The sequence below is a fragment of the Crocodylus siamensis genome, chromosome 3 (assembly GCF_052110815.1).
Source record: "Crocodylus siamensis isolate JL-2025a chromosome 3, ASM5211081v1, whole genome shotgun sequence".
NCBI classification, from domain to species: Eukaryota; Metazoa; Chordata; order Crocodylia; family Crocodylidae; genus Crocodylus; species Crocodylus siamensis.
Genome location: NC_143397.1, coordinates 123,439,987 through 123,496,868, shown reverse-complemented (window position 1 = coordinate 123,496,868; position 56,882 = coordinate 123,439,987). Strand labels below are relative to the sequence as shown.

Here is a 56,882-nt window from a genome sequence, read left to right as displayed (position 1 = left end):
GACTGGATCTCTTGGGAGTGTTCTGGGAAGGGGTTCCAGTTCCTTTACTTCTATACCTTATTGTTATTATGTTTCTTATCATATAATTACCTTAAGCCATTCCCTATAATGCATATTAATAAGCTTATTTCCACTTGCATATATGATTGACTGGAATTGTCCAGTCATAGGTACTTTTTCTCATTCTTACGTAGGAGCTAGTTCTGCTACTGATTGTTCCTCTTTTTCCAAGCCAAATTTTCTTATTTTAGTTGGCCAACTTCTTGTTTTGATTTTGGTCATCTAAACAAGGTATTTCTACACTTCCTTTTCTTCACCAAGAACAGGTCATGGTCCAGTTGATCCTCATATCAGATCTCATTGCTGAGTTGCAGCTGTTTAAAGCCAAGATAATCTGCAGCAGAACATATTTGTGCTCATGCTAAGTGCCGAGTTAAAAACCCAGGCCCAAATGTCTCTAGATCCCAACAGTCCCTCCTTCCAACAAGTAGCATTTTACAATGAATATTTTAAAAAAGAAAGGACCAAGAATAATCAGATTCACTCCCAAAAATATCCCAGTAAAAAAACCATATGTGTGCTATGGGCAGCCAATGGAGTGAGGCTATGGGGACCTGTATACTGAATACATAATTAGAAGTACCTATTTCAATTGCTGTTTACTTGTTGTGTAGCTAGTTCTAATAACTTTTCTTTGTTCCAAAACTTTCTTGCCTTCTTCCTATCCTTTAAATTACTACTTTAATAATGTAATCATGATTTTATGACTCAGTCAAATGATGGTGTGTTACAAAAGTAGATGCATTCCTGACCTTTCAGAATGTAAATAGGACGGAATAAAAGCACACTTAGGTCCACCTAGAACTGCAGTTGGTGGAACAGAATCTGGTCCTTACAATGGCATTTTACAAAATTATGCATGAAAAAGATATTTCTGACTAGCACTAAAGCATACATTTTATCCAATTACCAATAGAAGTAGCTTACCTCAAGCCATGATGAATTCTTTACCACTAGGAATCTTTAAAGCAAGCCTAGATGACTTTTTTAAAAGACAGGATATAGCTCACATGGAAATATAGGCTTGATGCAGAAATTACTAAGAGAAGAGTAGGGATTAGAGGCAAAGATTTTTATGGGCAATAGTTGTTATTGGAGGAACTGCATGATTGGGATAGATTTAGGCAGGCTTTTGAGTGCAATGTATTCTTCTTCAGTGCAGGGGTGTTTTTGGACCTGTGATATGCAAGTCAGGTTAGATAATTATCATGACATCTTCTGGTCTTATGAATTTGTTTCCCATTGCTACAGCTATGTAAGCCCCTAAAAATTCTATTTGGTACTAGGAAACTACTGTTATTTTGATGGCAGGTAGAAAAAATGAGCAGGTAGAAGTGCCAAAAAACAGATGTTAAGCAAACTGGGTCCAACTAATATGATGCCTCTTCTGGGCATGCACTGGGCTCAGCATGGGAGCACACCAACTTTAAAATAAAGAGCTTTTTTTTAACATCTGTAAGCAGCCCATCACATTAGTCTAATACAACTATTCTAGTGTCTTTACATTCTGTTCTGATAGACCTAAGAGGCTTTAGTGAGAGTTGGGTCTCATGAAAAATATGTGCTGAATTCAGGTACCCAGAAACATTATATTATATATTTAAGAAAAACAACTGTCTGTGCAACTGAATACTTTTCTTGATGCACTACATGAAACATCAATTCAAGTATTACTTCTGCCCATTCTGCCCAGGTTTCTGTCCATTCTAAAGTAATAAACTTATTTCTTTTCATCATTTTATTATTTGTGACTCTGTTATGCTTAGGACTCCTTAACATGGGCCAGAACACACCATAATAAGTAAAGGTACAGAATGAAAAATAGGTCACTGTCCCAGATAAGCTAAACATAGAACAAGAAACAACAGATGGCTATTAATGCACAAGGGAGTTCAAGGAAGCAATGCAATATTCAATGCAATCAATGAAATATTATTAGTCAGCCACATCTGCACTGACTTCCATTAGCTTTCCAAGTGCAATTCAAGGTCCTGGTTTTGACCTAGAAACCCCTAAGCAGCCTGAGCCTTACATACCTAATGGACTGCCTTCTCCCTCATATTCTGATCCTGAAGATCAGCCTCTTGAAGCTCCATCTGTACCCCATGTTCACATGATGAAAATATGTAGGAAGTCATTCTCTCAGTAGTCGCTCTTCAACTTTGGAATTCCTTCCCCCTTGAGGACCATCAGAGTCAAAACCTGGACATCTTTTGGAAGACTTGTAAGACATTTTTATTTTGGCAGACTTTTAGCAGGTAGGGGCTACATTGTGGGGTTTGTTTGGAGAATTGTTTTATCATTTATTATTGTATTTTAATGTTTTATCTGTTTTTATGGCATTTTTTTTATTGTGGAGCATAAGTTATTTATTTGACATATTATTTACTTGTCAATCAAATAAATAATTATGATGTTGTCTTTAAGCATCAGGGAAAAAGTCAGGTCTAATGAGGGATTCTAATGAAGTTCTAATCAAAGTGTGGAATGAGGTAGCTTTGCAGATGCTTACAGATGACTTACCTGAAGCAAGAGGAGAGATGCAATAGAAGGTACAAAAGTTCCAGAATGACACTTTTCAAAGCACCACTGTAATTGAGTAAGAACAAAAACAAATGTACCAGTAACACAGTAAGTAACACAATCAGCATGTTACCTACAGGTTATTAGATACCTGGAAATGTATCTAATAACCTGTAGGTCACATCCTGAACTACAAGACCTCAAAAATATGAGCTCTTTCACTGTGGAAACCATGGCAGCTACAGTCCCCTTTGCTAGGTATGTGGTCAGATGCAGGCTGGATATTTATTTGCCAGCCTGGAGGAGGGACTGTTAGGAAAGCCCTATGTCTCCCTAGCTACTGCTGCTTCTCACGTCCTGCCACCATAGATAGAGATGTTTTCAGTATCCGATACATAATACAGCCCAGTCTGTAGCCCAGAAAATGTCTTCCATGGTACAAAGTTCTTTTGAGACCCATCGGATCACGAGAGATCTGTTCCATGATCTGTGTTTCAGTAGTCACACACATCTGGCTTATCAGAGTAACCCCTTCCTCATTTTGTTTTTTGACTTGCTGAGACTTGTTCAAATGCAATTTAAACACATCTAGCTTGATCAGGAATTTCCAAGGAGCCTTGTGCAAATCCATGCTAAGTAGTTTCTAGGATGCATCTCTGTAGCCACCTGTGTGCTTGCTGGAGCAAGTATAAGGAGCCAGCGAAGTGGCATCAGGTGTCTGCCCCAGAGGTGATGGAGGATGATGCAAGGGGCTGAGTCAAGCAGGAAGGGAGAGTGTGGAACTGGGGAGGGTGGATTTAGAAGTCATGGATCTCAGGACTGCTGTGCCTGGCTGTTGAAGTCTAAGCCTCAGCCTAGAGCTTCATTTATGGTGGCTCTCACCTAGTTCCAATGGTGTTCTGGCAGAAGCACATATTTCTCAAGGGAAATTTCCTGCAAGTACAACACCAATGGCAGAGGAAGGCATCTCTGGTTCTTTCCCCATGGAAGAAAACCCTGCTTTTTCATGCTCTGAAGTTACATTGAGATACTGTCCTCTGAGCAGCACTATGGCATAGATCCAGGGTCATCTGCTGGCCCAGGGACCTAGGGAATGTTGATGTTAAAAGTCCTTGTGGATGTGATTCAGGGGCAACTCTGGGAGAATGGATGGGTGGGGTCCTTGGATATGTTGAGCTTCTGGACAGGAAAAAGGACAGTTTTGCCAGAGTGTACCTGTAGCCTCCATCCTCCCCCACTCCCACCTCCTAAGTCCCCCCTTCTCTCAGCATAGAGCTGATCAGCCCCAGGAGCTACGGTCAGAACTACCTCATGCCTACTGTGGAACCAGACAGGTCTTTCAACTTGTGATGTGCTGGGCCTAAATAGCTGTTGTCCAATGGGACAAGGCAGTCAATCTCCCTGTCCAAAGAGGCTGTGAGGAATGTTGAGGGGCTTCCCAGCCAGAGTAGGGACATGCCCATGTATCCTTGCTCACCATTTTAGTTTTTCATGCAGGTATCTTTGTTCTTTCTGCGAAGGCAGTTAACTCCAGGTTCTCAGAGCTGCTTATGGGAGACACCACTGTTTCCATCATCCCGTGGCTTCACAGGACTCCAGTAAATATATGATTGTCCAGGATTCAGTAAGCAATGCTGCTGGTGTCTCCAGATGGTGTGCTGACTTTGGCAGCTTGGGCCTTATATGCTCTGGAGTGCTTCTGAAACCCACTCTGGACCTCTTACTGAGAGAATAAACCTCCATGGACAGCACAGAATTGCTCCTGAGCCTTGACCTGTTAGCTTGAGGACAGCAACAGCTCAGTCCCCTTCAATGGGAAATAGGACCTTGGCCAAAGTGGTAATTTCAAGCAGCAAGACAGTTTATTGGATGGTATATTCAGCACATGGTCTGAAACTACTTAAAATGCAAACTAACAAGAAACTTGGGCAAGCAAAGGGCAACAAAGGTGTTTTCACTCACTCTCCAATTTAGCGAAACATGACCCTTGACGCACACAGCTGTTACATTCCTCAGCAGCTATTTAATTAACAGTAAAACCAGACACTTTGGGATTCACTGACAGGCAAAGGTTGATTAATCTTTAAGGGATATGATGAAAGACCATGGACCAGATTCCAGCCTCTCTTCTCAGAAACAATGACTAGAATCCAGATGTAGAGTGTTTGTTAGTGATATTTATTTTATTATTTTTAATTTGGTTAATAGTTAGCATTTTGATCATATTAAATATTTTGATTTGTTTTCTAAGTTCAAGGCTACTACTGAGTAACTTGGTCCTTTCTTGGTAATTTAGTGTAGAATTATTTTTCTAACTTGTTAAACTATAGTACTGGAGTACTAAGAAAGTGACTGGAGTATTAAATAAATTGTATTTTTTTAAATGTCTGCAAAATATATTAATCCTCATAAACTGCATCTTTAAAATACTTTGAAACAGACCTATAACACGACAAGAGGCAATGGGAAGTTTGACTGTGTAAGGACTGAGAGATCATGACTATCATATGGGGGAATGTAATGTAACATAATGTAATTATATATTCAACTATACAGTGTCTTGTGGACAGGGCAGAAGTACATGGTGCAGCAACTGATAAAACTGTTTAATTTCATTTTTCCTTGCACATATTTCAATTTCATTTTCTTCCAAAAGCTGGTGTCATTGGTTAACCTTTTCACTTGGTATTAAGAAAAAATAAACTTCCCAGTAGAAAAAAGATTTAACTCATGGCTTTCTCAGAAAGAAACATTTCATATAATTTTGCAGTATTATTGCAAGCTGGACGTCACAAAGTTTCTTTTGATTTGTGTTTGGTGACACACAACTTTTGCAAATTATTTGAGAACAAACAGGTTTAAAGAAAATGTACATGCAAAAAGAACTATTTAACCCTGAGTTACCAATTAACACTATAGCTGTGTATTCACTAACTATAGAAGGAAATTACACAAAAAGCAAAAGGGGTAAAACTTTGTCCATATAAATTGTGTTTTTTACACTGATGCATTCTTATGTGTTACATCGAGTAGAAAGCTCCTCCCATTTCCCCAGAATTCCTCACTGTCCTGTATAAAACTTGTAGGAAAACCAGGTTTCAAATTCTATTAATTTTTCTTCATCATTATAGAGAAGGACAGGAGTGGTAAAAACATTGTACTTTGTAAGGATGCCCAAAGCTCTACCAGCGGGTATGCTTCCTGAAGTTCTTAAAGAAGATGACAGACCAAAGTGGGACAATAAATTCCAGTATATTTTAAGCTGTATTGGATTTGCTGTTGGTTTGGGAAACGTGTGGCGATTTCCATACTTGTGTCAAATATATGGAGGCGGTAAGATTTAATAGCTCTTTTGCTTTGGAATTAAATACACAGTTCCAACTTACCATATTAAAGAATGAATGAGCAGAGAAGCCATGCTTTTAGATCTAATTATATTTTAATTTTTTAATATTCATATATTATCTGCTGCTTTTCAACTATTGAGTAGAATAGATTTCTGTATGTGAAAATTGTATTTTTTAAAAAGATACAATGATTTAGGAAATAACCATAAATTAACAATAATGATGTATGGGGGAAATGAAAGCTAGCACTTCCTGCAAACAGTTTCTCATTATTATTGTTCCAACAGAAGAAAAATAAACTACTTTATAGGAGTTGAATTTTAAAAAGTGATACATTGAATAAGTCCCTGGAAGGCCCGGTAAGCCAGTATTCCAAACATTTGAAACTGGAGCTTTCCTTTGAGAAAATAATGTCAATCAATCCCACCAGTCACTCTGCATGTCAGTAAAAATCCACCCATATTTTATAATTGTAAGTAAATGACGTTACATTGTGTTTTTAAAAGAATTTCTATATTATTAAAAATGATGCTTTTTCACTATGGTGTTAAATTTTAGATAGCAGGTTGGCAAAGGTAATTGTGTTGTCATAATGTACCTACTCAGACATCTGGGGTGTTTCACTTAACACGGTGCAGTGTTCTGATTAAGAAACGTGTATTGTATGAAAACAAAGTGGCATAGCTTAAATGATTAAAAACTGAATAACTAACAGAGCTCAAAAAGTAACAATAAATAAGGAATTATCAGAACTGCAGTAATTTTAACTGGAGTTTTACAGTAATCTAGTCTTGATTCAGTGCTACTCAATATCTATTAATGAACTGGAAAAAATCTCATATGAATACCTATTAAAGTCTGCAGGTTAGAAAAACTTCATGGAACTGTAAGTAAAAACAAGTCAGTTCTACAGGGTGATGTGAACTGTTTGGCAATCTAGGTTTGCTGGAATAACTAGGTGCACTTTAACAGAGCTAAATAGGAGCCAGTCTACCTAGAAACCAAGAACATAGGCTCCAGTTAAATCCTGGTGGAATTTTAGATGGCAGAAGTCACTTAAGTGAATTGGTAGATAAATGACTAAACATCAGCCTCTAGGACAACATGGAAGGTAAGACCCACAGCAACGAACAATGGGTATATAAGCAGAGGAACAGGGGCCAAATGGAGGGAAATGTTATTACCATTCTGAGCAACCTTAGTGAGACCATTTTTGAAAGGGTGTGTGCATCCTTTAAAAAGCAGAATGGAAAAAATGGAAAGGATGCAGAATTCTTCCAAGAATAGTTCACGAATGGTTCAAAATCTGGGACTCTTGCCTTGCAATGAAAGAGCTAGAGAGTTTGGTCTGTTTAGCTGTGGAAAAAGACTTGGGAAAATTCAGATTCCCTCGCCTTCATATAAACATATCCCCACCACCTGTGACTCCAATTCAGATGTCACACTGCCTACAAATTAGGTAACTAGTACCAGGAAGGTGATTCCCAGAAACAGGGTTAAGTATCTGTATTACGTACAGGGACCTGCCAAGGCTCCTCACCACCACTTGAACGGAGCACAGCTCCTTTGTTTCCAGTTGCTGATGAAACCCAGATCTTTTAGGTTTTGAACAAGCCCAAGGATTTCAGCTTTTTAGAGTCTAGTCAATACAGGTCTTAATGTCACTCATTATAAATAACTGCTTAAACAGATACTCCAAGGACTTCAGCTATTTAAAAATAAGTGGATAATAGATCTGAACCAGAATAAACCATAGGAAACTATGCAACCAAAGCACTCTTCATTTTGAAGCTTTACAGCAAAGTGCAATACCACTGCAAAAATAGCTCTTGGACAAAACTCCTCCAAACCCTCCCTTGTCATACCTGGCCAGGAAGACCCTCCTCCTCGGACCTCCACAAAAGTCATGGTGAATACTAATACCGTAATGAACTTTGCCCAATTTTATCTTCCAGCGTTTAGTATCCTTATAAACTTTACAGTTTTCGAAAGGAAGGTCAGTGCATAGAAACTCTTATTCACCTGGCACCTAACATTCAAACTTTGTTTACCTCAAAACAGTTGAAAGAAACACAAATAGTTCCCACCACACTGACCACACATAACAATATGGATATGCATATAAGGGAAACGGTTCTCAACTATCCAAAACATGCACACCAATAGAGACATGAAGACTGGCAGCACACAAGGCTGTTACACAGAACATAGATAACATCAGCAAAGTTACAATTACAAGAATGCACAATAAAAATAAGTAAAATGAAGAATGGCAAAGAGATGGTTGATATGGAAAGGCTGTTTCCCCTATCTCATGGCACAAGACAGCCAGTAAAAGTGATAACACCAAATTAAAAAGTGTAAATGGAAATGCTTTTTCAGTAAGTGCGTAATTAGATTATGGAATTCATTGTTATATTAAATGTCACTGGGGTCAAGAACTTAGTGACATTCAAATAAAAAGATTCCATGTTTATATGATTAACAACAAGAATATACAGTACCAGAATTATTTCCAACAAATATTTGGAAGGGATACAAAACATCTTGTTGCAAGGTTTATACCAGTGATTGTCAATCAAGGTGCTACAGCATCCTGGGGTGCCTTGACATCCTTTCAAGTGTGCTCTAAGGTGCTATGCAATGGGTGCGTCTACATAGGCACCTAGCTGTGCATTTGGTACTGCACAGTCCCAGTGGCACACAGTTATGTTTAGGCACTACGTCGCCGTAGTGACAAGCTACAGCAACATAGCTCATTGCTACGGTGACATAGCATCAGTGTCACAGCTTGTGCCTGCCAATGCTATGTTGCTGTAGTTCATCACTAGTGACATAGCGTCTCATGTAGACGCATCCAATGGGTGCATCCAGACATGCATGGACATTTGGTTCCCTATGGACAAGTAGTGTCGGTGCACTGTGTGCCGCTGCTACTTGTCTCTGGGGAACACCCATGTCATGCGAGCTTTGGTGCATGGCAAGTTGCCCCGGGTGGGGTAGGGGAGTCTAAGGCCACCAATGAGATGGCCCCAGCAACCTTACCTGTGGTTCTGGGAGTCTCCTGGAGCTGCAGCCATGGAGATTCTGCTGTGTAGAGCCTGGCTGGCAGCTGCAACGCAGATCTGGGTATCCCAGATCTACTTTTCATCAGCACGTGCTGGCCGAGTGTGCGTTGCATCGGGGTTTTTTCCATGGGTTTTTGTGACCCCTGGATATCCAGGGGTCACAAAAACCCACGGGAAAAAACCTGATGCAGTGCATGCTTGGGCAGCACACCCTTGCAGGACAGAGAACACCAGACTGTGCAGTATGTGACACTGCAAACTTGTTTACAGCACCACATACCGCAGATTTGTGCTCATCTGGATGTGTCCAATGTGTGCAAACTGATTCAAAAGATAAACCTAGAGATTTTAGATGGGTATCCATAGTGTTATAAACATTCGGACCTGTTATGGTTTTTCTGAGTTCTTTGCAACAGAAAAACTGCTCTATTATTTTTCCATAATCAACAAGTGAGTGAAACGAACAGCTAATATTTTCCAAGAGGTGCCTTAAACCTAAAAAGGTTGAGAACTACTAAGTTACACAAATCGGTAACTATGGATGGAATTTGGGTGCAGTTTATCTTTCCACTTGCACTTTTGTGGGGGGGGGGAGGCCTGGTGTTACGTGTTGTTGAAGGCAGTAGATCAGACTAGATGGAACTAGACGTTCTGACCAAGCCTTTAGGTAGTGCACAACCACAACTAACGGGAAACAATTTGGATATTTTGGGATAAAATAGTTTAAATGGTAGTAGATTCACCACTGCTCCATTCCTTGTATGGTCACTGCACTAGTGAAAAGTTGGTATGAACTATTATCATTCAGATTAAGAAATGCATTATCTCCAGTTCGCACTGCTATAAACAATGCCACAAGGTTCAGGGTAACAGTGAACAGGTCCCACTATATACAGCTATGGTCAGTGCACCTCACCAGAGCTCCTCTCACTTTGGTATCATTTTGAGAAAGGGACCAGAAAAGGCCACAGGAAAAGCACGATGGACTTTGTGCTTCTTGTGCATTTGACACACTCAGGAACACTTACTTTGGAAAGCAAAAATTAGAGACATTAGAGCAAATCTTGAAAATTACAATGAAAAAAAAGATGATTATTTGGCTTATCAAGGTTTTTTCTTCTTACTAATATGGAACAAGACCTGTTTGGATTTTCCAAAGCACATACATGATTTAGAAGCAATCCCATTGACTTTCAGTAGTTCAAGAGTTTGAGTTCCAGTTGGATACTTTGGAAAATTCCCCGAGCAAGGAAGAGTACATGAGATTCATTAACCTATGTGAAGTCCCGAGCGACACTGTGCCTCAGAGCCTGCCTTTACTGGGGATGTACATACCAGTGTGGGAACACCAGTACAAATGTCCAGTGTAGATGTAGTGCGCCATAATTTCAAACTGGTACAAAGAAGTCTGCTGTATTAACCACAGTCTCACAAATGGCTTGTGTCTGGGTTCTTTCCAAGTGTTTAGAAAGATCAGAGGCTGTATTTTGCTTCATCTCTAGGTGCTTTACAAAACAAGTAAAGACTGATATTTTTGATTGTATCAGTTGCTTCTTATCAGACCCCTGAACCTAATTCGTGGCACATTAGTGTTACTTAGTAACTTGGCCTAACATGCTCAGCTCATGCAATCAGAGATAAAGACCTAATGGCAGCTCATCTGCAACTTATCACTCTTGGCTGTTACTGATTATTTGGATTTATTGCCTGCGTTGAGCCAGATATTGACATTGTATGAGTAATGGATATGGAGGTTGCTTGCCAGAGAAAAGGAGGCAAACAGACACACTTCCAGGTAACTGAAATTGTAAAATAGCTTTATAAAGAACTTCGTATGTGCTTTGGCACTTAAAACAGCCATTCAAATAAGTTTTTTTCTCATCAGTTTACATAGCTGTTTGGGAAATTGCAGTGTTTGGCAAGATTTAATGATTTTAATAGCAACTGGCTGCAGTGTTTTATTCCTGGTGGTAGTGTACTGTAGGTATGCTTGGCCAAAACAAAGGCCCTTAGTCCAGACATTTGACACTGCAGGAAGAATTAAAATAGATTAACTATGACAAAGAATAGTTTTATTATACAGAAATAAAACCATATTGTTTTTAACCTGGCCATTTAAATCCCATCAGGAAGACAGAGCTAAATTGTTTGCTTCCTAGGTAACAGTTTAGATAAAACCTCATTTTCCATCTTGCAGATGTTGAACTGGATACCAGAAGAAGAAAAAGGGGCCTAGAATAAAATAAACTAACATGATAAGCAGGAAAATGAAACCTGCATATACATACAGAATATGCATATATTAAAAATACTGTAAAAGATATACTCTTTGCTCTGCAAAATGTATCTCACTTCTTACCAAAAAGTAGAAATGTGCTGCAAACAGTAAGAATTATGAAAGGAACAAAAAATATGTGGGGAGCCGGAGGAAAAGCAAGGGCAATGTTGGACCCCTGCTAAACCAGATGGGGCAACTGACAACTGACGCCCAGGAAAAAGCCAACCTATTAAATAGGTACTTTGCGTCAGTCTTTCATCAGTCACACGGGATGCCCATGCTTGCTATGGGACAGGGAGATCCGGGTGATGTGGATCCCCTACCCTCCATCAATGCTGACCTCGTAAAGGAACACCTTGAGAAGCTGGATACCTTCAAGTCAGTTGGCCCTGACAATCTGCACCCCAGGGTACTCAAGGAGCTGGCGAGCATCATAGCCCAGCCCCTGGCACAGATCTTTGAAAACTCCTGGCGCTCTGGTGTAGTGCCCGAAGACTGGAAGAAGGCCAATGTGGTGCCGATCTTCAAGAAAGGGAGGAGAGTGGATCCGGCTAACTACAGGCCCATTAGCCTGACTTCTATCCTGGGGAAGATCTTAGAAAAGTTTCTTAAGGAGGCCATCCTTGAGGGACTGGCCCAGGCTAACATTCTAAGGGATAGCCAGCACGGGTTTGTTGCGGGTAGGTCTTGTTTGACCAATCTCATTTCCTTCTATGACCAGGTGACCTATCACCTGGACAAGGGAGAAGAAATTGATGTCATATATCTTGACTTCAAAAAAGCTTTTGATCTGGTATCCCATGATCACCTCTTGGCCAAACTGGCCGGTTGTGGCTTTGGCTCCACCATGATCCGCTGGCTGGGAAACTGGCTTCGTGGTCGGACCCAGAGGGTTGTGATTGATGGCAGTCACTCATCGTGGTGCCCTGTGACCAGTGGGGTCCCTCAAGGCTCTGTCCTGGGACCCATACTGTTCAACATCTTCATTAACGATGTGGACATTGGAGTCAGGAGTGGACTGGCCAAGTTCGCCGATGACACCAAACTTTGGGGCAAAGCATCCACACCAGAAATAGGCGGGTGATCCAGGCTGACCTGGACAAGCTCAGCAAATGGGCAGACGAGAACCTGATGGTGTTTAACACTGAAAAATGCAAGGTTCTCCACCTTGGGAGGAAAAACCTGCAGCATCCTTATAGGCTCAGCAGTGCTACGTTGGTTAGCACTACAGAAGAAAAAGACTTGGGGGTCATCATTGACCACAAGATGAACATGAGCCTCCAATGCGATGCTGCGGCTAGTAAAGAGACCAAAATGCTGGCATGCATCCATAGATGCTTCTCGAGCAAATCCCGGGACGTCATTCTCCCCTTGTACTCGGCCTTAGTGAGGCCGCAGCTGGAGTACTGCGTCCAGTTTTGGGCTCCACAATTCAAAAAGGATGTGGAGAAGCTTGAGAGAGTCCAGAGGAGAGCCACGCGCATGATCAGAGGTCAGGAAAACAGATCTTACAATGACAGGCTGAGAGCCATGGGACTCTTTAGCCTGGAAAAGCGTAGGCTCAGGGGTGATCTGATGGCCACCTATAAGTTTATCAAGGGTGACCACCAGGATCTGGGGGAACGTTTGTTCACCAGAGCGCCCCAAGGGATGACGAGGTCGAACGGTCACAAAGTCCTGCAAGACCGTTTCAGGCTGGACATAAGGAAGAATTTCTTTACTGTCCGAGCCCCCAAGGTCTGGAACAGTCTGCCAGCGGAGGTGGTTCAGGCACCTACATTGAACACCTTCAAGAGTAAATTGGATGCTTATCTTGCTGGGATCCTATGACCCCAGCTGAGTTCCTGCCCTTTGAGCAGGGGGCTGGACTCGATGATCTCCCGAGGTCCCTTCCAGCCCTAATGTCTATGAAAATCTATGAAATCTATGAAAATTTGGCTAAAAAACCTGAAAGTCAACATGACATCAGATGATAGTCTTGAAGCTGAAATACTGCACCTTACATTTAATAGTCATTGGATAAAATGAAAAGAGATTGGAGGGGAAATTTCTGTTCTGTTTTGAAGCAGGACTGTGGATATTGCTTCCTTCCAGAGCAACAGCTAAGAGAAAGAACAGACATCACCTGTTGTCATATCTCTGCAGCCATAAACATTTTTATGGTGGCACAAATGGAGAGCAAATAGACATCCCTATGCTTTGTTGCACCACATGAGTGATGTGACAAAAGGCAGTGTAGAAGTGTCTCTTTATTGCAGTGGACATCTATTTTCTCTGTGGCGGGTGAGCATGGGCATCTCCAGGCTTGATCCTGTGCACCCCAGGAATGCTCAGGCAGAATTGGACCCCTCAGGGCTCTAGGAGCACCTGCCCAGCTTTCCCTACTTACAGAGAACCTCAGGGTGCCTCTCTATAAGTGGGAAAAGTCTGGGTTCCCTGCTTACAGAACTGCAGCCTGGGATCTCCAGGTGCACATCTCCATAAGCAGGGAAAGCCTACATTGGTCCTAGCATGGAGGCACAGGATGCAAGAAAGCCCTGGCACCCCATGTCACCATGCTGAAACCCACACCGGATCCCAAATTGATCTGTGCTTCACATGGAGGCACAGGTCAGCACGGTCACAAGGAGGCACAGGCAGAACAGGAGAGGGAAATTCCTCCATGGCAGAACATGTGCTGAGCTGTGTCTCCATGTGGAGCACAGCTTGGTATGGGACCCAGTACAGGTCCCAGAAGGGAAGGACAGGATACCAGGAATTCCCTGGGTCCTGCACCACTTCATACCTTTTTGCCAGGACCTGCACTGACCTGTTTCACACAGAGGCACAGGTCAGTGCAGGTCCTAGCAAGGAAGCACAGGCCAGCAAGGGATGCAAGGAATCTCTGGGCAAGGGGAACACATTGCCTATCCTCCTGGATCAGGGCCCTACCCAACACATCAGGTGACATGATTTCACTTTCTAAAGCTGATCAGCTATGGTGGGACATATTCCACCATGGATGATCTGCTTCATTTGGTGATATCTGTTTTTACTCTGACTGAATCACAGACTCACACTCTTCCTTCTGCACCCACAGATCTACCTGTCTGGGGTGCCCAGAGGGCCAGCTTCAAGATGACAGCTGAAGTGGGGTTGGGGGGGATCAAGGCAATGCCTAGTGTGGCCTAGTGGTTAGAGCACCTTCTTGAGTAAAAGAAGATGCAGATCCTTTCTGAATACATGTGAGGGCCTATAACCTGGGTTATATACTTCCTGGGCAAGTGCCCTAACCACTAGGATAAAAGGTGAGTGGCCTTTTCCTGTTTTTGGCAATGAAAATTTTGGGCCTTATACCCGTAGCTGGGCAATCCTATTTCGCCACACAGCTGTTCAGCCAGAGCTCAGCCCTACTGAATATATCTAGTGGGCTTGCATGTACAGAGCTGAATCATTATACACAAGTGCCCAAAATTTCCTCTGTGGAGCATAAAGAGAATTGGATTTGGTCTATAGATGCTTTCTGATAGTTGTTTTTGTGAGGATTTTAAGTGCATTCTCTCCTCTCTCTTCTCATGGTTGGTGCTAAGAGCTTGTCAGGACTCCAGTTAGCGTTCTTCTCCCTTTACATCTTAGCCTCACAGATCACATTTTCATCATTAGGTACAGTTGCATTAATAAGAGCAGCCCTCAAGTGTGGGCAGTGACACTTAAATAGCTGCTTATTTATGATCTTTACTGCTGAACTGTTTACTGTGCCAGGATGCCACTCACTGTTTGGGCTTCACATTGGCATGCACCTACCTCCTGGCAGGGGTAGATTCAGAGGCAGTGCAGTGACATAGATACACCCCCCATCTCCTCAGTGTAGCTCAGCAGCTCCAGTTCCCTTTAGCTCTGGATGGCTGGATCCCCTGCAGAGTCTGCAGCAGCAGCTCAGGAGCAGCAGCTGAGGACTTTTTTTTTTAAGTGTCTGAAGCAGGTCAAAATTCCTCCCCACTACCCCCAGCCTCCTCCCTTTTCCTCTGTGTTCAGCGATACCTCACCTCTTCTCTTATTTTCCTCCCTCTCCCTCCCTAGTTATGCTGATGGGCACAGGAAGAAGAGACCTGCTGCTGCTGTCCTCAGCTGATGGGGGGGGAGGGGCAGGGGTGCTCTGCTTTGGCCAGGGCCACAGGGTGTGACTGTGTGGGGAGTTGGGCTCCGCTGGGGGCTCCAACAGCAGTGGCAGCAGACAGATTCCTCCTCTCTGCCTCTTCCCCTGAATGCTCTCTGCCAGCCTGGAAGCAGGCACAGGGAGAGGGACTCACCTGCCACCACTGCTGCTGTCCTTGGCCAAGACAGACTCCCTGTGAAGCTCTTCCCAGCAGCCCCAGTTGGAGCAGGGCAGAAGCAGCCCAGGCAGCAGTAGCAGCAGTGGGCAGGTTTCCCCTTACTATGCCCAGAGGGATAAGTAGAGAGGGCAAAGAGGGGGAATGGGAGGGAAGGGGGGTTGCCACTGAGCAGGGAGGAGAAAGAAGGGAGCATTATGTGGGGCAGGGGGAAGATTCTTATCCAATTTGGGGACTTAAAACAAGTCCCTGGCTGCTGTTCCCACAGCAAGTTCTGCCTGCCCTAGTGAATGGGGAAGCCTGGGAGTTGGGGTGCAGCCACCCGTCAGGTCCCACACTCTCCTTTTTCAAAATCCTGGATTTGTCTGTGCTTAATGGCCAGTGAAAGCAGAATGGCCCACTTACATTCAACAATAAACTAGCAGTTTATTTTTGACATACGATGAATAGAGACCTACCAAATTCATGATTTTGTGAATTACTCGTGAAATCTGGGCAAAGCCCACAAAATCCATGGGGGGAAAAGAACTTGTTGAAAAGAAAATGCTGGCTTTTCAGAGGGAGCCAGCAGTCCTCAGTGTGCTGCAGCAGCCTGGTGGGGCAGCGAAGAGGGGGCTGCCCACTAAAAGGGCTGCAAGCAAGATGGCAGCTGCTCCTGCCACCCTTTCAAGGCCTCCTATAAGAGGAAGCAGAAAGCCCACACCCCATCTCCTTTTCTCCTATAAAGGCCAAGAGTAGGGTGGCAGTGAAGAACCTTTGGGCCTGGTCTCCTTCAAGTCCTGGAGCAAAGATGAAGAGCCTCCATAGGTACAAGAGGAGCAGAGATGTGCACAGGAGCTAAGGGCAGGCCTGAGAGTTGGGCAGGTATAAGGCTGGGGAGCTCAAAATGAAGCAGCACACATGAGTTTTGGGGGACTCTAGAGGACCAGAGCAGCAGGTGGTACCTCATATAGGCTTTTGTGATTGGATCTCAGATATATGCTCCTGGAAAGTTCTTGTATTTAGTGCCACAATGTGCCTTACTAATGAGGACTGGAAACTCTGCATGCATTACACACACACTGTGAACAACCAAAAGATCTTTCGCATTATTATTTTAAAATGATTTGTCGGCCATTCTTAAAATGTTTTAACTTCTGGGCCAGCCAGTGCTGGGCTCCCTTAGATCACTAAGCTCCCTATCCACCTATCTGCTCATGCCTTAACTCTGAATATGCTGTATGGGGAACCCAGCAGGGAAGACAATGTGCTAAGCTACCAGACCCTTCCAGGGAGCACAGCTCCACCTCCAACTTCTTTCTGTCTCTCCCTCCAAGATGAACCAGGTCCAAGTATGTGGGAGATGTGAGGGGACCTGGGGAAGGTCAGAGGCATAGGGAGGGACTTTGGGGAAGGAAGCTGAAGAGAAACAAGTTGGGGAGGAGCTCACATAAGGTCAGGCTTATGGAGAGTGAAAATGGGAATGCAGAAGTAGGGGGACTCTTTAACAGGTAAGGTCAGGGGTAACTTGGGGAAATGCACTGTTGAGGGGGACAGGTAAGAGTACTTGCTAGAGAAAGTGGGGGCAAAAAATGTATCCTTGTGGGGTGGAGAAAATCTTCAAAGATGCTCAGAGCTCTAGTGCTAATGAAAAATAGAAGGGAATCCAAGTTGCTCAAAAGTAAAGTTTGGAGCACTAGACGTATGAGCCATTCATTGCAGAACTTGGCTGCCAAATTTACCAGCTGAATGAAGGTACTGGCATCGGGCCTGGTGCTTCCAGAGGTTACAAATACTGGATCCTTCTCTTACTAGGGCTCTGAGTGCAATCATAACAACATATAATAACTAGTAATAAGGCCAACTTGAGTGAAATACAGGCAGTTCCATCTCTCAAACAGATGTTATTGTGTTCCCAGGGGCATTCCTGATCCCATACTTCATAGCCCTTATCTTTGAAGGAATTCCACTATTGCATCTTGAGCTTGCCATAGGACAGTACCTGAGAAGAGGCAGTGTTGGTATCTGGAGTACCATCTCACCCTACCTTGGAGGTGTTGGTATGTTTCTCCACTTGTTATCTCACTGTTATGCGGCTAGCCACAACAATGGCCAAGTTCAATATGGCTTAGTGTATTGGGGAGGCCAACTGTCTTGGCAGGTGTGCTACAAATTGGCTCTACACCCTTCAGATGCCACTGCAAACCTTTCCCCTGCTTGAACTGCTGCACTGCTTTTCTCTCCCTGTCCTGTTCCATATCTGATCTGCTGCTCTGCTTTCTGTTCCCTGCCCTATCTGCCGCTGTGTTACCTGTCCCTTCCCCAGTCTGCCATGTGCCACACACAGAGGCCACCCATTCCACAGGGTGGCTGCCCTGGCTCTTCCAGAGACTAAAATGTTGAGGCTCCAGCCTCTTTTCCAGATGCTTTTTACCCATTTGCAAGGACATAGGAATCTCTGTTATGGTTAATTTAATAAACGACTATTCTCTAACTACATTAAATAAAAAGCAGGGTGATGGGAGATTTCAGGCTTATTAGGGACATCCTATGGCATATGCCCAAGAGGCCACTGCTTGCCTCTTCCAGGGCCGAAACAGCTGGAAGAAGAATAAATCATTCCATGCCCCCAAAGTAGTAAAATGACATAGATAGAGAAAACAATAAATAAAAAGCCCCAAAGCTCGTTACTACTTGTTTTCCAAACCTTGGCTGTCAAGAACATAAGTGTAACTAACAAGCAACACTCACTGTTAATATTCACTCTGCCTGGGGGGAATGAGAACTTTTCCCCCAGCATCTCCTTTCCTTGCCTTCCATTTTCCTCAGGGATGTGACAGATGGGACATGGGTTCTCCTTGGAGTTAGCAATTCATACCTTCCTGTCTGGGAGTAGAGCAGGAAGTGTCAGCAGCTGAACTAGCCACAAAACAGCACAACCCTGAAGGACGATGAGGTCTGCCTTGTCTTTTCATGGTTGTGCCCTCGTGCTTCCACAGCCTATTTCCTGGGCAGCAAAGCCAACTGACACCTCTGCAGAGCCACAGTTAGCTGCTTTTGTTGCTCCACTTCCCTTCTGAATCCAGAGTCCTCCTTCTCCTCTCCTGCACTCTTGCTTCCTGTTACATAGCTGCAAATTGCTCTGTGAAACAAATCACATTCCCCAGTACCAGAACATGCTTGTAGTGCTGCTTAACATCATGTAGAATGTGAACAGATGTAAATCAGGCATGTACAAGAGGTCCAAGTACAGGTGTTATGGGTGTCTCCTTCTAGACTGGTATAAGCCTGGCCGTGGTTTAGCTCATTTCTACCATTCCAGGAGCAGACATAACAGTTAAATCAGAACAGAAAATGCATGCTCCTAAGCCGTACGTTTCCCTCCCTTTTTAAAGTGACCTAAACTTACATTTGACCACAGACTGCAGAAATCGCAAGGTGCTGGGTGCTGTTTCTGCAGCTGCATCTCTTAAAGGGCAAAGACAGCCTACATGCTGAAACCTGGCATTGCCACCTGGTCCTGTGGGTAACGGAACTAGAGACCTGAGAGTTATGCTCTTCCTCCCCTACAGGCACCTGAGCATACCAACCTCCCCAGAACCGCTGGGCTATGATTTCTTAGGATTATTGCATGGGAGTGATTTCCATCCCCATGTTACAGAGGCAAAGAGAAATGATTTTGTTTCCCTGCTATCAATACAGTACAGGAAAGCTCCGCTGTCACTGTTCACTTAAGCTTCATTTTCCTCTAGCTCAGAATCTGCCATCTCCATCTCTCTCTCTTCCTTCCATCCTAATTATTGAAATAACTGTTATATATTTATAATCCACCTTACCACAGTGTAAAAGTAACTCTCCCCTTCACTCTCTGAGAATGGCAAGGACAAAAGCATTGCAGTGCTCCTAGAATTCAAAATTAGAACTTTTGCTCCCTGAGTTTGACGCTTCATTCAAAGAAACTTCATTTGGGGAATAACTGTCTTCCCAAAGTCATGGAGGAAAAAATACCATTACCACTGCTTAGACAATTTTTAGATCACGACTTCCTTTCTCCCAGTGAACTGGAAGAGTAGAAATAGACCAGGTGACTGCATTTCCTGAACAGGGCACTCAAAACAGTCAAGAGCCTTGTCATAAGGCAAGTGTCAGCCCACCAGCAAAGCATGTGCAATTTTCCCAGTGTCCAAATTATTTTAATAGTCCTTCACTACATGAAAGCTTGTTAGGGTAAAGCAAAAGCAAATGTTAAGGAATTTTTTTTCAGTGATTTATTTCAGCTGAAATTTTGTGTCTTCTCTAGGAATTGCTTCCATGGTAGTGTCATTCGTAGTGGGTTTATATTACAATACCATTTTATGCTGGGTGCTGTGGTATTTCTTTAACTCCTTCCAAGACCCTCTTCCATGGAGTACATGTCCTCTCAATGAGAACAGAACGGGTAAGTAATATTTCATGACTTATCTATGTAGGTACTGGGAGATAGCCAGGCTTACAGTCTCTGCTATTTATTATTCCTATAACATGTCAGTAGATCTAATATAAAGGCTCATGATAAAATCCTCTCTGTATTTTAGGGCTTGATGGTAACCTAGTCCTACCTGGTCATGGAGGGTGTAAGGCCCCTCTATCACACCACCTCTTTGCAGCCAAACTATACTCCTTGCATTGTAGCCTGGGCAGGGTGTGAAAAACAAGTCTGTGCAGCAGGTAACCCTGCTGTCTTCAGCAGATGGGTAAATGGAGAGTTAAGTGTTGTCCACCAGAGGTGCATATCCAGCTTTTCCACCATCAAAATGATTTCATAGTATGAGTAAGAAATAAGAGTATAAACTAAGTGTGACTGTTATGACACTGTTATTCAGCAACTAGTTTCACCTGAGACTGGGCTAAATCCTATTTTAGTTTACACATCTGTGTGTCACATACAGAGTTGCAGTCTTTGATCTTAATGCACAATTTGGGATTCTGTTTTCTGCCTGTATTTAAACAGAATCACCTGAGCAAAAACCCACTGAAAATAAACCAGAAGACAAGAAGAGAACTCCTGCCCTTATAACTCAACAGCATAACAGTTTGCCAGGAAACAAGGGACCTGGGTTCTTTACCCCCTCACCCAGAAGGAGTTAGAGCCCACACCTCCTACTCTACAGCCAAGTGCTCTAACCACTAGACATTGCCCACACCCCTCTCTACCAACCATCATTGTTGCTTCTTTTCTAAAACAGAGGACTTACCTGGCCTTCCATGCATACCTAGGCAATTGTTTTTGGTCTCCCAGCTGAAGCACAGCCCTACCAGCATGCTTAGTGCATTTGAATGAGCTTGTGCATATAGAGCTAAATTGCTGACTGTACACACATGCTAAACATGCCAGTTATAGGCCAGTTAGGTGCATAAAGGGAGAAAGGAATTGGCTCTTTGTTTCTTCAGTGGGAATTGGATCACTGGTGTGCTGAGTTCCATCCTCCATCTCAGACCTTGTGATCTGTCAGAATAGGTTACCGCATTTGTGGGACATATGGTATGCAGGAAAATAAAGCATACACCTTCTTTTGGGAAGGCAGAATGAAGGGGGGAAAATATTTTTTTCCAGAGTGTAACAGGGAACACTGGCCCTGTTACTGAAAAGCAGCATAGTCCCTTTAAGGGCAGGATCTTTGTAGCACAGGCAATCAGCAGAGCAGGGGTTAAGGAACAGCACTGTAGTCATGTCAGCTGACAGGGGAGTCACTTGACCAGAAGGGGGCTTGGCTTGACTTATATAAGTCCAGAACCTGAGCTGGTCAGCAGCATTGCCAGGTGTATGATCGTTATCATATTTGTACAATAATTTCAATGCTTGTACAATGTATGATAGATAATATTAAAAGTCTTCAAAACATACAATAATTTTTGAGGCAGTTGATCGATTCAGCATATTCAAAACCCAAGTCACTCTCATGGAATTTTAACCAACTTTCAGCTTCGCTGTCAGTGCTTTCTAATGACTACTTGCCTCGAAATAAAGAAATGCTTCAACTTTGATGACCCAGTTCTCACTCACTCACTGAAGACTTATTATGAGTAATATAAAGAAAATAAGAAGACTTATTTGCATACTTGTTTGCATAGTTATTTACATATTTTTTCAGCGTATGATAGTTTTTCAGAAAATATGATAATTTGAGCTTCCCAATATGATAATTTCATATTTAAGACCTGGCAATGCTGCTGGTCAGGCAGTCTAGCCCAGAAAGCCTTGGAGGAGCTCCTAGCAGCACAGCATCAGGGCTCCTGAGCTGACAGTGAGGCTGGAAGGAAGCAACTCTGCAGGTTTGGGAACAAGGAAGAGTTACCTGGGGCAGAGAGAGAGGCTCGTTTAGGCATGCAAGTGGTCTTTATTTTATTTTAAACCTGGTGATGATTTGGGCATCTGCCCAAGGGTTAGGATGTTTTTGGTTTAAGTTGCACTGGTGGTTGCCTTGAACCCAGACAGCGGCAGGCCTAACTCATGGGGTCCGCAGGACCCAGAGCCCAAACAGGCAGGTCTAGAACAGGGCCTTGGAGAAGGGACCAGTCAGAAGAGAGGGGCGGAAGCTGGGAAGGCTGAAACCCCCACAAGGGAAGAAAGGAAGGACAGAGGGCCTGGAGGCTTAAGGACAAGTGTTCCACCTGATTGGTGACTCAAAAAACCTGCAAGGCATGGCCCATGGTGTAGGGATGGACTGGAGCCACACAATTAGCTCGTAAGGCAAGCTAGGTCAGGAGAGTCCTCTGGGCTTGTCAGTCTCTGTGGGCAGTCTCCCTTTCATGAAGTTTCCATCAAGACATGATGGGTGTGAAGGCAAGGCATGACCTTGAGAGAAGGAGCAGAGAGAGAACCTAACAGGGATGAGGAGGCATCATAACAGCCCTTAGGCACCTAACCTGTTACACAGTCATGGCTAAGTGCTGGCTACTGGGGCAGAGTGCACTCTTCCTCAGCATCACTGCTTAACCTGGCTGCTCACCCAAAAGCTCAGTTTTAATCCCCTTGCAGTTGGCCAAAACCCTTTTCTTGGCCAAAAGTTGCTTCCAATTTGGCAGTGGCTGTGAATGGATTAAAAATGTAGCTGTGATGCTGAAGAGTCAGCAACATCCTGAGTTTTCTTAAAACTGTCCCTGAACTAAACTTGATCTTTGTACAGGATGTCACATAGGCAATGTGATATCACCTTCACCATTTTCTGTGCATTCTTCATATAAGGATTCAGTCTCTGGTCCTCTAGCTCTTTCGATGATTTCATAGATTTCATAGACATTAGGGCTGGAAGGGACCTCGGAAGATCATCACGTCCAGCCCCCTGCCCAAAGGGCAGGAAGTCAGCTGGGGTCATAGGATCCCAGCAAGATAAGCATCCAATTTACTCTTGAAGGTGTTCAATGTAGGTGCCTGAACCACCTCCGCTGGCAGACTGTTCCAGACCTTGGGGGCTCGGACAGTAAAGAAATTCTTCCTTATGTCCAGCCTGAAATGGTCTTGCAGGAGTTTGTGACCGTTTGACCTCGTCATCCCTTGGGGCGCTCTGGTGAACAGACGTTCCCCCAGATCCTAGTGATCACCCCTGATAAACTTATAGGTGGCCATCAGATCACCCCTGAGCCTACGCTTTTCCAAGCTAAAGAGTCCCATGGCTCTCAGCCTGTCATTGTAAGATCTGTTTTCCTGACCTCTGATCATGCGCGTGGCTCTCCTCTGGACTCTCTCAAGCTTCTCCACATCCTTTTTGAATTGTGGAGCCCAAAACTGGACGCAGTACTCCAGCTGCGGCCTCACCAAGGCCGAGTATAAGGGGAGAATGACGTCCCGGGATTTGCTTGAGAAGCATCTATGGATGCAAGCCAGTGTTTTGGTCTCTTTACTAGCCGCAGCATCGCATTGCAGGCTCATGTTCATCTTGTGGTCAATGATGACCCTCAAGTCTCTTTCTTCTGTAGTGCTAACCAACGTAGCACTGCCGAGCCTATAAGGATGCTGCAGGTTTTTCCTCCCAAGGTGGAGAACCTTGCATTTTTTGGTGTTAAACACCATCAGGTTCTCGTCCGCCCATTTGCTGAGCTTGTCCAGGTCAGCCTGGATCACCCGCCTATTTTCTGGCGTGGATGCTTTGCCCCAAATTTTGGTGTCATTGGCGAACTTGGCCAGTCCACTCCTGACTCCAATGTCCACATCGTTAATGAAGATGTTGAACGGTATGGGTCCCAGGACAGAGCCTTGAGGGACCCCACTGGTCACAGGGCACCACGATGAGTGACTGCCATCGATTACAACCCTCTGGGTCCGACCACGGAGCCAGTTTCCCAGCCAGCGGATCGTGGTGGAGCCAAGGCCACAACTCGCCAGTTTGGCCAAGAGGTGATCGTGGGATACCAGATCAAAGTCAAGATATATGACATCAATCTCTTCTCCCCTGTCCAGGTGATAGGTCACCCGGTCATAGAAGGAAATGAGATTGGTCAAACAAGACCTACCCGCAACAAACCCGTGCTGGCTATCCCTTAGGATGTTAGCCTGGGCCAGTCCCTCAAGGATGGCCTCCTTCATAAACTTTTCTAAGATCTTCCCCAGGATAGAAGTCAGGCTAATGGGCCTGTAGTTAGCCGGATCCATTCTCCTCCCTTTCTTGAAGATCGGCACCACATTGGCCTTCTTCCAGTCTTCGGGCACTACACCAGAGCACCAGGAGTTTTCAAAGATCCGTGCCAGGGGCTGGGCTATGACGCTCGCCAGCTCCTTGAGTACCCTGGGGTGCAGATTGTCAGGGCCGGCTGACTTGAAGGTATCCAGCTTCTCAAGGTGTTCCTTTACGAGGTCAGCATTTATGGAGGGTAGGGGATCCCCATCACCCAGATCTCCCTGTTCCATAGCAGGCATGGGCGCCCCATGGGACTGATGAAAGACTGACGCAAAGTACCTATTTAATAGGTTGGCTTTTTCCTGGTCGTCAGTTGTCAGTTGCCCCATCTGGTTACATTACAAGTCTCCAGGATCGACTAATATGATGTCTTGCTTCTTAACTATTGTTCCCACAGTGCAGGGGAAATAAGGTATTATATAAAATCTCACTCATGCCAGTTTAGTAGTATTTCTCATCTCTCTTTTTTAGGACTCATAGAAGAATGCCGTGCAAGCACTCCAGTAAATTATTTTTGGTACAGGAGAACTTTAAATGTAACCACTGATATCACAGAGAGTGGCACTACACAATGGTGGCTGGTTTTGTGCTTGGCTGCTGCCTGGGCAGTTGTGTACCTTTGTACCATCCGAGGAATTGAAACCACAGGAAAGGTGAGGAACGTAAAGAGAGAGAGAGAGAGACTCAAAATAGTTAACTTGTTCCTGTCTCTTGTTCTCAAAATACTGAATTGTAGCTTTGGAGGAAGCCTTCTCAGTTACACAAATAATGCAAGTTTCTTCAACCCCATAATCTTAACAGTAAACTTCCCCTTGCAGAGTTTATGAAACTGTTTTATGACAGACATTCTTTAACATATCATTCTACTTCCACCAAAAATAATAGTTAGAAAATGCAGCTATATTAAATTTTACTAGAACTAGATATTGCATAACCAGTGGTGACGCATAGCGGGTGCACAAGGGTGCAGGTACACCCTCAGAGAGCACTGGTACACCCCCTGACTAGCCACATTCCCTGCTTAGGCAATGGGCAGGTGAGACAGGTGGGAGAGCTGGTGCCCGCTGGGGAGTGGGAGCGCCGGTTGTAGGCCACGGCCACTTCTGGAAGTGCTGCAGCCACTCGTGGGAGCAGCACGGCTGCTCACTGGCCAGTAAATTTTCTCCCCCGACTGGCGAGATTGGCCACAGGGGGACATTCCCAGTTGCTGACTGGTCGCTGGGGGGGGGCAAGTGCCCCACCTGACTGAGATAGCACCAGTTGCCCATGTGCATAACTAAGATAATATTATTATCAATATCTATCTCTCTGTTTCTATATTCCTTTCAGGCAATTTATGTAACAGCCTTTTTTCCTTACCTTGTCCTAACTGTGTTCCTTATTCGTGGACTTACTCTACCAGGAGCAGTTGATGGATTAGTTTACCTTTTCACTCCTAATGTAAGTATTATTTGTATATTCAGAAACATTAATTTTTCTTTTTCAACTTATGAGTCGTTACCTTTCAACAATTCATTTTTCAGCTATTACCTATGCAATTCCTCATTTCACCTTTTTCCATTAGAAACGCTTTCAATTATCCAAATATATTTTAGCTCGTAATGAGTACTGATCATTTCACTAATGATATAATATAGGCATAAGGAGTAAACATTCTGGAGGATTGGTAGGAACTTCAGAGTAAAGGCCAGTGATGTGTACATTGCACATAGACTTTCTTACCTATGAAGAAGACAGTGTGGCCTTCCCAAAGCTATAGAATTTACTGATTACAAAATTAATTTGAAACTCATAAGGAATTGGTTTAGAATTAAAATTAAATATTAGAATGGTTTTATAATTGATGGTTATTCCTTCTTCTCCATACATTCACTCAATGTTCCTCCTCACTGAAAGTTTTTTCAGCTTCTGCTAAACAATACTAGTATTGACTGCAAGAAATTTCTAAGCAGCCATGTGAAAGTGGGGCTCTATCTCATTGCTCTCAGTGGGACTTAAAACACAGGTCATCTCATCTGGTGGTCACTTTGAGAAGGGTCTCTCCCTTTGCTTTCTATAGCACTGAATGTCTTTGCATCCTCACAGCAGAGTAGACTACCATTTTTCCTGAAAGCAATTCAGTAGCATTAAAACGATGGGAGATTATGACCTTTTTTTTAGGAGTAGGCAATTGTTTGAGAAGAACAGCTGCAAAAGTAACCATTAATCTTCAATATAATTTGGAAGCAATTCACTGCACCAGATCTAACTGACCAGTAATCCAGGAAGTGAGGGGATATTTAAGGCATTTGCATGTATGTAACCAAAAAGCAGGATTCAGAAAACCCATAGGAAGATCTGTACTGTCATGGCAGGCTTGTGTTTGTAGTCTCAGATTAGAGAAAAAGTTTTAAATATGTACAAAGGAACACCAGACATTTTCCTTGGTTTCTCTCCATTCTAATTTCATGGCAGCATTACAATTGTTTGGGTGCTCAATTACATTTGTCTACCTTAATGCATCAGATGTGTTTTATGGGGAAGCTTGACCATGAATTTCCTGTGTTTTTAGTGCTGGGTTTTGTACTTCTAGATTAATATTATGTACATTTCATCTGATAGTAATAGCCTTTTCTTCCATCTTTAATGATATGTAAAGGTAATGCTACCCTATTCTAACATACCAAAAAACCTTGTATCAAGCCATCTAGGGCTGGATTCCATTCCATTTACTGGGCATCTAAGGGACTTAGGTGTGTGTCTAAGTGCAATTTTATTCTACCCTATTAAAGTCCTTGAAAGTCCATTAGCACATCTACTTTTGTAATATGCCATCATCTGATCCTCCAGGTTGAGTAACAAAAAAATCATGAGAAGGAGAAAGACCCCCCACGTTTTGCATTAACTGTTTTTCAGGAATTCAAGTTGGATGCAATAGATCTACACTTAGGTACCTAAGTGCCTAACAGATGTGCCTAATAGATAAAACAGAATCTGATCCCTATTGACCAATAACTCATGGTTGAGCTAAAGAGTATTTTGTAGAAAAACATCTAATTCTCATTAAAGTCATAAAGTGACCAAGCATTCATCAACCCCATGGGTAAGTGGTTCCAAGAGTTAATTATACACACTGTTAAATTTATGCCTCATTATCCATTTCTATTTGCTCACAGACTGCAATCAGGTTCCCTCTTAATTCTTTCTCTGATCAGCAAAATAGATGGAGCTCCTTAAACCTCTCACTGTCAGGAACATTTGCCATTCTTCAGTTTGTTTTTGGAAATCCTCTCTAAACAGTCTCCAATTTTTCAATATCCTTTCCAAAGTATAGATACCAAAATTGGATGCACTGTTCCTTGTTTTCAGACATTATACTTGGTATCTGTGCGAGAAGACTGTTTATGCAGTTTTAAAAATAAGTTAAATCAATGATTCTCTATCAGGGTGCCATAGCACCCTGTGTACATTGAGATCTTTTCAATGGTGCCTTGAGGTGCCATGCAGTTAGCACTGTTAGGTGTGCAAGCCTGATTCAGAAGATAAACGCAAAGATTTCAGATAGGAATTTATAGTGTTAAAAACATTCTGACCTATTGTGGTCTTTCTGAGTGCTTTGAATTGTTCTATTTTTCTGTTGTCACAAATCAAGTGGAAACTTAACATTTTCTGAAGGATGCATTGAGTCTTTTGAGGGGTGCCTTGAGTCTAAGAAGGTTGAGACCACTGACTTAGACAAACACTTGAACAGGAGAATTTAGATGGGGATAATCCTGCCCTGAACAAGAGTTTGCACTAGATGACCTCCTGAGGTCCCTTCCAGCCCTTCTCTTCTCTGATCCTGGCCTCTCAAGTTCTACATACATCATGATCCATAAACTTATTAAAAAGAAAATCATGTTCACTTGAAAATGCCTAACATTCATAAATTCATGCTGATTGGCATAAATTATATTACCTGCCAGAGGATAACCAGGGCATGAGCAATCTGGGCTTGACCTAAAGGTCACAAGCCAGGGGATCACCAAAGCCTCTGTCACGTTGAGTACCCTTCTAGGCTCTGAAAGAGCTGCTGATTTTATGAACAGGCATTCATGGCTATGCAGGTAACTGAAACCAACTGGAAGTAGTTAGGCTGCTGGCAGCTAGGTCTATCTAGTCAGATAGTCAAGGCCAGCTGGGACTGGTCAGCCTGCCTGCTGCCCTGAGTTCTTATCTTGCCACAAAAAAGCAGTGTTTGTCAGTCTTCAAATATTCATAGATTTTAAGGCAAGAAAAAGACTAAAAAACCTATGTTACTCCTGGTAACAGGCTGCAGCATCTTACCTAGTGTACAAAAGTCAATAGCCTGTGTTTGACTAAAGCACATCTTCCTGAAAACACCCAGTATCAATTTGATGAACCTGAAAGATGGCGAATCTTCCACATCCCATGGTAGTTTGTATCAATGGTTTATCTAAAATGGTGTCTAATTTCCCATTTGAACTGGGTCTGGCTTTATTTGTCAGCTATTTGTTCTTGTAAGGCCTTCTCAGCTAGAGTGAAGAATCCCCTGTTATCAGGTATCTTCTTGCCATGAAAGTACTTGCATAATATTTATCTATGCACTTTTTGAATTTCTTTTGAACAACTGAACACATTTTTCTGCTTCAATCTCCCACCTTAAGGCTTTTGATCAAACCCTTGAATCAGACTATTTTTCAATCTGGAAATAAGATCATAATTCAACACCTACTTTTATAGCACACCGTCATCTTAACCTTAAGGCTGTGATGAAAGGTAGCAAGTAGGGGGATGACTTCTCTACCTTTTCTGTTAATCTTTCAGCAGAGTAGAATTAGATGACACTTAGGTCCCTAATAGGTAGAATAGAATCTGGCCCCAGAACTGTGAGCAGTACTCTAGTATCAGTATAGCTAATGCTAAATACAGAAACAAAAATCACCTTTCTCCTCCTACTCATTACTCCCATTTATATTTTCATGGATTATGTGGGGTTTTTTTACCACTGCATTATGCTGGGATCTTGTTTTCAGTTCGGAGGATAAAAGAACAAACATGTAACAGATGCTAGTCTTGGAAGGTGCTTAGGTACTATGGTAACGAGCATCATATAAACACCTGTACAGAATATAATAAAGTAATTGTGTATTCCTTATTACTCCTAAGTCCTTTTCAGTCAGTAAATTTTTTTTCCAGGATCCAGTTCATTCTTTAGGCATGGCTTTCATTCTTTGATTTTACATGTAGGAGTTTGCATTTGACTGTATTAATAGACATTGAGTTTTTTATTTGGCACAATTTATCAAGCAGTCCTTGTTTGACAAGACCAATTTTCCATAAAATGGAGTGGGATTAGTTATAGTCTTATCCTTCAATTTAATTTGAAACTCTTATAGCCTTTCACAAAATTTAGCCTGGGATGGACACCAAACTAATCACCCTTTATTTACCTAGATAATCCCACTTGTTTGTTTTTTTGTTTGGTTTTGTTGTTTTTTTTTAATATTGGCACAGCATTAGTTCTCTTCTAAACTCCTGGGATTTCTCTAGTTTTCCAAGTTTTACAAAAAATTTACATCAATAGGCCAGAAACTTCCACAGCCAGAAATTTCCCATATTCTTGGGCGTCACAGTATGTCTTTATTACCAGCTACTTGTATATTTGGGCTCTAACATGTTCCCATAGCCCCCTATCCTTTATATGTAATGGTCACATACTAATGTCTTGAGGTAAGTACATCCTGACCTTGCAAGACTTGTTTTGGTTCTGGGTAACTATTTACACTAAGCTGCTGCTTGCTCCTCTGCCCCACTCTCTGGATGTGTCTACACGTGCATGTGATCTGAGAGCAGTTTATTCATAAGTAAACTACTCAGGAGTAAATGGTCCCAGACAGGGTCTCAGAAGCAGATTTGCTGCTCATGGCAGCAATCCACTCCAACCCCTGCTGGCCTTTCACTTGGCCCCTTGAGGGGCTGGCAGGAAGCACTGGGCTTGGAGACAGCTGTCTCCTAGCAGGGTCTGGGACATTGCTCCATGCCCCCAGTGGGCTGCCTACTGCCAGGGTGGGGACAATGTCCCCCTGCCCCAAGACCAGGGAGCTCCTGGTCCCAGCTTCTCAATCAGGGGCAGGGGACTTGGAAAGAGCTGTCAGGGGAGTAGAGCAGGTCCCAGGCCTCTGCCCTGATCCACTGGTGGGGCAGCTAGCAGCGAGATCCCAGCTGGGTGGGGATTCCCTGCCCAGTTGGGGACTCACTGCTAGCTGCCCTACTGACAGATGGGACAGGGGGCTGGGACCTGGCCCACCCCTGCAGTTCTTTCCAAGCCCAATCACTCGATTGCCTAACTGGGGCATGGGGCTGGGATCTGTCCCTGACTGGAACAGTCCCCAACCCCCCAGGGGCTGGAGAGCCTGTTCCTTGCCTAGCAATATGATCATGGAGCTCCTCACCAGCAGGGAGCTCCCAGCCCCCACTCCCTGATTGGAGAGTGGGAGCTGGGAGATTCTTATTTCCCTGTCTGAATCCTGCAGTTGTGGAGCTGGTGCTGGCAGAGAAGGATCTCCCAGCCCTGGCCCCATGTTTGTAGATTGGGGGCTGGAAGCTCCCTGCTGCCAGGACAAGGGGCATTGACCCTGTGCCCCACTAGCAGGAAGCTCCTGATGGCAGGGAGCAATCTCCTGCCCCCTATTGCCTGGTTGACAGGGATCACATTTGTTCCCGGACAGGGATCTACATACATGCTACCTCACAGTTACTAATCATGAGTAACTTTGCTACTTGCATTTGTAGGTAGCAAATGTACTCACGGTTAGAGTCCATTACTGTGCAGGAGCATAGCCTTCAGCAACACAGGTCAAGTACACTCAGTCCTCCATAGGCATTCCTGGAATCTGTATCTCCTGACCCATCTGCCCTCTGCTCTTCAGAAGCCATATGCACATTTATATCCTGATGTTTGGTTCTTAATCCTTCCTTTCCCATGTGGACTGCTCCAGGCTGACACCACGTAGTTAAACCCTGCTCTGACAAGCAAAGGATTTCCTCCCAGCATGCAGCTGGTTGGCCAAATGGACACTCACAAATTTTTGTGAATATATGGAGGGTCATTGTAACCAGAGTACAAGGGACACATAAACCACCACAATGCCATCTTGAGGCAGCCAGCCCTGGTAGGCATTCATCGGACTGAGCTCCAGTGCCAGGAGTGATTCAAGAAGCAGTATGGCCAGTCTAGAGAGGCTAACAAGAGCTTCACTAGTGTGCCCTACTCAATGCTCTTGCTCCACAGAGCACAACAAGGAACCTGCCAGTGTCTGAGCATCAAGCCTTCCACTCTGGACAGCCCCATTATCTTCAGTGCCCTGATCTATGTTATGACTTGAGTGGGAATTTTAAGCTCTGACTACAGTTAATCTGGATCCACCCATGATTCATCAGGAGCATCATCCTAAACAAACAGGTTTCAGTGGATATCCTGGGAGAATTCTCCAAGTACCTTTCCAGTGCTGAAATAATGGACTTCCTCACTGAAGCAGAAACAGTAAAGCCAATGTCTCAGTTCAGTGAGTGCTGCTTGCCAGGGTGGGCATTACTGCACAAGAGATTATAAAGGTTTCCTGGTGTATGGCCAGTGCAGTCGTTGTTAGGAAGGATTTCATATTCCCTGGGGGTTTATAGCATCACTGAAGCATGAAGGCCATATAAAGATTTTCCACAACTTGTGTCCTCTCTCCTCCTACCCCAGCACCCCTTCCAAGCCCACACAAACCAACATTATGTGTTTCAGAGGGTTACTCTTCTAATTATAAGGACAGGATCACAAACACCACAGAGTTAGTTCTATAACTTAAAAAAGCATGGGCTGTTGGTAAATGGATTACAAGGATGGACTGATCATTGGTCATCCCTTTACTGCAAACCTATGGCCCTGGATTACAGGTTTATACAAGCAAGAAAACTGGAGTATTAGTTCTGTCTGAGAACTGTAGTTCTGTACATGCTAACTCTGGAACTGGAAGCAATACAGCTGTACTGGTGCTAGCACTATGCTGTTCCCAGCCTATCTCTGCTGAAAAGTAGGGCTTATTAGCATTGCTGTGACATGACACAAACATGGACTGGATATACTATCTCAGGAGCTGAGCCAGCTCTGGAGAAGCTTTTCCCCATATCTGCCTTGAGCCAGATACACTCCTCATATCCATTTTGGGTAAAAAATAACAGTTCTTACTGCTGCTTTCTGCTGTACTGTGTTCCTCCTCACTCCTTCACTGGAAGATATCTCACTATGGATGGCAACTTTTAGCAAAAATCCTGTTATAAAGTTCCTGCTCACAACAACTGAGAATGTTTTCACTGGTTAAAATCTCACCAGTCAGTTTTTATCCCTCTGTCCTTTTGCAGGAGGCTAATGGTGCTTTGACAGTTAAGGAAGAGATGCCCAGCCAATGGCTATCTACCACCCACAGGTTAAATCAGCATTTTATTGATGTTCTTCCTGACTTTTTTCACCCTACTCCTTGGAGGTGATGCTTCCAAACTTGTACTGCAACTGGAATTACAGTAGCATAGCCAGGCTGGTCCAGGAATATGAAATTTGTGAGGTAAGGTAATATCTTTTATTGGACCAGCTTGTATCTTGTTAGAGATGGGAGGCAAGCAGACTTCAAAAGCCCTTCATCAAATCTGTGAAAGAAGCAGTCACAGCTCAAACTAAGTGCAATTAACAGCAAAAAGAAGTTAAAAGAGGGAGAAGTGAAAGATAAGATGAGCCACAAAACCCAATGTCTCTGTTAACCCCATGGTTTTTAGTGTCCCATAAAATTGTGATTTCTATTTCCCTGGCCAATCTTCTGGTGGTTTTGTGTAGATTTCTCTTGAGGATAAGCACTGCAAGATCAGAGATGGTGTTGCTGTTTTGTGACAAGTGTTCTCCCACTGTCCTTTATAATTTTTTTCTGTGGGAGTCCATTCTGGAGCACAGACATTGTTTACTTCCACCTACAGAGTTTCTGCTAGGCTAGGACATTTGTTGAATTGGAGGAGGTGTGTCACACATTGTGATAGGCATATATAGGATCCATGGATTCTGATGCTATTGTGGTGGCAGTGGAGATGTGTTGGCAGGGTTTGCGCTTGTCCTGGTAAGGTCTTGTTCTATTTGGTGTTTAGTCAGAAGAGAGGTTGCTTCTGATGGTGTGTTTGGCAAGGTTTGGGAGATGTTTGAGAGCCAGGGAGAAATGGGTGTTGGGAGGTATGACCTTCTTTGAGTATAGTTTGTAATTGTTTAACAATTCTTCTTATAGGTTCCAGTGTAGAATGGGGGGTGGGGTTCTTTTCGTATTGAAGTAGGTTTCTGTGGAGCGTGTCAAAGGCTTATAAAAAGATGCAGTCTATTTCCCTAGTGGAGTGTCCTTGGTGGGCTAGGAAGTTTGCAGATTGTCAGTCAGGAATTATAGTCTGTCAAGTTAGTTGATGGGGTAGACTTTTCAGACCCATCTGTGTAACTGAGTCCTGTAGACTTCTCCTTTCACTGTTATATTGTGCTGTTACTAGGCTCTTTTTTCTCCTTCACATATTTTGGTAAGCCCAGCTACTGGCCTAAAATTCTACCTCTCTTTTCTATTCAGGAACTTCTAAAAGTTGTCTTTGGGGGGACCCAATCTGAAAGAAATTTAGGGCCTGATTCTATGAAACACAAGACAGACACCTTATGTCATGGCCAGCTACTTCTGAAACTTTAAACAAGCACTGCACAGTGAACTTAGCCTGAAGTCTACAACTGTTGCTGTGTTATGGCTGGCTGTTCAAAAGACTGTGGAAGCTGCCTCACAAACAAGGAATTGCAGCCTACCACAATGAATTCTTTCTTCTTTTTTTTTTTTTACCCTGAAGGGAGGAAAAAAGATATACTCTTTGTAGCCACTTTTAGATGCAAAGGTCTAGCCAGTCTGCCCAGGAGCCTGAATCTTGAAGCAGTACAACTCTAAATGAAAATGAAAGCGGCCATACATTATGTTGCCACAGGGCGCATCTACAGAAGGTGCTTAATGCCCAGTAGACTAATTCTACTGTGCATTAGTGTGTTGTAGCAAAAACTGTGCTAATGCGCTAATTCACAGTAAAATGAGTCTACTGCACATTGTCACAAAAAGACCACGTGCCTTTGTTACTACGCATTAATGCCAACTACTGCACATTTATGTAGTACCTTGTATTAGAAGTACTACACAACATGCAGTAGCAACAGTGCATTTAATGTATGTGTAGACTCACCCACTGAGATGTAAAGGAGGAGCATGAAATATAAGGAGCTGCAGCAGTACAGGAGAAGCAGGATGAGAAGCTGTTGGAAAGATTCTTGGACTAAGAAAATAATAAAAGGGATCATGAAATCAACAAACGGTGGTTGATGGTGTTTCTGAGCAGATCCCAGTTTCCACTGTTTCTCATGTATGTATCAGTCCCTCAGCTGGCAGCAGTTACTGCTCCTCCAGCCTCTCTAGCATAGTCCTAAATCCTGCTGACTCTTCAAGAACTGGAAATGTCTGGAGATTCTTGGGCAATGGACAATTCCAGGAGTGGGGATGGCTGAAAAGCATCTATACCTACAGCCCTGGAATGGGCTCTGGATGGAAAAAAAGGAAACAGGAAAATAGATGGGAAAACGAAGGCAGCAGAAATGACTGCCATTGACTGCTTGTAGGCTATTTTTTTCTTTGGCAATTTACATTAACACCATGCACCTCATTTTCTAACTTCATCTCTCTCAGTAGGTGCCTGGTACAATTACATTGTTCTTTGGGTTCCCCTTGGTATTTCTACTGGTTTAATAAAGTCTGTTTTTGTACAGAGTATTCAGTGTTGTCGACTTACTTGCAAGCAAATGAAAAGCTTTTGGTGCACATGTGGCTGTTACTGAAGAATTAGAAAACACAAATCAATATACAAAACTAAATGATACGGTATCCCAGGAGTTCAAACTCACAAACAAAGAGATTTAAGCCTTCTGCAAATGGTGGACATGAAGTGAATCAGATACAATATGCTCTCTGAAAATTAGAGTTGCCCCTGCCTCCCATGCACTCTACACTGTTTCATGCTGAAATAACTTACACACGGGGTAAAAAATTAGTACAGCAAGTCCCACAGCAACGTACAATCAAGAAAGCAACACGTGCATTTAAGATGAATTACTCCTTAGCATGACCCAATGTAGCCGACTTCATGTCCTTGTGGATGCCTGGGATTCCCTGCCCCCAAATATCTTAGCACCAGACACTTATGCCAGGAGTAAAAGCATGTACATAGGAAGCTAGAGTTTTACCATAAGTGCAGTAATGCAACATAGATACCTGGATCTAGGTTTACCTGACCTGAGCTCCTGTTGGCATAAGCCAGGGTGTGGCTTGTACTGCTGCAGTTTTTTACTCCACAGCACTGCACATGTAAATGCAGTGCTGGGCCACAAGGGTGCTTCAGTGTCAAGGCTGCCTGCCTGCTAGCCCTGCACTGGAGCACCCTCCTGCCCCAGCCAGTCTCTCCACAGTACATTGAGCCAAGCCAGAGCAGCACCGGCCTGGCAGGCTAACCTTCCCCAGGGTCCCCTGCCAGACGGGGCTGCTCTGACCTGGCTCAATGTGCTGCAGTCCCAGGCAAACATTCAAATAGCATGTCCAGAAGCAATAAGCTCTGATGCAAGATGTGGTGGAGTTTATTGCTCCACATTAATTGTAGATGTGGCCAAGAAATACTTAAGGCAAGCAGCAGTATATATCACCTACTATCCCACCCAGAACTAGTCCTTACCACTAGTTCAACCTTCCAACACCAGTGAAAGGACCACAATCTTAACGAACCCTAGTGAGAATGCTATTCATCCAACGTTCTCCTTTCTAAATTCTAACCATCCCCTCCAACCCAAAGCTGACCAAACACCTCCTGCTGTCAACCATTCCTCATGCATACTTCTGTAAAACTCCACATACTTGGTGTGAAGATATCCTGCCCCCTCACTCCAACCCTCACTTGGGTCAGCCCAAGTGACCCCTCTTTCTCCTTGCTTTCTTCTTGGTTCAGGCTGGTCAATCAGGTGACCTGGCCAGATAACATTCCTAGAGGAAGGGGGAAGCCATCTCTTCCTTCCATCAGGCATTTTGAACACTACAAGCAAGCACCTCAGGCAGCTGCCTGGTGATTTCTGTAAGTAGAAACCTGGAAACCTGCCAGAAGTTAGGAATTACATGTATGCTTAAAAGGGTCACCATATCCAATCTCTGTAAAGACACACATTACTTTTGTTTGCTCAGTGTATTCTGACTTCCCTTTTCTACCCCCACTCTCCACCCCAATCAAAGGTGTAAGTCTACAACCTGCAGTGTTGAGCACTGAGAGAGAGAGACCTTCCACTCCCTGCTTGGCCAGTGAAGTTTGTCTTTTTATTCTCTCTCAGTTCTACCTGATGCTATCTTGGGATGCTTCGGTCTGAAAGAAGCACCCAAAAACATTACTGTGGGCAAAGCACTCCCCCTAGGTTCACAGGTTCCATGTGCCTCAGGCTGCACAGAGCCCTAACAGAGACCAGTGCCCAAGTGGTGGCAACGTTACCCCAGGCTTGCAGGGGATCTCCAGGAAGCAGGACAGCCAGCTGTAGGCTCCCCGAGAGAGACTCCCACAGTGAGGTTTTGGGGCTGGCACAGTGAGGTGGGTGGCTCTGCATAGTAGTGCCTCCTACTGTGCTGCCACACTTGATTTTAAAGTGAGTGGAGACATTGCTAACTGAGCTGCCTGTTATTAAGGTGTATAGCATATATGGTCACATAATCCTATGTCACATGGTCTTGCTTATTTTAAAATGTTGAACTTCTGCAGAAAGTGATTCATTGTTATTGTGCAATAGGACTACATCATCCACAATTTTTTTCCAAATGCAGAACAGAAATAATTATTTAATACTCGTTCCTTGTCTGCACAATTGACAATTTTACTGTCTTCATCTAATAATACAGTTATGCCAATGTTTGTTAGAATTCCTTTCTGTTTCAGATGGCATTTTTGAAGATACCTTCCTACTAGCACCCCCTTATATTAATCATAGATTTGTTTTGTACCTTTAGCATCCTGTATCAATTGTCTGCACTTTCTAAACTTTTAACTTAGATTCATTACTGTCAACCTTTCCCTTTTTCCTTTAATTTTATGTTGTCCTTTTTTCCAAACTTGTTGTTCTTTTTTCTCTATCCCCTGCAATTAGGATATTTCTAGTCATGCGTTCTTCTTACATGGGGTCTTGGGTAGAGGAACAGGGGAGTTGCAGGGGTTGGGACAGGATCACAGTTTTTAATTTGAATTACTCTGAAACATGGATTTAAGAGATTTGGAAAACACACTTTGTTCCAAAAATGTAAAGAAGGTTATATAAAATGTTAGCATACACAGCTGGTGCCATTAAGAACATAATACTATAATAGGTGCTTTCCTTAGATCTAGTGATATGCATATAAATAAATCAATTCAAAATTATTAAGCAAAATGTAGTATTATGTCCCTGTAAACTGTCAGTCTGAAATAGTAAATATGCAATTATTTTTTTTGAATGACATTTTAAAAAGGAACAGATTCCAGAATCCATGAGTGAGTTTGGCCTGGTTAGCTACACACAGTTTATGTGAATACTGTGGCAACAGCGTGCACTTTTCAGTTCACTGAAGTAGCATCTCATTCATGAATCATAGAATGATCTCGCAGAATAAGGGGAAAATGACAATAGGAAATTAGAAGTCTAACGTGTGTGTGCTTCAACTGTTTCAGCTTAACATTCTAAAAAATCCCCGGGTGTGGCTTGATGCAGCTACCCAGATTTTCTTCTCTCTCTCTCTGGCTTTTGGAGGACTTATAGCGTTCGCAAGCTACAACCCACCAAAGTAAGTACACCTATACCTCTGATAGGTTATCTTCCCTGGTTGTTGTAGTCTTTTACAGAAATCATAGAGATTATAGTTCATAGAGATCAGAGAAATAGGGATGTAAGGGACCTCCAGAGGTCATCTAATCCACCCCCCTGACTGAGGCCAGATCATCTCTACTCAAACCACCCTCTACAAATCCGTAATCTAACCTCTTAATAAAACTACTGTCAACCCTGACACAACATAAGACATAACATCCTAACCAGACACAACTAAAGCAGAAGAACCATGGCAGCCATTGCCCTGCTTCTATAAAAGGTTGTTAATATACACTCAAGAGATCCCAGGTAGAAGGCCATGGCCCCTGGAAAAGAGGAAGGCAACACCCCCCTCCCGTCCATACCAATTTGTCTATGGAGTAAAATTCCCTCCTGAACCCAAATATGGTGATTAGTCTGACCCTGCATGGAGGGGTATGACCCTTTAGCCAAGAACCTCTGGCTTTAAGTCCCAACAGGAACACTGGCACACCCCAGAAAAATCCCCAGTCTTGACTCAGTGCCTCTGAAAAAGGCTTAAAAACACCCGACACATATAGCAGAAGGAGGGAGGGCAACCAGGAAAGCCCAGAAACATGGGAAATATATAGATTTTTAAGCTGTCAAAACTAGTATTTGGTTAAGATACTTGCAAACATTTGCAATGGCCAAATTATGTCCAGACTGTAAATCTGTATTTCAAGTGGATTAGGTCAGTGGTACTCAACCTTTGGTCCACAGAGCCACGCCAGCTGTCGTGTGGGTCTTCTTACAGGTCTGGAAATTTGGCAGTGGGGAAGCAGTGACAGCATTAATTGCCTGGGCAATTAATGCTGCCCTGTTCCCTTGCTGTCAAATTTTTGGATCCATGGGAAGCCCTGAAGGCCAGATAACATGGCCCAATGGACAGGGCCAGCCCAGCAAATAGAGCTGTCTTGCAGCCAGCTCTGGCACAGGGGGCTGGGCCAGCAGGTGGGCCCATGTCTGTAGACCAACCCTGGTGTAATCCCCATGTTAGATCTGGCCCACGGATCAACTCCAAGTCACGCATCCAACCTGCAGGGCCAGAAGGTTGAGTGCCACTAGATTCGGTGATGGAAATTAAAATGACCTATTTTAAACCTTGAAAGTTAATATGCCCCTCATCTAATCTTGAGCATTTGCAAGGATATACCGAATATGGCTTCTCATAGACACTTGGACTTTTTCTCAGCCATCTTTGCTTCTTAGAATTTGATGAAGACTGTGGGGAGGGATTTTATAACTGCCTTCAAATACTTAAAGGACAATTATAGAAAGAATGGAAATGGGCTTTTCTCTGTGGCCACAAAAGACAGGACTAGGAGCAACAGCTTCAAGCCACAGCAGAAGAAATTTACACTGGAGATTAGGAGGAACTTTCTGACTCTGAGGGTGATCACACATTGGAACAGGCTACCTAGAGAAGTTGTGGAATCTCCATCCTTAGAAGTTGTCAAGAGCAGGTTGGACACTACAGACACTTAGCTGAGACAGTTCTGCCTTGAGCAGAGGGCTGGCTAGACTACAGGACTTTTCTATGCTCCTAATTATTTAACATGTTATATAACAGTGCACTGAAAATATGAAGTGGTTAACTCAATACTGAGCTGTACCAAGAGCATGAAAGGTAATTCATGACCTAGAAGCTAGTTTACAAATATATCATGGCCTCTGTTAAGGCCCAGCCACCATTCAGATAAAGTTATAATAAATTATTTAGGAAGAAATGCTGGGTTTTTTTCATTCTTCTTGTAGCTGAAAAGATCCCCAGCAATGTAGGGGAAATTTTCACAAAAATGTACTATATGACAGCAAGCATACCACACTTCAGGAAAAAGTAAATTTTTGAGAAAATTTTACAAAAACAGAAAGCCCCCTGCTAAAACAGAAATATATATGCAACTTAAGCAGAGTGTAAAGCTCAGTTAGTGAGGAACAAATCTTGTTCATGAATTCTGGAAAAGTTTTTCTATAGTTTCAACTGGAGCCAGCTTTTGATCCTAAATGGAAGTCAATTACTAAATTTTTTCTACACATCATGCTGCCTTGTGTGGATAGGAATATAGACATTGGTGACTGTTACTGGAAAGAATGCAGCCCCTGTTTCTTCATGTGGGTGTATGAAACAGGGTTTCCCAGATTTCCACTGCTAACACCACTCTGTTACAAGCAGCCCTTCATCCCTACAACAAGACTAACCTATTTATTTACTGCTTCTCACCCTTTTTGAAGCTATTCCCATCACAAAACAGGGCACCCTAGCCTTCTGCAGAATGTGGGTGTTCATAGCTTCCCTTCCCTCTTGCAGCCACCCCAAATCTCACTTATGAAACTTGTTCAGCCACTCCAGCCTTATGAGGTGCTCATCTCTCATAGACTAAAGAGGACAAACTGTAGGAGGATATAGTGTCCCCTATCAACATGCAGGCCCCCTATATCTTCCTCAAAACTTTAATGTCCCAAGACTCTTTTTTCAAAGCTGAAGCATCTCAGTATACAACCCAGGTCAGTCTCCCCTTCTGAGCTGTTACATCCTGGCCACTTTTCTTAACTTCAACATCTGCGCTTGGCCCAGTTCTAATATTCCACTATAGCCAAGCAATCATGCCTCTGGTATCTAAAAACCACCACTTGCCTCACACATCCTGTTCCCCCAGGTTCCTGGCTGCCTTGTTATACCTGTGAGATTTATGGATTAAACTGTAGGATAATGATTAAAAACAAACTGTACTGCTAATAAATATATGTGGAATAACCCTGCCTTGCTTTGTAAATATAGTTCATTTTATTCTTTTTCTAGAAATGACTGTGAAAAGGATGCTGTGACAGTAGCTGTTGTAAACAGCATAACATCACTGTATGCTTCCATTCCAATTTTTGCTGTTTTGGGGTTTAAAGCAACTACTAGTTACTGGGACTGCCTGGACAGGTGAGACACTTGGTTTTTCAGATGCTGTTTTGCTGCCTAAATGTTTAGATTGATAATATGGCTATTGCAGAAACATAAACATACAAAGATTAAATTTCTACTGAATGGGAACAAATGATATAGATATAGATGTATATGAGCTGTTCCTCTTCAGTAGAAGCATAATATTTGTATGTGTATATCCGCGCACGTGTGCATACACACACACACACATATATATAATTATATAGAGAGAGGAAGCTGAATATGTTTATGGCATAAAGATAATAAAGCAGTACTGATCAATCCATAATTATTAGAGGCAAAACAAACAAACAAATACTAAAATAATTCATCATCATTGTCATCATTTTTTAATTAGTTACACCTAGAAGCTCCTTTCAGAGTTCAGTGCTAAACTGTACTAAGTGATGGGCAAACAAGTAGTTACTTTTTCTGCCCAAACGGGCTTACTGTGCAGGTTAGTGACAAGACAGCAGGTGAGAGTGAGGGAGAAAAAATGAGATAACAAGTATATGAGCATGTGTTTTACCTAGACTAGCTGTGCATGTGGCATCTGCATGAAGGAGTCAGCAGATGGTATTATATAGTTAAGTCCAATATTTCTCTCCTTGCAATTTTTATATCAATATTCTCACTTAACAATTTGCATTTGTTTTATAACCTATATTACATAAAATGGAATACAATTCCTTACTAATATTTGAAAGAATGTATGCTGCACCATAAACATCTATAGTTCTGAATGTCGCCAAATCAGTCTGCAGTCGATAATGATCCATGACAAATGAGTCTGTAATCTCAGTTTGTAATGTAGCTATAAACTAAATATATCAAAAACAATTCCTGTAAACTCAATACAAAATGCTTAAATGAGATGACTTCTCCAACAGGAACATTATTAGCATCATCAATGCATTTGATCTTCCGGAGCAAAGTATCCTGAGAGACAACTATACAACCTGGTTTGAATCCCTGAACTCAGAATATCCAGACAGAATTGCTAGTCTCAAATTGAAAAGATGCAATCTTCAAGAATTTCTTGATCAGGTACCCTACTTGCTTCCTACAGAATGGCCCTGACACCAAAATGTTAAGGACTTGAGATACTTTTGTGTCACAGGGGCACTGAGGTGCCCTGTTCCTAGGCAGGAATAAGGGCAGCTGCCAATCACAAGGGCAGCTCAGGTGATGGTTGCTGGGGCAACCATGCTGGTCAGGTGACCAGAAGGGGGCAGGGCCAGGCCTTTATAAACAGCCCAGGCCAAAGCCTAGCTAGCAGTTCCCTGCTGACAACCAGAGATGCAAGAGCGCTGCAGTAGAGCCAAACAGAGCAGAGGCGAGCGGTGCAGCCTGGTCACCCAGGCGGCTGCATCATGGTAAGGGGGAGAGAACCCTGACTGGGAAGCTTGAAGGTGGGACATAGTGGCCATAAGGGCACGGCACTTAAGTTCTAGCCAGGAGGCTTGTTTTCGGTTATAGCCAGTTGGCTCACGGCTTGACGTTTCTTGTCTGTTATTGCTACAAACCAGAGGACCGGGTGAGGCTGTAGGGGTGTGAGGAGGCCTCACAGGAGCTCCCCAGTAATCTGGGGGTTCCTGGTGCCCGGTGGGGTACAGGGAGCAGTGCCGGGTAGGCATAGCTGTTCGCGCCGGTGTTGAGGGGTGTTGACCCCAGCCCTGTGGGGCGATAAGCGGAGAAGCCCAAGTAGGGTGATGGACCATGACGGTGGTCTAGGGGGCTAGGCACGGCTACGGCTACCTGAGCCCCAACTGTGAGAAGGACTTGAGAAGCCCCGAAAGGGGAATAAGCTTATTGAGAAGCCCGGTGAGGGCTAGGAGTGCTTAAGCACGAAGAGACTGGCCTGATAGGACCCAGTCTGTACTGAGAGAAGCCCCAGGAGCGGGCATGTGTACTGAGAGAAGCCCCAGTAGGGGTGCGGACTGGAAAGAGTCCCAGAGGGGCTCCACAGTGGTGGGGACTCCAAAGGGTCAAAGGCCAGGTAAGGCTCATGCCGCCTGAGCCCAACTGGGAAGAGTACTGTCAGTAAGCCTGAGAGGGCTAATGGATAGAGGGGCGCCGGTTGCGTGACAAGCCCAGGGGCGCCTGAGAAGGGGCGCCGGTTGCGTGACAAGCCTAGGGGCGCCGGTTGCGTGACAAGCCCAGGGGCGCTGGGCAGGGCGCAGAAAGGAAAAGGACCTGATAACATCTGGAAGAGCTGCGAGGCTTGGGGCGTGCTAAAGGGGAGGTAGGAGGCACGCATAGCCCATAAGGCTGGGGGTGCACCTGGTCACTCCATCTGGAACAGGGGACAGTATCAGCATAACTCCATGTACTAGGAGATCAAAGGCAGCCTCCCATAGAAACTTATACATACCATCAAGACGTGGCAGGTGAGAAAGAGGGTGCTGGATCACCTACTTGGCTTGGCAGGGGGTGCTAGTGGGATCACGGCCACTCTTAGGCCCCACTCTGTGACATTTTGAAAAAAAGATTTAGAAAGCATAATGTTTTACTACACTTGGAAATCATATGTTAAGAATACTCTGGATGCTTACCTAACCAATCACATTTTGGTTTGTTTCTACATTTCCAACACCAGTACTGCTATAAAATGGCTTGAGTTCAAAGCACTCTGAATTAGCACATTAAAAAAAGGCTTCTTAGCGTGGCTCTATCACTAAGCACTATCCCCATTCTTAAACAGTATTGGGATTTTTCTACTTGGAGGCTACCATGGACACTTGATTCAGCCTCCTGATGTTCACTGGCACAGCAGCACTGAAATGAGGCTTGCTAAACCTCCTTGAGCACACAGCTGGTGGTCAGGCAGAGGAGAACACCCCCTCCCTCACTCCTGCTTCTACTGCTGTCTGCACAGTAGCTCACCAGTTTCTTCTGGGGGGGAATTGACAAAAATCCTATCCCATCCCATCTCCTGATTTGGCCTTGTACTAACATTCAATTCTTTCCTTATTCCTGCTCTTGTCCTTTCTCTGTTGTGGCTCTCCCCCTCACAGCACAATTCTACTCTCCTCTGTCCTGTCTCAGATCACAACATCCCTTGACCCCATCTGCCTATTCAGTTTTGCCCCCTCTCTGTTATCACTTTTACCACTAAAGTCATTTGATACACTGCTTACGTTTGGTTCCTGGAGTCCCTTTCTGCCAGTTCCACCACAGATTCTTTTCTATCTGACTTCAGTCCCTAGCACTCAATCAAAACTGCTCTTGCCAAGGTCTCCAATCTCAGACCAGAGCCCAGAACCAGCATATTCTCCTCCTCCTCCTCCTGGACCTGCCAGCCCACTGGCATTGATCCTAGGATTCCTCTTCTCCCTCTGCATGTCCTGTTTGAGTAACCTCATTTAGCAACACAAATTCAGCTACCATCACTGTGTGTGTGGCTCACAGATCTACTTTTCTATTTCAGACCTGTCCAAGCTCAAACTGTTTTTCTGACATGCCTTCATGGTTGTCTAACCATCTCTGCAAGCTCAAAACAGGGCTTTCAAATCCATCCTCCCACCCCAAAAGCCCTCATGCAACCCCCTGCCTCTTTCATGGTGAACACCACCCTGCTGCCACTTAGATGCATCACTTGGGTCTCTTCTTTGACTCTAGGTATCTATCTCTCTAGGTCTTCACATCCAGACTATATTTAAGTCTTGTAGACAAGGTTCTTTGGGTGAATCTGATACATTTTATTAGACCAACTTAAATAGTTGGAAAACAATTTTTAAGCAAGCTTTCGGGTTCAAAAACCCTTTGTCAGGCTAAGGAAGTTTCTGCAGTTGGTGTGTGCTCTTCCTGGATGGAATGAAAAGCAAAGAAGCCAGAGTCTGGTCTGGTATGCATACAAGACGGGTAGTAAGGGAAAATGTAGATTGAGGAGTCAATGGATGAGAGACAGGTTGGTGGGAGGGGAGAGAAGGGGGATGAATAGTGAAGAGATACCTGGGTAGTCAGATGTCAGACAGACATTGGCTTTATGACACAACCTATTTTAGTCCATGATTTTTAGTGTCCAGGAGGTTGATGAAGTGGAGTTCATAGGCTCATCTCTGGGAAGTATTCTGTAAGTTTTCTTTGAGGATCAGGACTGAGAGACTGGAGAGAGAGTGGTTTTCTTGTGCGAAATGTGCCCCAACAGGTAATTGGGCATTCCTGTCTTGGATAGATTTCCGGTGTGTATTCATTCTGGTGTGTAGTTGTTGTTTGGTCTCTCCTACGTATTTTTCATCAGGGCATTTGGTGCATTGGATAAGATGGATTACATTTCTGGAGGTGCAGCTGTAAGATCTGGGGATGCTGATGGCTCTGTTGTGGGGTGTAGTAATTATGGGGGCGGTGGAAATGTGTTGGCAGGTCCACTTCATCAACCTCCTGGATACTAAAAATCATGGACTAAATATAGACATTGGATTTATGACGCATTATAACCTGCCTGACATCTGACTCCTCAGGTACTGGGAGGGGAAGGGAGTTGGGCTGGGGTTGGGGCTGGGGCAGAGGCAGGTGCTGCACAGCGGGGGCGGGGCTTGGGATGTGGGGCACAGCTCCTGCTACCACGGGCTTCTGCTATGGGCTGGGACCAGGGGCTGCGCTGGGCTCTTCCTGGCAGGGGGATGGGCCACGCTTTGCTCAGGGCAGGTGGCGGTGGCACTGGGAGGGAAGGTATGGGGGGGGCTGCAGCCACCCTAAAATTCACTGTAGCTCCCCCAGCCCCCCTTCTAGCACTGCCGCCGCCTGCCCCAAGCACAGTGCAGCCCAACCCCCACCCTGCCAGGAAGAGCCTGGTGCTGCCCCCAGCCCCTGCCCACAGCAGCACCCTGTAACAGCAGGAGCTGCACCCCCCATCCTATGCCCCTCCCCAGCTGTGCAGCACCTGTCTCTGCCCCAGCCCCACACCTTCCCTCACCACCAGTGGGGGGCCAGATTGAGGCCCCATTCAGCCTAGACCCTGGGGCCAGGCTCTTCCTGGCAGGGGGGTTAGGTGGCGTTGCACTTGGGGTGGGCGGCGGTGGCGCTGGGAGGGGAGTTGCAGGGGAAGCTATGGGAAATTTTGGGGTGGCTGCAGTCTCCCCATAGTTCCCTTCCCAGACCTGCTGCTGTCTTCCCTAAGTGCAGCCTGGCCCAGCCCCACCCCCTCCAGAAAGTGCCCAGTGCCTCCTTGGCCCAGCAGTTACTGCTGCTGATGCAGTCAAGGTCTTGGAACATATCCCTATTTGTTATCTTGTAATGTGGGTTTTCTTTATGAGAATTTGAGTTATGTGCAGGTTTTCAGGAATGCATGTACTACATAAAGCAAGGGAAACCTGCATTTAGAATTCATTTTATTATAGTGATTGATGCACTGGTAAGCTTCCAAAGTGCTTTACAACTGTAAATATAGCAATAAAACATTGTGTTCAACTGATACCTACCCTTTCATTTTAATCACGGATTTGGGGTTTTTAATCAGAATTTGGGATATTTTTTTATCGGGGAAAACCAGGATCTCTGGTATTCACATAGTTTTCATTGATGACAGTCATCTTTCATAGATCTGCAGACCACAGGTTGAAAACCACTGCACTACAGAAGGGGGAGCCAGTGAAGGGTTGCAAGAGAGATGAGTGACATGAAAGCTGTATTCCACAGAAAGTTCAGAAGAGCTACTCATTATGTAAAGCATCTGCAAAGCAAGGGATTTATTTAGGGGGCTGAATTTAGGTACTCATCTCCTCAATTCATAGATTTTATGTCCAGATAAGATGACTGTAATCTAGTCCAACCTCCTGCACATTACCTGGCATAGGACTTCCCCTAATCAGTTCCTGCTTTGAGCTGAGCTGTGCTTGAACTAGAATGTATCTTTTAAAAAAAATCCAGTCCCAAACTTTGACTTCATGGCTCAGAATTTGCATGTACCATATATGCACATATATGATAGTGCAACATGTTTGTAAAATAAATCTAAGTGCTAAAATGCCCTATTATCTATTTGTCTATTCCACAGAGCGCATCTGGAACTGGCTTGGCCTTCATTGTTTTCACTGAAGCAATTATTCTGATGCCTGGGTCACAGGTCTGGGCTATCCTGTTTTTTGTAATGTTATTCAGCCTGGGTCTGTCTTCTATGTTTGGAAATATTGAAGGAGTCTTTACTCCTCTGATGGAGCTTAATCTTATACCTAAATCTGTGCCCAAAGAAGCTATATCTGGTAAGACAACTGTTTTTGTTTCTTTGCTTTTCTCCCAGAAACTCATTAATGCTTACCTATTTAATACATATTTTTGGGGGGGGATTTGTTATCTAAAATATTTGTTCACAATGCAAACAACGAATTGGCTCACCATGTAAGGGTATTGGAACTGCATAATTTGCTTTCTTAAGTGTTTTCATACCAATTGGATAGCATGGTTATATCAGGAGTTGCCTGACTGCAATCTTATCCAAATCCTTCAAGCTCTTTTTCTTAACTTGTGATCACAGTTGAGTCTTGGAAAAAATGCTGCTAGTCTTGGTATGAGTTTCATTTTGTGGGAAATGTTACAAACAACTTAATTTTTCTAATGAGAATCATAGACTTCATAGATTTCATAGACATTAGGGCTAAAAGGGACCTTGGAAGATCATAGAGTCCAGCCCCCTGCCCTAAAGATCATAGAGTCCAGCCCCCTGCCCTAGGGGCAGGAAGTCAGCTAGGGTCAAAGGATCCCAGCAAGATAGATGTCCAAATATTTCTTAAAAGAGTCCAAAGTAGGTGCTTGCACCACCTCTGGAGGGAGTCTATTCCAGGCCTTGCGGGCTCTGACAGTAAAGAAGTTTTTCCTTATGTCCAGCCTGAAATGATCTTGGAGGAGTTGGTGACCTTTCGATCTTGTCATCCCTTGGGGCGTTCTGGTGAGCAGGCATTTCCCCCAGATCCTGATGTACTCTCCTTTTATATGCTTATAGGCAGCTACCAGGTCCCCCCTGAGCCTGTGCTTTTCCAGGCTGAAGAGTCCCATGGCTCTCCACCTCTCATCATAGGGCCTGTTTTCCTGACCTCTGATCATGCGTGTGGCTCTCCTCTGCTCTCTCTCTTCTCCACATCCTTTTTAAATTGTGGAGCCCAGAATTGGATGCAGCACTCGAGCTGCGGCCTCACCAAGGCCAAGTACAGAGGGAGGATGAAATCCTGGGATTTGCTTGAGAAGCGTCTATGGATACAAGCCAGAGTTTTGCTCGCTTTACCAGTTGCAATATCGGATTGATGGGGGGTCACAATTGACCACAAGATGAATTGAGCCAAGTCCCTTTCGGCCATGACGCTAGCAAATGTAGCACTACCGAGCCTATAAGCGTGCTGTGAGGTGTTTTCCTCCAAGGTGGAGTACCTTGCATTTTTTGGTGTTGGATGTTATCAAGTAATCATCCACCCATTTTCTGAGCCTGTTGAAGTTGGCCTGGATCGCCAGCCTATCCTCAGGTGTGGACGCTTTACCACAAAGTTTGGTGTCATTGGCGAACTTGGCCAGTTCGCTTCTGACACCAATGTCTACATCATTAATAAAGATGTTAAACAGTATAGGCCCAAGGATGGAGCCTTGGGGGACCCCACTGGTCACAGTGCACCATGATGATTTACTTCCATCTATTACCATTCTTTGGGTCTGACCTCAGAGCCAATTCCCCACCCAATTACTGAAGAGTTGTTCCCTGAAATTGAGCATTGCTTCAATTTGGCTTTTCTGACTGGAGCTTAAAGATGGTATTGGCAAATGGAAATGGATCCCAAAGACAGGAGAAATCCTGTTATAAAATAATCTGAAGCCTGTGATAACTTAAAAGAATGTCTTTTGGTTTTCATAATGCCCTTTCTATCTTTGAAATGCTCATGGAATGAGTATTGCCTATCATGTCTCTCTTCTAGTCTTCTGTTGCACCTAGATGATATCCTTATGTGCTCAGAAACTGACATATTACAAATTATCTGTGATATAATAAGGGTGTTATTCTGAAACTGAACTCAAAAGAAATGTGAGCTATTATAATATGAGGCAACCCACCTCAGGCATGCAATTAGTAAGGAGGGGCTTTCCTTTGGCGAAAAACAAAAACTGAAGCTGTGTAGATCGAGGTAATCAAAGTAGTAAAAGAGCAAAAATATTAGTCACATCATTTAAATTCAGTACTTTGGTAATGAATGCATCTATTTTTCTTCAGGAGTGATATGCCTGATTTCCTTTGCATCAGCTCTGTGCTTTACTCTGAGATCTGGGAGTTACTGGCTCCATGTTTTTGATAGTTATGCAGGTTCCTTGCCTCTACTCATCATTTCTTTCTTTGAAGTAACTGCTGTGGCATATGTCTATGGGATTAAAAGGTATGTTTGAAACAAGTTTGGATTTTTTAAAATTCCTATATCTTTCTGAATATCACATGGAGAAAAACATGGATGTATTTTATTGATCCTTGAAGTACTTATCACCATGATTATGAAAGTGAGTAATTTTTATAGTTTCCTATCTATTCCATTTGTCAATGGGCATATACAATATTAATTAAAGATGCTTAAGATTTATTGGGGGAAAGACGAGGGGGGCCTACACCTAGACGCAATATGAAGTGCCAAGGCCAAATGGTCTCTTAGTTGAGGAAATCCTTATTGCCATGTGGATAGGGAGTGCCTTTATGCTGTTGTATATTGGGTATTTAAGGCTATAGTGTACAATTCTGCTTGTTAAAAACTTTACAGTCATCACCAGCTACTCTCCTCAGGGCAGCATCCAAATGCTCAGACTGGGTGCATCTACATGTGCAATTAATTCAAATCTTCTACATGAGATGCTACTGAACACTAGCGTGATACTACTGTGCATCTCAAGCCTCTTAGGAAGAGGAAAGGGGAAAAAAAAATCACACTGTCCGGGTTCCCTTCTCAGGCAAATGCACCCTTCTATACTGTTCATGGCTCTTCGTTACAACTGTTAGCTTGTAATTTCCACCCTTTAACATTTGTGTTGTTTTATAGTTTTACTCAATGGCATTGGTCGCTTGTATTAGGTGATCAAATATGCAGCTGGTATACATCAGCTGTATCCTTAGATCTAACCTAAGGCTGTTGTTGTTTAAGTAAATTTAGGATAAATTTGTAAGAAAGTATGAATATGAGTGGACACTTGCAGAGAGGACCTCAACAAATTGGAGGATTGGAGCAAAATAAATCTCATGAGGCTTAATAAGGACAAGTGCAAAGTCCTGCACTTAGGACTGAATAATTCCAGCACTGCTACAGCCTGGACTGGCTGGCTGGGCAGCAGCTCTGCAGAAAAGAACCTGGAGGTTACAGTGGAGAATAAGCTGAATATGAGTCAACAGTGTGCCCTTGTTGCCAAGAAGGCTAATGGCATACTGGGCTGCATTGGTAGGAATGTTGCCAGCTGATCAAGGGAGATGATTATTCCCCTCTGTTCTGCACCGGTGAGGTCACATCTGGAGTACTGTGTAGTTTTGGACCCCTTCCCTCCCCCACTACAGAAAGGATGTGGACAAGTTGGAGAGAGTCCAGCAGAGGGCAGTGAAAATGGTTTCGGGGGCTGGGGCACATGACATGAGGAAAGACTGAGGGAACTGGGCTTATTTCTTCTAGAGAAGAGGAGCCTGAGAGGGGATTTAAAAGCAGTCTTCAAGTACCTGAATGGGGGTTTGACAAAAGATGGAGCTAGACTGTTCTCAGTGCTGGCAGATGACAACAAGGAGCAACAATCCCAAGCTGCAGCAAGGGAAGTTTAGGTTAGATATTAGTAAAACATTGCAACAGGTTACCTGGAGAGGCTATGGAGTCTCCATCCCTGGAGGCTTTTATGACCAGGCTCGACAGGCCCTTGGCTGAGATGATCTAGCTGGGAATAGCCCTGCTTTGGGCGCGGGTTGGACTAGATGACCTCTTGAGGTCACTTCCAACCCTAATTTTCTATTATCCTATGAGTTCTTAATATGCAGCAGACAAATTTAGAGGCTTGGAAATGTATTTTTTTTTTTTAAATCAATAAAAAAAGAGAGAGAAATAGCAGCCTTGTGGATATGAAAACAACTGTAAACTTTGTTTGTCTCACAGGTTCAGTGATAATATTAAGTGGATGACAGGACGACAACCAAACTTGTACTGGCAGGTGATGTGGAAGATCATCAGCCCTCTACTCATGCTAACTGTTTTTCTGGCCTTTGTTAGTATTCAAGTACAGAAACAACCAACCTACGGTGCCTGGAACCCAGAATATGTATGTTCGCTAATATTTTCAATCTATTTATTTACAAAGAATCAGTGTTAGAGTCTCAATCTCTTCCTAAGTTTCCAAAATTGTATGCACCCAGCTCTCTCCAATGTAAAGGAGCCTGAAGCTCTAAAGTCCTACCAGGATTGCATGCTTTTGGTTCCAAAAATTAGTGTGTGGGAAAAATTGTCTCATTATGCTCAAAGGTATGAGTTGCAAGTGCTGCCATATCTTCTCCATTAATAGTTTTGAACAGAGCATTTTTCCCATGAGGTTTTATACACGCATTGGATTTCTCAGGACTGAGCTAGTAATGCACAGGTTCACTCGACATACAATTTCTCTGAGACATCCCAAAAGGAGGTGCCTTGACATGTGATAGTAAGAGATTGCTACAATGAGAAGTTAGAATTTTCAAAGGAATTGAAAGGAATTTAAATGCCTCTCTCATGTAATTTCAATGAGATTTGAGTGTCTAAATATCCTTTAGAGTCACAGGTTATAAGGCCAAAAGAGACCATTTGGTCATCTAGTCTGACCTCCTGTACAACACGTGTCACAGAACTTCCCTGAATCTATTCCTGTTTGAACTAAAGCAGGTAAACGTTTAGAAAAATATCCCATCTTGATTTAAAAAATGGCCAGTAGTAGAAACTTCACTACAACCTTTCATAAGTCATTACGGTGATTTATTTTCATTGTTTAAAAATGTGCCTTACTTTGAGTCTGTGTCTTTTTTGATCTATCAGCTCTTGTTATATCTTTGTTAGACTCAAATTTCTGTTCCACATGGGTACTTATAGACTGTGATCAAGTCACTTCTTCCCCTTCAAAATAGAGTGAGTTCCTTAAGTCCCTCCCTGTAAGGAATGTTCTTCATCCACAAATCATTCTTGGGGCAGCATTCTCAACCTACAATTTTTCAATTGTTGCTCTTTCTATTTACAAAGCAAATCATTATGCTTTGCATATCTACTAATAACTGCAGCTTTTCTGTCATACTGTAACCTAGTTACCTTAGAGACTGCTAAATGAAAATAACAATACTATTACCAAAAAAAAGCCCCCAAAACCTAGTACAAAATCCCCAAGTATTTGAGGATATTGTCTCAAAAAATGTGCCTGTAAAGGTGTCAGGGCAGATTTCTGTGTTTTATTATCTTTTCAGTAGTTATATTCCAAATCTGCTCAATTGTAAGCTAAACTGGATGTTTCTTTTGTGATGTCATCCTAAGACACGGGGGTATACCTTCACTGCAGAGTTACCCAGTCTCTTAGGCAGGTGTTTCTCCCAACCCTCCATCCTACTGTCCATCACACAAGCCTTTCAGCCAAGTTTAATGGCCCATTAAACACAGGATTACTTATTTTTGAGCTGATGACCCACCAGCATTGCAGTGAGGACATAAACAGAATCATTGAAGTGCTGATAATCCTGCAGTGCCTTCCCACAACTCCCCCATGTGCCCAAAAGGACAAACAAGTTCTCCCACAATGCACTAGGTAAGAATCACTGGTTGGCTCAGCTTCCTTGAGCAGAAAAATACTATGGGATATTCCTTCATAAGCTCTAGTGACACAACCAAGTGAGTGAAGCACCAGTCATGACACTAGAACTTGCGTGTGGCTTATCCACATAGGCCAAATTAATCCAAGTGCTGATCCTCTGAGCCCACTGCAGTGAAGGCACACCCCAGGAGTTAAGCAAGGTTCCTCCCCTTTCACATAGCATCACCATTAAAAATAGATCAGCAGGCAAAAATGCTACTGAAAGCTGATCTTCAGATTATCTTCTCATTTATACCTAACCAACTGATTGGCCTTCACTGGATTTGTGGAGCTGTAACTGCTGGGAGATCAGGTCTAATCTAGGCCCAGGATTTTGTAGCAACTTTAATGATTTGGGATAGGGATCTGGTTTACTTTACCAAAATAGTTAAATTGGCACAGAGCCTAGTGTGAATGCAGCTATTTCAGTATAAAGGTGCCATATACAAGTAAAACTAAATTTATAATACTTAACCGTAATAGTATAAATGGTACAATTTGTGTACAGACAACCCTATAATAAACCACTCCCAGAGGATTTTCGCAGCTGCTCAAATGGAACCTGTAGTCCTGACACGTTATTACAAAAGCAAGCATGTTCTGGTAGCAATATTTTCTTTAGACCTCAAGGAAGCCTTACATCCAGGGGCTCTGTGGTACCTTCTTTGAAATGTTTCTAGTTTCCTGCACATCTAAAGCAGTGGTTCTCACCTTTTTAGACTCAAGGCACCCCTTGTTTGACTTGAGGCCCCTCTCATTTATCTCGAGGCACTCCTCAAAAAATGCCAGCTCTTACATCTCTCATTTTTTGACTACAGCAAAATAACAGAGCAATTGCTAGCAGAAGGCAGCAATGAAGTCCTCATGAAAAAATTGGGAAAATGTGGCCTCAACTACTTTGTGGTCTGCTGGCTAGGTAACTGGCTCCGTGGTAGGGCCCAGAGAGTATTGATTGATGGAACTAAGTCATCATGGTGAAGGGTGATCCATTGTATCCCTCAGGGTTCAGTCCTCAGACCAGTGCTTTTCAACATGTTTATCAGTGATTTGGATTCGGGTATTAAAAGTGAACTAACAAAGTTCCCTGATGACACCAAACTATGGGACAGTGTGGTCATGTTCAAAGGCAGGCCAGCAATACAGGCTGACCTGGACAGGCTTGCAAGGTGGGTGGACCTCAACCAGATGGAGCACTTTACATTTCTCTGTATTAAACAACATCTGGGGAGAAATAATCTAACACACTTACAGGCTTGGCAGTGCTATGCTTGCTAGCATCACATTGGAACGAGACCTGGGTGTTGTGATAGACAACAAAATGAATGTGAGCCAGCAATGTGATGCTGTAGCTGGCAGAGCTAATCAAACAATGGCATGCATCTACCAAGGCATCTTGAGCAAGGCTAAGGATGTCATCCTCCCTCTCTGCTCAGCCTTGGTGAGACCATAGCTGGAGTTTTGCATCCAGTTCTGGGTGCCACACTTCAGGAAGGATATTAAGAAGCTTAAGAGACTCCAAAGGGGGGCCATGCACATGATTAGAGGCCTAGAGACCAGGTAATATGAGGAGAGGCTGAAAGACGTGGAACTGTTTAGCCTGGAGAAGAGAAGACTCAGAGGGGACTTGGTAGCAGCCTATAAGTATATCAAGGACATGCATCAGGGCCTGTTCACCAAGGCCCCCCAGGGGAGGACAAGAAATAATGGGCACAAGCTGACTGAGGATCGCTTCAGGCTACACATAAAGAAGTTCTTCCTTACACGTCGAGGGCCGAAGGTTTGGAACAGGCTCCCCTCAGAGGTGGTACACCTCTGGTGATCTTCAAAAAGCATGTTGATACCCAGCTTCCTGGGGTCATCTGATCCCAGCAGTCTTTCCTGCCCAAGTGCAAGAAGGCCAGATGCAATGATCAGTAAGGTCCCTTCCAGCCCCTAACAACTATGAAATCAGGGTTTAAATCAGTAGCTGAACATCACACAACAGGGACAAAGCAATTTGTAAGATACCAGTAATATTGTCATAGCCATGTATCCAATCGAAGACAAACCTAGAGATGAGCTACATTTTTGGATGACTGGGATATTTGCCAAAAATTGTAGTTTTAGCAAACCTACTTGTCATTTTCTTTTTGCTAAATTGGTGGCTAGTGTGAATGCCCGGAATCATTTGGTCCTCAGTGTGTCCAAGAGAATCTGTTTGCATATGAACAACTTAGCTCTCTGGTGTAGACAGGCCCTTTGAAAGGAATAGTAAAGAGCTGCATTACCAAGGATTACACGTCCCTGAATTTCTCACTGCACAGACAGCATGACAAATAGAAAATCCTGCCCTCTCATGAAGCTTCTCTCATCCAGCCTGCAAATTCTTGGGGCAGTGTGGGGGCTGCATGCTTGGCCCTGCCTCTGCTCTCATTTGAGGAGCTATTTGCCATGAGGAGTAGGAAGGGGAAGCACTTCACAGGCCCCTGGTACACTTTCATTTAATGTTGCAATGCGATCTAAACCCTAATCCCAACAAATGCACCTTCTACCAGACCACATGTGCATGGCAAGAAGACATGATTTTGGGGTTGGGGATCAGATCCTAATTGTGCCGTTATGACTTGCCAATGCCGGGGATTCCCAGGGGGAGCAAAGTCAGAGCCAAGTGTCACAGCCCTGCACACGGGGCCAACAGCTGACTGTCAGTCTGGTTTGAGACCTTGGGCGCTCTGTGGACTGGGGGTGACAATCAAATGATTGTCAACCCCAATCTTGAACAGTCCTAACTCTGGTTCACCTGGGGCTGGCAGGACAGTCAGCTGATTGTGAAAACCCTGTTCCTGAAAGCTCTGGACAGGTTGCTGGACACAGAGGATCAGAGGCTCCAGGCAGGGGGACTCTAACAGTTACCCCTACCAGAGAGTTTAAAACCTCCATTTGGGGGCTCTGGCTAGGCTGCTGGGTGTAGGAATAAGAGACTCTCAGTGGGGTCATCTGACAACTCTGGCCCAGCTGCTGAGCACCTGGGGTCAAAGTCTCCAAGCAAGGAAGCCCCTGGGCTCCTCTAATCCCCCATGCCCAGAAGCTTGGCCAGAGCTGCTGGAAACAAGGTTTAAAATCCCTGGTGGAAGAAGCCCTTTGACTTCCCCCGTCCCACCCAAACTCAGACCAGGCTGACAGTCAGTTAATCGTTGGCCATAGCCACATGTTCAATATCAGGAGTTGTATAAACCAGCCATAAAAATGTTCTGCGTTACACATGGAACATTTTTACAGCTCATTTAAATTTTATAGTGTCTTGTGTTTTTAATATTTGTTTGCAATAAAGTTTATATGTGAAAACCTACTGGGTACTAGTTTCAATGAGTGGGTGTAGTTAGTGTCATTGGAACTCATAGGTCTAGTAGACAGAAGATGTAAAGAGTCTGTAATGTAAAGCTATAGGATGACATCTCACTTATTGTTTCTAACTTCACAGAAAGATTTCCCTGCAAAGGAGGAGAAGCTCTACCCAGGCTGGGTGGTGGCCATTTGTGCGCTGTTGGCAGCCCTTCCTTCCATATGCATCCCTGCAGTAGCACTCTATCATCTGATTAAAAGAGTGGTAGGAAGGCAAAAAAGCAGCATGGACTCAAGCCTATGAAAACATTCACATAGCACCTCAGGAAACTAACAGTGCTTTTTTTATAATGTTTGAAAATGATTGTGCACTCATTTTAATTGAAATAAATAGGCTAAAGTCATTGAATGATATTTTCATCAGTATTTCTCTTTAAATCACTGACTGTATCATGTGTTTGGAAAATTTTCTCTTTCCTCAAATTTGAGTAAATTACTTTACGCCAGTGCCCCCAGGCACAGTACTAATACAAGTTGGAGACTCCCTTCTGTGTTGGGATGGAGGCATCTATCTGTTGGCCTGACCTGTTACCTTGGGAGATCTGCTGCTTGCTCAGAACCCAGATCATACCGGAGGGATTACCAAGACTCATCTGGCCCTCTGACTAC

At 43.7% G+C, this 56,882-nt stretch overlaps 1 protein-coding gene across 2 annotated transcripts; it reads left to right on the top strand.

The window, feature by feature from the left end:
* The first annotated feature begins 3,511 nt into the window (after nucleotides 1-3,511).
* On the top strand, nucleotides 3,512-56,622 carry LOC149868762 (sodium-dependent neutral amino acid transporter B(0)AT3-like). 2 transcript variants are annotated; one of them, XM_090039126.1, is made up of 12 exons: nucleotides 3,512-5,916; nucleotides 17,485-17,625; nucleotides 19,866-20,003; nucleotides 24,691-24,872; nucleotides 25,549-25,659; nucleotides 38,014-38,126; nucleotides 40,971-41,099; nucleotides 41,993-42,149; nucleotides 47,101-47,305; nucleotides 49,294-49,453; nucleotides 51,188-51,350; nucleotides 56,353-56,622. In XM_090039126.1, exons 1-12 carry the CDS (start codon nucleotides 5,754-5,756, stop codon nucleotides 56,515-56,517), a joined length of 1,827 nt encoding a protein of 608 aa, XP_089895252.1. In that variant the 5' UTR covers nucleotides 3,512-5,753; the 3' UTR covers nucleotides 56,518-56,622. The 2 variants fall into 2 exon arrangements, with proteins under 2 accessions (XP_089895252.1, XP_089895253.1); XM_090039127.1 differs by lacking the exons at nucleotides 17,485-17,625; nucleotides 19,866-20,003 and having other exon boundaries at nucleotides 5,385-5,916.
* Nucleotides 56,623-56,882: the final 260 nt, after the last annotated feature.

Excerpts from the sequence above, each read along its gene's own strand:
- LOC149868762 (XM_090039126.1), top strand. The coding sequence starts at position 5,754 with ATGCCCAAAGCTCTACCAGCGGGTATGCTTCCTGAAGTTCTTAAAGAA. Across the intron at positions 5,917-17,484 it reads GTGTCAAATATATGGAGGCG|GGGCATTCCTGATCCCATAC; the intron begins GTAAGATTTAAT and ends TTGTGTTCCCAG. Across the intron at positions 17,626-19,865 it reads ACCCTACCTTGGAGGTGTTG|GAATTGCTTCCATGGTAGTG; the intron begins GTATGTTTCTCC and ends TGTCTTCTCTAG.